The sequence below is a fragment of the Triturus cristatus genome, chromosome 6, assembly GCF_964204655.1.
Source record: "Triturus cristatus chromosome 6, aTriCri1.1, whole genome shotgun sequence".
In the NCBI taxonomy this organism is placed as follows: domain Eukaryota; kingdom Metazoa; phylum Chordata; class Amphibia; order Caudata; family Salamandridae; genus Triturus; species Triturus cristatus.
This window is the reverse complement of record NC_140589.1, coordinates 41,005,973-41,078,061: the sequence shown is the minus strand read 5'-3', so window position 1 is coordinate 41,078,061 and position 72,089 is coordinate 41,005,973. Positions and strand designations below refer to the sequence as shown.

The 72,089-nt window shown below is 45.5% G+C and overlaps 1 pseudogene across 1 annotated transcript; it reads right to left on the bottom strand.

Annotated features, from left to right (window-relative positions):
• Positions 1-15,757: 15,757 nt before the first annotated feature.
• Positions 15,758-69,479, bottom strand: LOC146813738 (uncharacterized; annotated as a pseudogene). Its single transcript, XR_014962893.1, has 2 exons — positions 69,299-69,479; positions 15,758-18,116 (listed from the first exon to the last, which is right to left on the bottom strand). The product of XR_014962893.1 is annotated as an uncharacterized LOC146813738 (transcript).
• Between the last annotated feature and the right edge of the window lie 2,610 nt (positions 69,480-72,089).

Below are 72,089 nucleotides of genomic sequence, written 5' to 3'. Positions count from 1 at the left end.
ACAAAATGACTATTGCAGTTGATGAAAGGCCTAATCTTGTGTTTGCCATTAGTCAAGGGAACAACCTTGACATTGGTGCTGTGGGTGCACTCTTTGCATCTACCACATTCGTGGAACCCAGGGAGTTTCCCTCAACCATGTACTGCTTTGCACCTGGCCTAGTTCAATCAAGGGAAGTACCAGCATGTCTCTCAGTGAGTTGCTTCTGCGATATGTAGGCTCCGGCTGACCAGTTTGACAATGGTGGGGTCCAATCCGACCAAATGCCAATGTTTCCTGACTATCGCTTGTACCTCACTGCAGTTAGAGTTATGGGTGGTGATGAGCCTGATCTCAGGTTTGGTGTCTGTATGGTATTTGGGTTTAAGTAAGGTTTATCTCTTCACTCTACTAACTTTACGTCTGGCATCTTCCAATACCTTGCGTGTGTAACCTCTCTGCAGGAATTTCCCTACCATCCTTCCTTCCTATAGTTTGTAAGCTTCCAATGAGCTACAGTTTCTCCTAGCTCTAAGGAGTTCCCCATAGGGGATGCTGCATTTAAGCTTGGGCGGGTGGTGGCTTCTAGCATGAAGGATACTGTTGCCGGCAGTCTTCTTTCTCTGTAAGCTCGTCTGTTTGGTGTCATTAAGCACTTCCACTACTACATCCAGGAAATCAATCGTGTTGGTTTTATCGTGAACTTAAGGTTCAGTTCATTGACGGATATAGCATCCAGGAACTCATCTAAGACTAGTTGAGGGCCATCCCAAATGAGAAAATATCATCAATGTATCTGGTCCAAAGGACCAGAGGTTTTGTGCATTTATCAAAACCCTCAGATCAGACACATTCAGAATCCCAACAACTCATGAACATACAGACGTAGCTCGGCGCGAAGCAACTGCCCAAAGCAGTCCTGGTGAGTTGCCTATACCACTGCATGTCAAACAGGAAATAGTTGTTTTCCAAACAGAACTGGAGCACCTTAAGTAAAATGTTAGTGTGGTCGTACGTAGCTATGAGTCTGTCCCTAAAGAAACGTTTGCAAGCCTTAATGCCCAGATCGTTCTGGATGCACGTGTACAGTGAGAAGACATCCACTGTGGAAAAGATATAGTTTGATTGCCATGGGATGCCCGAGACCTTGGATATAAAACCCATACTGTTGTGGCAGTAATAGAGTAAGCTGCAAACATAAAGGAATAGGAAGTAGTCTAGATAAATTGAGGCATTCTCCAAGAGACTGCCGTTAGCTGAGATGATTAGCCTGCCTGGTGGGTTGGTGCAGTGTTTATGGACTTTGGGCAACATATAAAAACAGGGAGTGACAGATTTCTTAACTGTTAAAACAGTTGTTCATCATGATTCAAAAGCCTAAGGGTGTGTCATTTGGAAAGCATATTGTGAAAACAATCAATAGTGGAAACAGATTGGCCGGCATTGGTCTTAGTGTAGCTGCCGGAAAAATCAAGCTGTCTCTTGGCTTCAGCCATATATTTCTTGCCATCCCACAGCACTACATTCCCCCCTTTGTCGGAAGGCTTAATCACAAAGGTCGCTTGTTTCAGGGATTCCAGTGCTGCTTGTTGGCTTTTAGGTAGATTCGCAGCAGCACGATTTGTATTTCTAGCTCCCAGTTCAAATGTCACGGACCGCCGCCTCATGGAAAGAGTCAATGTTGTCATGGGGGGTGTTGGGTGTAAATCTGGATTTCGGTTTAAAATCACTATGACTTCTCCTGTCAGTCTCTAGGTCCAGGATATTTAAGAGTTCCTGCTCAGAGGGCCAATCCCTATTGCCTAGTTCCAATTCCCTTAGGGGAGCCAAGCCCACAATATCTCCAATGGATAGGAGATTAGAGGGCGTGTCAGATTGGGTAGGGATATTCTCCATCTGAGTGCCCTCTTACATCCCCCTGGACCCTTCCAAAGTATGGATTTTTAGGAATTTGAGTTTCATAGCAAACAAAAACATGTCTATGCGGGTGCATGAGTAGGCAATATTGTTTGTAGGGCAGAAAGAGAGACCCAATTCCAGCAGTGATTGTTCATCAGGAGTAAGAGTATGGGAGGATAAATTCATAACTGTAAAAGTTGCCTCACCCATCACTTGTTTCTCTTTCTGTACTGAACTCCTTTCCCACTTGGCTTCTCGGTTTCCTTTTTCTCCTCTGCCCCTCCAGGTTTTCCTTTTGTGTTTTCCTTTTCTTTTGGGGGTTTTCGTCTTGGTCCCTGGTTCTGTCGTAAAAACAGATATTCCTCCAATGCTGTAAATGGAGCAAGGCCACTCCCAGATGCAATTTACTTTTCGTCCAAATCCGAGATATCGGAGCTAGACTCTGATGTTGCTGCCTCTTGTCTGAGGGCATATGTGCGCCTGAATTCTTTTCTGGCAATGTCATACTTTTTGCCAAAAGTCAGGATGCGACCTGAGGCATAATTTATCTTGTCTCGTGTAAACTTCCATTTCTTTTTAGTCTTTATTTCCTCCTCGTACTTGGCGAGTCTCCCCTCCATCTTTTTGTAGAAGTTCTGTATATCCTTCTGCTATGGATGTTTGTGCAGCATTTCCTTCATGTTCTTTAAATCCTCAGTCACCTGCTCCAAATCCATGGCCACATATTTTGAGATCAGGCCCAGCATCCGTTTGCATGTAGAGGCCATCAGAGCTGACCATTCTTCCAAAAGCCTTGGATGTGGGTCCTGATATGTTGGTGTGATCAGGATGCACAGCTCTCGAGACTTTTCCCACTTCTATGCAGTTGTCAAGCGAAATTACTTCCCAGCTGCGATAATTTTTTTTTTATGGCGAAGCTTCTCATAAGCCCCCAGTGTTTGTTTCAAAGTTTATTGCCATTGCGATTACCCGCGCTTCAGCTGATGATATTCGCCCCCTCACATCTTCCTTCTCATTAAATAGGTCTTTTGCGATGCCTTGTCGCTTGCGTATGGCCTCGCACATCGTGAAGTGCTCCACTTATGCCGGCACCCACTTTGGAAATGGATGCACTACGTTTCTCTCCGGGCACTTAACCCCTTCGATGCGCGTGACGAAGTGGTTCCGTCATGCACGTCGGTCGCGCTGTGCGGATGACGGAACCACTCCGTCACGGCCCCACCCGCGCATGAACCCTTCAGCACAGCGCGGTAATCCGTGCCACGCTGAAGGGGTTAAAAAACTAACAATGTTTCAATGTCCCAAACAAACGTGCTGGTTCATAGAAGCGAGGACAAATACCTGCCGCCTCAATCGCATAGTGGATTCCACACTGCGGATGGAACCTCTGCCGTGACAGGAAACAGCGAAAGATAGATAAAGCGTCGGATGCATTTCCCGGTGTGCTGCAAGCCGCCGCTTGTCTCCGAGATGAGACGCGGAACAGTATCAACTCTCCAGTTGATGCGTGCTTCTGAAGCTAGATCAGCGTCAGTTCTCCAAAGGCGGCGGGAATCAGAAATCGGATACCTCAGCGAAAGAAAATTCCTGCTTTGATCCGATAAACATCAACCTCTCGAGGTCGGTGCTGGGCAGATAGGCGCAGGACCCATCAAGCATACCGAAATCCCCTGCTAAAGCCACCGCGCTGCAAGGAGAGCCCGCACTCCAGGTTGGTCCAAAAGATTCTTTATTCACTGCAGACACATTTCAACCAAACGGTCTCTGTCAAAGCTAGGGAAACATTGTGACAGTGTGCTCCATATACTCCAGAGAGAAACTGTTGCATTAACTATAAACATAGGAAAAAGACTTTAGCACTTTACATAATGCATGCTCATCAGTAATAGGAAAACAGACATCATGGGTCCAACAATTTTTTTTTCATCCCTTAAAAATAAATTAACAAGGTGTCTCACCAAAATATAGAAAAATAAAATATAGAAACCAATTAAAAGAAAATGCAAGTGCATGTAGTCAAAGGTGCTACAATCTATCATTAGGTGCCCAGAACACAGTCATGTAAGTCTTTTCCCGACGGTCAAGTGATCAATGAGAGCATACATAGGGGAAAGGAACCTGAATACAACCAGTAATGTGACTTATGTAAGCACACAAATCGAGAAAAGGAACCTGAAAACAAATCTTATGTCCAGGAATCGGGAATGATCTTGAACTGGTTCTGCTCATTCTGGATGCACAGTCTCCGCAGGTCTTTCTGCGCCCTCATGTCCCCTCTTCCTGCTCCATGGCATGTGGAGTACCTCAGGGCTCGGTGTGGAGCCCCACCCTGTTTAATGTTTATCTTGCCCCTTTGGCAACTGTAGTGGAACACTGTGGAGTGAGAACGCAGCTCGTGTTCTCATTCAAAGACACTGCCAAGGCAGCGTTTGACAGCTTCAGGCATTGCCTCACCAAGATTGCCTTCTGGACGACAGACAATTGCCTGAAATTAAATGCTGACAAAACGGAGGTGATGTTCTTTAACCAACCTTCACCCCCACGGGCAGATCGCTGGCGGCCGACGCAGCTGAACCCCCCTCCCAGTCACCTCTGTCACAAACCTAGCCTTTAAATTCGATTCCAAATTAGCATGCAAGGCCCCGATTGGTAAAGTCTCCAGAGCTTGCTTTTGGAAACTTAAAACCTTGCGAAGATTCCTCCACCTGTTGCCGATGGACTGTCGGGATACAATAGTCCATGCCCTTATTACATCTCAGCTGGACTATGCTAACAGCTTGTACCTGGTTCTCCCTGCTTATCTTACCCAGAGATTGAAGACAGTACAGAACGCCACAGCGAGGTTCATCAGAAATGTGCCGCTCCGACACCACGTTTCTCCTAATTTGCGCAGCCTTCATTGGCTCCCAGTGAAAAGGAGAACAAAATTTAAGGCACTGTCCCTTGCCTATAGAGCCTCAAGAGATAAAGGTCCAGGATACCTGAAACAGAAGCTTCAGAAATATAACCAGACTAGGACCTAGCGATCCATCTCTCAGATGCTTCTCCACACTCCTCGCTTTGTCAAAGCCAGGATTGGTGGGCGAGCCTTCGTAGTAAGAACAGCCGTTCTTTGGAATTCCATGCCTGATCATCTGCTCAAAGCAGAATCGGAATCCACTTTCAGGAAGGCATTGAAAACATGGCCGTTTGATTTGCCCTAACTAGGCCCTTTCCTCGGTCCGATCACGCTGCTACTTCTAGGGCGGGGACTCCGCCGTTGGTGGTAGCCGAGCGCTTTATAAGTGTTTGATGGATGGAGGAATGCCGGGGGAGTGAAAGCCAGTGTTGTGGTGGTAACGGTCCTGTGTCCAATGGATGCATGGGTGCAACCAGCCATCAGGCATACGTGGAAAGGTGTGTTGCCGACTACCCCAGTAGTCAGTATTTAAACACAGGTTTAGAATTCGAGGGAGACCAGGCACGTGATCCGTGTATGCAAGTTGCTTTTAGATAGCTTAGTTGACTCAAGCCCGAAGAGTGGGTGTCAGTTGGCTGGGCTAGGCCCAGGAAGAAACTGCAATAATACATTCACACGTTTAAGTTGCCTTCTTTCTTGCACATTGACTTTTGACACATATTTGCTTGCGTGACTGTGCAGGATAGGGTTCTTAGAAACAACATTTTGTAGTAACGGGGTCCAAGCAGGTTGATGTAATTCAGGTTGATTTATTGAAGAAAGTTACAGGATAGGTAGATCAGTCCCACCAGGAGCAGCCAGCATGCTGCTCAGCCCACTCAACTGTGACTTCTCCTCACAGGCTCCCAACATTCCACTGGCTGAGTAGATAGTGAAAATGGTATAACATTACCATGAACAGGATACTAGGATACTACAAAAGCAATTAAGAAAGTAAACTGAAAAGGGAAGACCAAAAATGAAGAAAGAAGAGAAATACAGAAACAGCATAAACGATGCAAAGTAGTAAACAACAAAGAGGGAACAACAAAAAAAAGGTGGAAGTAGAAAAAGAGGAAGCAACAAACAGATAAATAAAACCCATCCTTCCTTCTATAAACAACAGAAAAGAGAAGGAAAACCCAGCAAAAGAAAACAACGAGGAAAAACAAAACATGAAAGCACCAATGACTACCCCTCAGAAACCTACTGGCGAGGCAGGCAGGCGAGAAAGCAAGGTATAGCACAACACAACAAAACACTGGACTACAACCAGACACACACACACACTTGAGAAGGAAGAGTAACCTCCAGCAGAAGGAAGAACCAATAAAAACACACTGCAATAAGAGAAAGGCAGAGGACAAAGAAAGTGACAAAGATAAAGTTCAGAATCCACAGATGACAAGAAAAGACCTCACGAGGAAAACGGAACACACAAAAGAAACAGGTAAGATGAGGAAAATACAATATGATGCCTCATCCAAACCCCATTACTATATTGACAAAGTAATTTAATATAAACACAACGTTGCAAAATTGACAATGCACTAATAAAAAAAATATATAACGTTGAGAAAATAACACAAATGGTTCTGAAACCCATGAAACACACCCTATGAAGGGGTAAAGATGAACCCAACATATGTGAGAATGGGAGGACTAAAACCAATGACCAACCCCTACTTCGAGGAAAAGGGGTCAGAAACTATTTAGAACAGGACTAAAACCCATGAAATGATAGCCCTTGTAAAGACAACACCATGTAGAGGTCACATACTGTGCAGTGAAGTAATGGGACTAGAACCCATACAACACAAGTAAGAGAACATGGGACTGAAACCCCTGACCTACCCTAAGACAAAAGGGAGGTTAGAAAATGTTAACTAATGTATATGGGTTTGAACCCAACACCTGTCCCTAAAAATAGGGATGGTTAACTAATGCAAAAAGGACCTGTGCATAGATACCCTGAAAGAGGGAAGGAACCGTAAGTAGACAATGAAGGCGAGTGTATTGTGAGCAAATGGGACTAGAACCCATTGCCATCCCTATGTAGAGAATAAAATGTAGACTGCATGCAAGTAAAATGAAAATAATGAACCCCTGAAGGGGTGTTCCCAGAGTCCATGTACATAAATTTTGGGCTCAACAAAACCCACCATACAATCCTGTGAAGGATAAAAGTGGAGAAAAACAGTAACTTTGGAACTTCGCCGGTGAGCGACCTAGTAGTACTTGAATAGAACATCCCTTAAGGGTAACTATGCTTACTTTAAAAAAAAAAAAAAAAAAAAGGGGGGGAACTAAACCCATGACACAATCCCATGTGTAAGGGATGTAACATAAAATGTAGAGGTGTAACCACAAATGTACGATGAATAGCAAGCATGACACCTTAGTGAAAACATGCAAACTTGGGCCAGAAACGACTCTTAATACAATTCCTGTAGTGAGGAACATGTAAACATCAACGTAAAAACAGAGTAAATACACCGTAAAGTGTCAAATTATACTCTGCCATGACATCCATGCAAAGAACAAGTTCATGAGAGTAATGACCCCACAGACTAGAACCTAGCAAAATCAAGCTTCTATAACATTGAGCTAGAAAGAAGAAGATTGAGGGGCTCACATGCACTACAGGCAGCAGAACTTGAAAAATTGCCTCACAAGAGTGTAACTGATTCAAAGAAACCCACAGTGAAGCATTAAGCAGGTACACAAGGAGTAGATCCAACGTGTACCAACACAGACGAACACCGTGGCTCCTTCAAGTTTAAATTAAGCGTTTATTAACAGAAAAGTGGTTGGCATAACGCGAGAAGAGACAGTGTGGGAATTTAAAATTCCCTGGCTTGCGAGGAGTCTCCAGCCGGAATATGGCAGAACGCTGACAACGCACATGCAGAGTGGCTTTTGGTGCGTCCTTGCACCAAAACGTCCTTGCAGGAATTTTTGCATTTTATGACATGACAGCAGCAGCTACAGCAAGCCCTTCACGTGACCACAAGAAACAGTAAGTGGCCAAGAGTAATTTAAACTTGTGTCACGCGGCCCTTTTAAATAAAGATGAGCTGTCTTAACTGTAAAATTGGCCAACTCCCATGATGTCGCCTCGCAGCTGGTTTAAAGAGTCAAACAAACGTTCGTCACACACTGTAAAAACAGGGCACCGCTTTAGGAAAAACCAAACACACTGTAGTGAATCCAAAATTGAAGCAACGTACTCAAAGTTAGCCGGGCCATAAGAGAGCTCCTTGTTTTGTAAGGGCAAAGTGACACAGGGGCTGGACCAAACCAAATAGCCTCTCAAAACGAACACACAGAACGAGGTCCAACAGCAGCTGGTTCTTGTGCTATACAACTTCTAAAACCTTAACCTCTTGACACGCAGGAGTAACTATACGGTGAAACAGGCAGTCCAAAATGGGTAATCTAGATGAAAACACCACATCTCCTCAGAGATTGAAGAACCGTAGAGGCCAGTCCAAGCATGAAAAAAGACAAATGCAGATAGTATTGGCTAGCCGTGTCGCTTGCCCTGTAGTGCCTGAAGAAGACATCAGGTGATTCAACTCCTCCTTTCAAATGCACCTCCGTCCATTTTGACAAGAACGTGTAGCAACGAGACAAGTTGAACAGAAAACCCAAGTAAAACTTACAAATGAGCACAGCACGCTTGGACTAGGGCTGTCAGATGACGAGGACACTGGTGGGGCTGCTGTGCATTGTGCTTCATTTTAACTTGTTTCTTGTTAACATATATGTTCTGACAGAAACGTCTTGCTATCTTCGTCATCTTTGTTATACTGAAGAACATCTTGGTTTCTCGCTTATGGTTTTCTATGGATACCTCATGCTTGTGACTGTCCCTTTTGGAGTTAGTTTCATCTTTTGGTCCTCTGTTGACTTACAGGTCCCAGAGATCCGCATGTACCACGTAGGTAGTCACCAACTCGTCGCCAAATACTTGTAGTAGCGAGGTCCAAGCAAGTTGATGTAATTCAGGATGATTTATTGTAGTAGATTACAAGATATGTAGATCAGCCCCACCAGGAGCAGCCAGCATGCTGCTCAGCCCTCTCTCAACTGTGACTTCTCCTCACAGGCTCCCAACATTCCTAAGCTCATCATCACTGCAACATTCCACTGGCTGAGTAGATGGTGAAAATGGAATAACATTACCTTGAACAGGATACTACACATTTGCTTATATTTCGACTTCGTAGGTATACTATCACAACACCCTGGCCCTTTAGTACAAGGGATAAAGCTCACTGCGCAAATGTTTTTGATTGTCCTTAAGGCGACATAGGGCCCGATAACGATGGTGGGCAGACCCTATTGGGGACTGAGACCGCACCACATGCAGTCGGCAGTCCCGCAGTAGGCATTTTGATGCGATCACTACAGCGGTTGCTATGCCTATACTTTAAATTGCGGCAGGTGCTGCTGGCAACAGCACTCGCCACAATGCAAAAAAGGGACACGGTACACATCCCTGCACTACGTGGCAGGCACCATGCAGTGCCTGCCACATGGTGCAGGGATATGTAGGGGGCACCATAGATTCCCCCCAGGTCATGAGTCTTGGGGCCAAGAGGGCCCCAAATGTCCCTTTCCACCAGACTTTTCATGGTGGGTTCACCGCCATGAAAGGGCTGGCAGAAAGGCACATCGTAATGCCTATTTGCATTGCCTGGCAGGCACTGCCTCCATTGTAGGGATTACTCTGCCTCCCCAGCACCGGTGGGCTCCAGCAGCCCGTCAGATAAGTGGCGGTCCGTCTTGCTAACCGCCACCAAACTGCCCGCCATCCTAATGAGGCGGGCAAAAAACATGCCTAAGAAGGCAGGGAGACTGAGACCGCCATCCTAATCAGCCCCATAGTTATCATAAGAGGAAAAATAACGACAGGCTGACTGGGGTCTCAGCAAGGTAGCATGGATGCGGTTATTATATATATATATATATATATATATATATATATATATATATATATATATATATATATATATACACACAAGCATTTCCGTGTTCAAATCAAAAGAGAATGCGGTCGCGGCAAGGTTGCTGCATGCTGGAATTCCAGCCCAGCTGATTACCGTTTTCCTTCTGTGACCAGCAATGTCCAACTTGTGACCAAGACGTGGACCTAAGCCCTCTTACCCACAGGTAATGGGGAGATAGATCATTTAGTAAGTGATTATAGCAGATCACACGCCCGAGGCAACAAGGTTAGGGAGCGCATAGGCGATCACTATACACTTTACTTATATGCCCACATATATACACTGCTCTTGCACTACAGTGGAATTTTTAATCTTTTTCACTATTCTTATAATGCTAATCACGCTATTTTGCTTCTTTCTGTTGATTACTGCAGTGCACATAATCTATATAAGAATCACAATGCTTCAATAAATATTGAAACACGTAGTGTATTTCTTGCATCTCTCTTTGGGTATGCCAGAGCGACTGAACGAAAAGGTCCCTAGATCGGTTACCACGATTACTTAGGGGAGTCAGGGTTGTCATGTTGAGTTTGCACAATCCATTTGTTACCTCGCTAGGTTTAGGGGTTTATATGGTGCACGGTGAGCTAGCATGCTCATAGGCCAACATATCCTGAGGGTGTACACAGAATCAGTCTGGTACAATACCAATATTTATGTTGTCCAACAATTGCACAGCTCCTACTGAGACAGTAGAAGCTTGAGACATAGCGCCACCGTTAGTAGCTTGGGTTCTTTATTAATGGATCGCCTGAGTAGTTCTCTTTTGTATACCCAAAGACCTCTACTCACACATTAACCAGAGACATCCATAGTGGTAGGGACTATCCTCCTCAGCAGAGTAGGAAACCATGTATAGGCTGTTCAAGCTTGAACCTTTCAAAGGAGTATCCTATTGTGATACCCTCTCTGAATTCCACTTATTCTTCTAGCTTAACTTATAGTGGAGAACTGCAAACATGCGGTTATAAAAAAACTGCTACAACATGGTCTCACACTTATGGGTGGGGATGTTACCTTCGTGGTTGAGGCTCACAAAGCTTTTAGGACAGAGATATTCTATTCAGGGGTTACATTCCAAGCAGCAGACAACACAAAGGTGTGTCACACTTACACTGCACCTAAAGTTCCAAATAACTAAACAGCTTACGAAGCATTAGAAATACCATTAACATACCAAGAACCTCAAAATTGGCTTGAAGGAGCCCTACCACACACAACAAATGAAGTTGCCTTAGCAATGAGGAAGAAACATGGCCAGTCTTAGCCGGTTACACACCACATCCTGATGTCGATAATATGACAGCACAAATATGTAGATTGTACAACAGTCCAGTAACAATACATAGATGTTTGACAGTTTGTTGAGCGAACATGAACAATAAATCCAGCGAGGACTGCTCAATCACAATTCGCTACAACAGGCATCAACCAACAAACGATAAATGCAGTCATGGGTAAGGTTCCCATCAGATAGGAGAAAATTCAGTTCTGGATTGCATAAAAACAAACCAGCTTGAAGAAGTGTTTCCCCATACGAGACCCCAGGAAATACAAAGTATTCCAACAATATGCTTGCTCTCTTTGGGTATGCACGAGTGACTGAGCAAAAAGGTTCTACCTATGTTACCACTAGTCCTTGGGGAGCCAGGTTTGTCATGTTCAGAGGCTGCACAATCCATTTGTTACCTCCTTCGGCTTAAGAGTAAGTTAGCAGTACTACAGGCAAGCATATCCTGAGTGCGTGCACAGAATCAGTCTGGTATAATACCAAGGTTTATGTTGTCCAACAAACGCACAGCTCCTACTGAGAAAGTAGAAACTATGATACGCCAACAAAGGATATCTGGTCGCCCCGGATTAAGACAATGTCACAAGTTCAGGCCTACTATGATGGAGAGTGGGCCAGCTACAGGAACCCACTTGGGCCTGCTGAACACAGTACCTGAAATCCTGGCTCGGTCTGCGTTGATTCGCAGGGTGTTCGCAGCAGTTCCGAGGAAGACCACAGAGGGCAGAGCACCTAAGGCACACTTTCCAAGGGTCCAGGACTGGGGTGGTACCACTTGGCAGGGCAGACTCAGATGGCAGAGGTCGGAAGGTTGGTCAAAAGTCTTGTTTCTTTAAGACTTCAGAAAACAAGAGCTCAGTTAGCAGGCCATTGGAGTCACTCAGGGTTCTGTGTTGAAGAGATGCATGTTCAGTTCTTCTCACTCCCAGGCAAGAGGGCAGCGGGCACAGGTCAGCAAAGCAGGAATCCGGCAGGGTGGCTGTCTAGCATAGTGGCAGTTCTTTCAGCCGCACAGCAGCCCTTCTTCCTAGTAGACTAACCATAGGTTCAGAAGTGCCCTGAAGTGGTGGTGTCTGAGGTACAGTATTTATACTTTGGTGCCCTGGTTCTAGAAGGTTGGAGAAGCTTCTAGACAGTGGCTTTGAATTGCAGGAAATCCCATTCCTCCCCTGGCTTCAATCAATACAGGGTCATTAGGGCTGTTGTATGGAGGCAGGGCACAGTCTAGTCAGGTGCAAGCAGGGCTATGCTTAGCTCCACCTCTCCCCATCAAGCCAGTTAATGGCCCAACAAGTCACACCTAAGCTTCCATTGTATGTGGCTGTCTAGATGGAATGCACAAGGCCCAGCTGTTACCCACCCGAGACATGTATTCAGAAACAGACAAAAGGCACAGAACGGTTAAGTAAAAAAATGCCAACTGTTTAAAGGGGCATTTTCAGACTTGCAATTTAAAATCCAACTTTACCTTAGGTTGTGATTTTAAAATTGCAAGTCCAGAGACGCCAACCTCGAAATATCTATTTTCCCAATTCAGAATTACACTTAAAACTTGCAATAAGGTAATACCAACTCTAATCTATGGGAGTAAGTGTCCTTGCAGTAGCGAAAAACTATTTTGATAGTTTTTTACTACCTGGTCATGTAAAACTTAAAAGTAGCACTGGTTAGCAGGGGTAAAGTGCCCAGAGCCCTAAAGCCAACAAAAACTAATTCAGCACAAAGGGAAGAAGGAAGGGAAGAAGGAAGGCCGAATGTTTGGAGGAGACCCTGCAGAAAGTTATTTAACTGAACTCAGTTGGATCCCTCTGTCTACACTCTACTGAGTCACTGAACCGACTCATGGGGAACCTTCTCTTCATCTACAGACCCAATCTGTGCAGAACCTAACCTTAATTTGCTCACAGATGCATCCCAGTAGGCACATATTACCACCATGGCCAACAACGTGGTGCTGCCCATTCCACCCCTTGGGGTCCAACTTCTGTCCCCATCCAAGGGAAAACTCTGCCCACAACAAACAAGAAAGTCCACTGACAGAGGTCAGTGTCAACACCCAGGCCATCCAGGGGGTCTTCAGACTGTGTGGGATCTCAGAGTGAAGGAGGGGGCTGTAGCCCCAGGTGACTTGCACCCTTCTTCCACCCTTCCTCTCACCAGTTCAGGGGTGGTAGCCTGACCCTGGTTATTCAAGTAGGGCAGGGTAAGCCTAAGGGTAGTCTGTACCCTTCAGCTGAACATGTGCCTGGCAAGTTGGGACTTCTAGGGGAGTACCCCTACCCCCAAGGGAAACACACTGTGTAGTGCAAGAAACTGCCTGGCCCAGGTTTCCAGCCCTCTGACAGTGCATTGAGTTCCCCCTAGCCAGAGGGGGCCTCACAGGATCAGTCTTAGGGGTCATCTGATCTCACAGCTGGCAACACCTGGACCTACCGGTCCACCCACTGTGGACTGCTTCCACCTCTTTCCCCTCCATCTGGGCCTCTGTACCATCCGCTATGAAACTGTACTCCCAGAAACCAGAAATGGGAGGGTGCCTGGGGCAACCACCACACTCCGCTCCCCTAACCCAGTGGAGAGCTCCCATCAGTGGATGTCTCACCATTCAGACCAGGTTCCACTGCTTGTGCTTTCTCTGGGAATAATCCAACGTATGGGGCTAGAAATAAGGCACCCTGTGCCTCCGCCAAACCACACCTCTACTCTCCTCTCACTCTTGGAAGGGACGACATGGGACACCCCTTTCATCCCCTATTACACCAAGACCTGTCTAGGTCACTGTGACCCTCCCCCTCACTCTGATGGGAAAACCTGAGACAATGTCCTTTAAATAACTCCCTAAAGCCATCCCAGACACTCTGGAACTCACCCAGGTCTGCCTCCTTTGCAAGCTCCCTGGGGTCAGTCAGAGAACTTACAATCCACCATGTGTTGCTTTAGCTCTGGAAAATAGTGAATGACAATCAACAGAAAATGGGGTGCCTGAAAATAACAGTGCACTACTGTGCCATGATTTGGTAGTGTATTCAAGAATATGTTCCTCACCCTGCCACTCTGACCTGCAACAGGTTGTGTGTTCATAGGAGCCAGTTAAGTAACCACATTTTCTTCACTGTAGTAACAAAGTGACAAGCATTATATTAAGTGGGATGCTAAAAGTTTTGCACTATGGCATTGAGAAAGGCAGAAATCACCGAAACGTGTTTACCAAAATAAATGGAAGTTTTTTTAACCGAAGAGTGCTCCGTGAAATCCCTGGTGAGGGAATCTGTTGGTGTATGTGTGTGTACACATATACACACACACACACACACACACACACCCACCCCAATTGCCCATACTCTGCCGCAGATTTTGTTTCCAAATTCGTTAAAATCACCAGTATCAACACCAAGGTTTTTCAGAAGCCTGATTATCATAGTAAACAGATGCCACAGGCCAGCACCCCACTCTGAAAATTATTCTTGCTGCAGTGCAGTTCATAAACTGCCACTTTTATGGACAGTTAAATATATTTATGGGACAGTGACCAAAATATATATCGAAGGGAGTGGTAAAGGTCATTACATTTACAATTGCTTTTAGAAAGGAATGCAGAAATAAAAAATGTAGAGTCTATTTTGGCAAGTCACAGCATGTCTAGCACGTCAAAAGGATCATCCCTGCCTCATGTCTGCAAAAGCTAGGTGGGTCGCGAAAGTTTATCATAAGAAATGTGTCTGGTTCTAAGACATTTGGGAAGCATTGATATACAGATACCATCCATTAAAAATGTTTAATTTCCTCTCCTGTGCCAGCATATGGTTTAATAGAATAAATGTGTTATTTTCAAAGAGTGTTAAGAGAATTCCACTTTATGAACACTGGCACTGGCATCTAGGAGAAGGAAGGTAGTTTTTGTTGGACAGTCAGTTGTATAGTTGGACTGTAACCTCCCTAACAACAATCCTTTAATGGATGCTCTATAAAATATTGAGCCGTGGTATTTCTTGCACTTTAAGCTAGTAGAGGTTTCAGCAATATTTAAGTAAATTGGCAAAATTTGACAGTCCAATTATACATCTTATTGTGCTATTATGGGAAACGGACTATTAGAATAGTCAAGATGTGAACTAGCCAGGAATTCCATCACAATGTGCCTCTTGAGTGGCCCAGTATTGTGATATTTATTCCAAATGCAGAGCTTAGCTAAGAAACAAGGTGGATTTTCCCACACTCTTATACTGATCAGTTTTTCTATCAATTAAGATCAACTCCATTTCTGCTCCATTTAACAAGAACAAACTTAGGATTCTTTTGAAACCCCATCAAGCTGTTCTGAGAAGTAAACGTTTGAACTTCCATCAACACATAATCGTCATCTACACAGAACTGAAATCACTGGTTCCACCACCTGATCTTACTGAGTAAAAGATCTCAGAGGTATGTTAAAAAGATAAGTGGAAAGCTAGATACGTAAGGAACCCTGCATTCTATATTTGAGGCATCAGAGTCACATGTTAATCATAACACGGAAAAAAGTTTTCTAGAAATTATGAAAACCATCAAAGTTCAAACATTCTTATCCCTGCAATGTTTAGAAGGAGAATACTTCTGGTGTGGTGGACCACAGAATCAAAAGTAGCAAAAAGATGTATTCAGTACATTTATTGGATTTTCAGAGTCTGTTCTCTGGCATTGTATGCCTTCACATATTCAATGGAGTACATACATGGTTTTTCCTCTGAGGGAATTTTCTGATCTAGCATTAGCTCTCCTTTTGCCTTTAAAGCCTTCTTACATTTATGTAATTTCCCAATGTGGCTTCTCCGATGTCGTATCAGCTCTCCTTTAGACATGAAAGCCTTGACGCAATTTTTACACATACGGTTTTCCACCATTGTGAATTCTCTGATGTCGTTTTAGATCTCCATTGCTTCTAAATCCCCTGTTGCATTCAGTACATTCATATGGTCTTTCACCAGTGTGTGATCTATTATGCACCACTAGATTTTCTTTTTTTATATAAGCTTTGTCGCATTCAGTACATTTAAATGGTCTTTCACCAGTATGGATTCTCCAATGTAGTATTAGCCCTGGTTTTGTCCTGAAAGCCTTGTCACATTCAGTACATTTATATGGCCTCTCATCAGTATGGGTTGTACGATGTAGTATCATTTGTCCTTTTGTTGCAAAAGCCTTGTGACATTCTATACACTTATGTGGTTTTTCACCAGTGTGAATTCTCTGATGTAGCATTAGCCCTGGTTTTAACTTGAAAGCCCGATCACATTCTGAACATTTGTAGGGTCTTTCCTCAGAGTGAATGCTCCGATGTAACATTAGAACTCCTTTTGTCCCGAATGCCTTGTCACATTCAGTACATGTATATGGTTTTTCACCTGAATGAGTTCTCCGATGTACACTTAGATCACTTTTTGTCCTAAAAGCCTTGACACATTCAGTACATGTATATGGTTTATCACAAGAATGAGTTCTCCGATGTACACTTGGTTCACTTTTTGTCCTAAAAGCCTTGACACATTCAGTACATTTATGTGGTTTTTCACCAGTGTGTGTTCTCTGATGCAGCAGTAGAGATCGCTTTCTTTTGAAATCCTTTGAGCATTCAGTACAATAATATGGGCTTTTTTCAAAGTGGACACTCTCATGTAGTGTTAGATCTTTATTGGTCTTAAAAGCCTTGTCACATTGGGTGCACTTAAATGGTTTTTCACCAGTGTGAGTCATATGATGGACTGTTAGTGATGCTTTTCGTCTGAAAGCCTTGTCACATTCAGTACATTTATACGGTTTTTCCCCAGAGTGGATTCTCCTATGGCGTGTTAGGTCTCCTTTCGCTTTGTAGCCCTTGGCACATTCAATGCATTTAAATGGTGGTTCACTACTGTGGATTCTCTGATGTACCGTTATCTGTTTCTCTGTTCTAAAAGCTTGGTCACATTCGGTACAGTTGTATGGCCCAGAATGAATGCTCCTATGTTTTACTAGTACTGCTTTTGATTTAAAAGCCTTTTTACAATCTATGCATTTATATGGTCTTTCAACAGTATGTGTGATCTGATGTTGTATTATCTGTAATTTAGTTCTGAAAGCCTTACCACATTCAGTACATTTATATGGTCGTTCATCCGTATGGGTTTTCAGATGTCGTCTTAACTGGCACTTTGTGATAAAAGCCTTGAAACATTCAGTACATGTATGAGGTTTTTCATCAGTGCGATATCGCTGAAGTACTGCTAGATGTTGTTTTGAAATCCTCATCACATTCAGCAGATAAATATGGCGCTTCCGAAGTATGTCTTACCTGATGTTGTATTAAAAGCATCTCTGTGATAAAAGCCTGATCGCAATCATTACACCTATAAAGTGTATCCATTATGTGCACTTTCCTGTGTTCAAACAGATCCAATTGAATTGTTTGCACAATGATAGCATTTGTAGGTTTCTGCTATGCACAATTCTTCTGATCACTCAGTGGGAAATCCGTATAAATAGGTACATGACAGCCTGCATGTTTAAGTAGTCTTTCTGAGGAGTGATATCACGTGGCTGAGTTTTCTGATATAGCGACAGTGAAGGCATTTTCATCAGGGTTGATTATGAAGTCACAAGACTTGATGCTCTCGGATGCAACTCTCCAGTTGATTCAGTTTACTGAAGACATGGTCATCTATTAGGTATATCCATATTGCCCTTCCATGTGAGCTTATGTTGTGCACATGACTCTTTGCGTTCTAAACAATTTCCACATCAGTAACACTGATGGACCTTACTCCACAGGTGAACATAAAGGTTTCCTTTTTCCTGGTACTAGTTTCATCAAGTAACGTTCTGATTGTCCAATACGCAAAAAAACTTTTTTTGTTTAGAGTTAAGTTAACTGGCATGCGAAGATGTTGCTCTGGACAGGTATTTCATAGCTGGTTTTTATGTCAAAACGATTTTCAAAAGACAATCATGTATTCCTTACTTCTTGTATGTCAAGCACCTGTTAGATGGAAAAAGTACCCAAAATTAGAATTCCATTCGCATAAACTTATATACCTTAAAGCTTAATTCCAATATACGTTAAACAAAAATAAAACAGACTGAGTGTGAAGTGGAGATAAACAAAACCTTGAAAACATTAATTGCCTAAGGAATACAAGTAATATGGCATTATCAATTTTGTGTTCGTACATCTTTCCCATGCAATGATTTGAAGAAAGAATGAATATGGATTCCACACTAGTAAGCAGAGAAACTATGCAAATCATGATTTTCTTTTATACATTTACTATACACTGTTCTCAGTGTGAAGAAAGGTCCAGGGATCCCGTTCCCTGATGGTGTTGCCCAATTTGATTGAATTGAATGGAGCAGATTAACTCTAGGCACTGGACCTTACCAGACACATATTTTGACAGTGCAGAAAGAAAGGAGCATGTACTCCTTTGTTGATATATAATTTTCATATGATCAAGAAATAGTCCCAGTTGGTTTTGTTTGGAAATCTATTTATTCTCATTTAGAAAAAGCTTTCTACTTACATATTCATTTATCCAGAGTGATATGGAATTACATTGTAGGTATTGCGACAATACCTACAAAGTGTACATGCGTATTTCTTTCATTTACTATACACTCCCTCAGTATGAGAAGAGAAGGGAAATCTGATACTGCAAAGCTTAAAAAAAGAAAATACAAAAAAGTAACCTTGAGCAGTTCTGCCTCGCACCTGGTACAGACAGACACGTGCTACCTGTAAACTTGTATGTATCAACAAAAAGAGGTGGTTAACTTAAATGTTGGGACAGGAATACCTTGTGAGGGAGAAGTTTTGGGTCAAAATAATATCCCCATCTATAGCACACATTCAGGGTGCAATGTAGGTAATCCATCCTCGATCACAACTATCATAGGTAACAAACTGTAAGGAATGCAAAAGACTTTGTTATGTGAACATCCTGGTGGTTTTATAGCTTCTTAATTGTTAACACTCCCTCTACAAATCCCCGAAAAGCGATTCCAAAATGGCAAGAAGTAAAATACCCTGGATTTAGTAGATTGTTCAATGCCACAGAGATCATTTTTACCAAGCAGCTGACACGTTTTATGCATTACGCCATTTAGAACTTGCCCCAACTAGTGCTTCCATTCAATGAAAATGGCCTTTGTGGGAAATAGGATTCATTTTCTTTTTCACAAGAGAACTTTCATCCCTGTGACGATTCCATGTCTACATGGTCACCTCTATACAACATTCAGCAAACTACTGGAAGTAAGGCATTTCTTCTTTTGGTATTTTGGCCACTTTGCCAGAATTCATGCAGGATTAAAACAAGTTTTTCTTCTTGTGGAGTTGTACTTCTGGTCAGGTTTCAAAGAGCTGTAAATTAGGTGCGAACGCACCACTTGCCTCTCTTGAAACCCCAAAATAAAATCAATTAGTGGCGCAAACGTAAATATGTTTTATATTTTGGTACTTAACTTTCTCTGCTAACACTTCAAAGGAATTATTCAATATCTATTGAGAGAGGACAACTGTTGCTGTGGCTATGGCATTTGGCTACTTAAACATTCTGCAACTCATTTCATTTTTTGTCAGATTATCGACCTAAGGAAAAACAAATCTGAGTGAATGTCAACTCACAATATTAGGATGCCCAATGTAAAATGTTTCATTCTTTTTCTTAAGTTTCCACTAGTGATCTGGTTGAAAGTTTCGAGGTTAAACCCTTTGACTTCCTATCAGAACATAATTCCAGGTAAACACAATAGCTGTCTTTTTTTGCAGAAGATATTGCAATTATAACAATTGAATCTCGTCAAACGGAGTTCTTCATAAATGAGGTAAACAACCTATTGTTACTCCTCTTATAAAAGAAAATGTAGATATTAGTAGCTACTTGAGGGGCAAGATGGTGGCCGCGACTCAGCGGTTGTAAGCACCTCATCAAAACTACCCTGCAGAGGATGCTAGACATCTTCAAGTTAACCCCCAATAGAGATAAACTGCCTGCCGGCCGTGTATTTTTACAGGAGATTTTAGCCCAGCGATGATCGGTATAGTCTGTCGTCAGCAAGGCTTCTGACCATGATACGCCGTGTGCAGCGGTTGCTGCTGGATCTCCGACGCCATCGTCTGTGTGTCCTGAGCTGACTAGAGACCATGCCACCTAAGCCCGCGAGGGGAGGGAAACCTTGCGGCAGTGCAGGTAGCACAGAAAGTACTGCAGGGGCAGAGACGGCAGTGAGGAAATCAGCCACTAAGGAAGCATGCAATCAGTCCACTGAGCCCCATGTTAATTGGGCAGAGGGTAAAAACACACAAAAATGCCTCAACGAAGATGCAGATTAAGGCAACTCCATGTGGCGATTTAGAGAGTCGAATACCCCCACTGGCTGAAGTACGGGCGGCAGATGGTAAGAGGAACATTGATGAGGCAATGGGGCATGATTTAATATGTATATGGGGGAAAAATAAGGAAGAAAAACCAATAATGGCAGATAAAAGAGGGCAAAATCAATTCGATAAGTTACGCATTTGCTCTATAAATATTTGTGGTTTAAAAAACAGGCACCAAAGAGCCAGAGCGGCCCTGGTTTTAAGGATATTGAAGGCCAATATAATCTGCATCCAAGAGACACATATGCCATTTGGAAAGAAAGAGCTGCTAAAAGAAATAGGACTAAATATTCTGGCCTGCACTAGACAGAGTGTGACCGCTGGGGAAGTGGGAGGGCAAGGGGGGAGAAGCTTGCAAAAAACTCTCTCAGTCACACCCCGCTAAATTGTAGATAATCAAAGACTTTGGGTAATCGTAGAATGAGAGTAGGTGGGATACGTTTTACATAGTCTCAATTTGATGGGGCTAACTTGGAGGAGGCAAACCTTTTAATGAGTTGAATATAGAGCTGGCCACATGACCTACTCCATTGATGGCTTGTGGGGATCTTAATATTCACTTAAGTGTGAACTATACGCATTTTAAAGAACAGGCATATCGGGGCGAAAACCGAAGGTGTATAGGGCTTTGGCACGATTGGCTGAAGATCATGATTTGGTAGATCTATGGGATAAGCATATGGCCCCGGACCAGAGCTTTACATTTTATTCCCATCCGCAAAAGAGGATATGGCTAGATTTTTTTTTTTATGACGGCTAGTGAAGCCAGCACAATGACCATTGAGATTTCTCCCAGTGTCATATCTGATCATAATCCATTAACCCTCACGAAACCCGTAGGGCACATAGGTAGACAAAGGGGGGTACATACATTCAATGGGAAGCTTCTGGCAAATTCATTATATGTAGAGCATATGAAAACTTGGATACACCAATTTTTAGAGATCAATACGGGTACGGCCCCCAGGAGTATAGTTTGGGAAATGTTAAAGGCAGGGATCAGGGAGAAAGTCTTAGTTTTAATTTACATCTACAGCGGGTGTAAAAAGGAGGAGATACAAGATTTGTGCAAGAAGCTGGCAGAAGAAGAACTAGCTAAAAAAAACAAAAAATAGGAAAAAAGCAAAATCTTTAGGAAATACAAAAGGAAATAGCTAAAACGAAAGCCAAAATTGTTTTTTAAACTTTTTATTAAAACAGTGCAATCCATCAGTACAGACAATAGATATTAAGCAAAACCATTTTGGGCAATTACAAGAATGGAATTTATATTCTTTCAATACATTGCTTCACTTCCCATGCATAGTATCCAGGACCCTCCCACCGTCCCTCCGCCCCAGCTCAGCCCACCCTCCCTTCATGACCGATAGGTTTCCCAAGGGCTCCAGGTTTTTTTCCATTTCTTGGGACAGCACCTACTTTCGTATATTACTTTCTCAGCAAGACAGCACCAGTCCAGGTCTTTTTCCCAGTCAGTCAACCCTGGCACATTTGTTGACCAACGAAAGCCAAAATTAAATCAGTATTTTGGCAGAGAAGTGCTGTTGAAATAACACACTTCTAAAACACAAGGTTATGAATATGGGAGAGCCACGGGTAGGCTATTGCCAAAGCAAATTAGTGCTAAGGGAGGAAGAGGATGCATAAAAGCCATAAAAAATATAGAAGATTAAATTGTAGAAACGCCAGCAAAGATTGTTTAAATCTTTGAGGGTTACTTTACAAAGCTATATGCAGAAGAAGTAGACACCTCTGCCAATCTATGTCCAGATTATGGGCAGGGGGAATGCAAGCGTTGTAAGGAAGATCAGACAGCTTTAGATCTTCCGATATATTTGCAAGAAATAGTAGATGCCATAAGATCTATGGCCTCTGGGGAAAAAAGCTGCAGGGCCCGATACCCTCCAGGTAGAAGTGTTTAAAGCTTTCTTTAAAGCTTTCTTCTCTGAACTGAGGAATGATACTCTATTGATTTTCAGGGAGGTACAAAGGGGCTTTATTCCACATTCTTGGAAAGAAGCAAGCATAGTAGTTTTTGTTAAGAAAGATAAGCATTCCTTGCTTCCCAGTTCATATAGGCCAATCTACTAAATTGTGATAGCAAAATATATGCTGAAGTCTTGGCAAATAGAATGAGCAGAGTCATAACCTCCCTGGTTTCCCCTAAACAAAATGGGTTTATTCCAGGAAGGGTAACGTTGGATCATATAAGGAGAACGGTCACACTTTTTGATTCAGCAGATGCTACTCGGACTTATACTGCTAGACGCATAAAAAAGCATTTGACAGAGAGCCGTGTATTTATCTGTAAGCAGTTTTAAAAGAACGGCTACGGGGATGAGTTTATTCAAGCACTCAAGGGCCTATAAAAAACTCTCTCTGCCAGGAGAAGAATAAATAATACGGATTCAATATGAAGGCTATCTCTAGGGGAACAAGACAAGGATGTCCTTGTTGCCCATTATTTCCACTTTATATGAATTTATTTTTGATTCAACTGGAGAAGATTGTGCATTTTAAACCAGTAACTCAAGATGGAATAGAGTACAAGGTGTTTGCTTATGTAGATGATGTGGCAGTGATAATTCAAGATCTAACGGCATCACTACCAGAAATAGAAAATCTAGCTTAACAGTTTGGAAAATATTCAGGATATGAACTGAATAGTGCCAAGACGCAGCTAATCTGCACAGAACAAACCCATACTGAAGATCAACGGGTGATTGCAGAGGCAACCTATCTCCGGATACAAGTTACTGCCGCTCTAGACCGCACTAAATCTCGGGATAAAAGTTACTGCCGCTCTAGACCACATAGTCAACATCAACTTAAGGCTGGTGATTGATAAAGTGCAGTCTCAACTATTCTATGGGAGATGCAATGTATTGAAGATAAATGTTCTCCCCAAAGTTTTGTATCTATTTGGCTCCATGCAACTGTGGATCGATAAAGAATGGTTGACAAAGTTAGAACCTACATGCTTTCGATTTTTGTGGGGATACAGAGGGCAGGTAAATATATGACTCTACCCATGTCCCAGGGAGGGATGGCCGCACCTAGTTTTACATTCTATTACTGATTCTGTGTTTTACAAAATATGCCAATTTTAATAACAGGCAGGCCACAGGATTTAGATATGGCGGAGACCTCAACAATGAGTGAAATGCTGCTGGGAAAAGAGGCTGAAAATAATACGGTAATGAACACTGAAACAAGTTATCAAACAAAAACAAAAAGCAAAATCTTGAAGGCCGCACTAAGGGTATGGACCAAGGTTAAAAGACTAATAGAGCTTAATAATCGCTGTTTTTATACCCCCACCTCAGCCTCTACTCTCCCTTTATTTTCAGAGGGACAGTGAAGGCAGAATGGAGACTAAAAGGAATTATGAAACTAGGGGATTTTTATGATCATGCACGCCTTCACTTCAGAGATTTTTTAATATACAAATTAAGTTTTATAAATATTTACAAATTTGAGATTTTTTATAACAAAATATAGGAGACTTGAATTATATGATGAAGATCCCACTAGTCGAGGCTATAAAGCATAAATATAGAATAGGACCTATATACGTGCTGCTAAACCAAACGCAAAATAATGGCTTGGAGATACTGAATGTGAAGGTGTCATCTCCAAGAGTCCTTAGCTCGAGCTGATAACATCATTTTCACGACAAAACTGAAAAAGTCATATTTTAACCTATATTATACCCCTGCAAGAATGTCCAAATGGAGAAATCACTGTGATGGGAAATGTAAAAGATGTGGTACAGAGCAGCTGGATATTATGCACGTTTTATGTCAAAAATTGACACGTTTAATACACGAGATAGGTGGATTCCTGAGGAACATTAAGGTGCCAGTCAGAATCACCCCATTGATGATGATGGTGGGGGTAGTAGAATATGAAAATTATATTAAAAATCAACAATATCTACATTTTATGGCAATGGCTGTAGCTAGACTATCATCATATTGGCTAAAAACAGATGGACCTAGCTTTGATATGTGGAGGTCTAGGCTTCTTGCAGTTTAGAACATGGAAATGTCTCTGTATAAACTCAAAGATGTAGAAGACGTCGACAGGGGGAAAATATTTGACAGGGGTGATCAGTAATGGGCTACAAGTACACCACTTCTTGCAGCATATAAGAAATGTATACAGCACTAGCACCTTTAACTTGTCTATGACCATCTAGTGAGTCTTTATTTTTTGAATCCATTATATGTAAAAACGATTAAAGTAATTTATGGATTATGTAATATTTACCTTAATGAATTTTCATAAACCTACCTCAACGAGTGCTACACTGAATGCTTCATAAAATAAAAATATCAAAATTAAAAAAAGATACAAGTAGCTACGACTCCTTGCCATTTCTAATGGAGTCATTTGTAAGATCCCAACTTCAGATCGACCTGAACCCTGAGACACTGCTGTTGGAGTACCAGTGAGGTTCAGGTCTTGTAGAAGTAAAGGTTCTCACATTATTCAAAAGGAGTTGTTAGAAACTTTGAGTAGAGGTTAAGCAGCTGCTTATATTATTTTGGCATTCTTACCAGTGCGTGACATTGTTGATCAAGAGCAACACTTTCCATGGCTGAGCATATGGTGTGGGTATGCGAGAGTGCCTTGAACTGGCTGTGCCCCAACTAATCAGAGGCAACAGATTATGAAGGGCATTTCTCCTCCAAAAATTATTTTGTGAGCAGGGTTGCTCCTTCTTACTGCTCCTACTTTGTAAATAATCCCCACTGCCCTTCCCTATGGTAGGAGGGGCTGACTTTAAGCTGATGACACTGATATTCTTGGGAATTCTCCTGCTAAACATAATTTCTGCCTGTTTTCTTTATTCCAGGATGTCATCCTATCACTGTTGATTCAAATATGGCCCAGATCAAGATCTTTCATTTCAGGCCTCTTTCCAGGTTTCCCTGGTGGCCGGAAGCTTTAAGAGCCCGCACACAACTGCATTTGTGGTGCGTAATTTTAGAGCCTTATAGACAGACAATCATCATTTTCATCTGAAAGCTCCCGTTACCAAAAGCAGCATATGTGCATCTACACCACCTTTCTAAGGTTAGTTCTTAATTAGACACCCTATATAGAATTCTATTAGTTAAGGCAATCGTTTTTAGGTCGAGCCTAGCGCAGCGCGCATGTGCTGCCCAAGGAAATCTACTTCTTGGAATCGCCCTGGGCTTTCCACACGCTTGTGCATGTGTTTTTGCATTGTTTTCACTGGTCTTTGCGTGTGTCTTTTTCAAAAAGACATCAAGCAATTGGGCAAAGGCGTCTGCATGTATCCGCCCACGGCCTACCGCTTGCGGCTACGAGCAGGGGCCATCTGTTCTACCATCTGTTTTAATTAGCACGCCACGCACCACTCGCGTGCTTGTTACATAGTGCTTCACTTTGGTCGGCGCGTGTTCATTTTTACATCGCAGACGGGGTATGTACACACTGGCAGGACCTGCTCTACCCTCGGGTCCTGCGTTTTGGAAGCAGTCGTGTGTTCTTCAGACTGGCCCCAGCAGGGCAATTTGTCACCTCCCCCGACGCCTCCATCTCTCCCCCTCCCCCCCGTCAACAGGGACCAGGCCGGAAACATTCTGTTCCTCACAGTCTGTGCGCAAGCCCTGTAATCACTGCAGGTGCAGATGTCACCCTGGAGATAGGATGATTAGCCGCCTGCAGCAGCAGGTGCTGCAATTACAAGCTTTGGGGGAAAGTCTGCATCTTAAGGAGACAGGCACACCACCCGCAGGGGGTTCGGAAGGTGCGTGGGACATTGGAAGTATATCTATCGAGTTATATACATAGCGCTTTAAGCGACGGGTTAGTGTTCTTCCACACAGCATAGACACCTTCCTTACAATAGAGACTTTATGTTGCAAGTAGCGCCGCTGCGAGGCACTTTGGATTAGGTTGATCATATCCGGTGACGCACTGAGGGTGCTGGGGGCTATATCGCTATGATAGCACCAGTTGCTCACATTCTTTTCCAGTCAGAGTGTCAAGAATTCCTGTCATACAAGGGAAACACGCCCTTATGTAAACAGGAGAGCTGTTACATAACTCAAGGGAAACACGCCCTTATGTAAACAGGAGAGCTGTTACATAACTCAAGGAAAACACGCCCTATAAAGGGAGGAACCGGGAGGTACAAGGCTGTCGGATATTGTGTTTACACCGACGTACCTGCTTCGTGAAGAGCAGTGTTCCGGAGTGGTGCTCCAGTAAGGCAAGAACGGAGGTAGGTCGAGTCGTTACTCCCTGGGCCGTGTCTTGCCCCATCGTCACCTGTGAAGGACCCGGAAGCTCTACCGGTCAACCATTGAGCTTCGCTTTTTGACTCGGCTGAGTCCAAGCGCAGTGGCGCTTTTGCTGGTTGGAGTCGTAACTCCCAGCCCGACCAGAGACACAGGGACTGCCAGCTGTAACGCACACCAGGAGGTGTTTGCCGCGTTACAGACTCGGAAGTCCACAGGATCGATCGAGCGGCTGCTCTCGGTTCAGTCTTCTTGCTTGTGATTGGGGTATCGGTGACGCATCACCAGGAGGTGACTCCGCGTCCCGGTGCAGTCTGAGGAAGAGGTTGAGCGGCTGCTCCCTTCAGGTAGAGACCCCGGCTGGGTGTTGCCCTGACTCCTCGATTCTCCCCAACACTCTTCGTGCCCCTCACAGCCTACCGATTGGCATTGTCGGCCATTTAATTTCTGCCCTCTGTTGGCATACGCCGGGATCGGCGTATATGCAGAGGACGGTTAGGACCATCCGTGCTGTGGGCTGGTAACGTACTTAGCCTGGAGGATTCCAGTGACTATAACTTTTGTTTGTTCTTTGTATTTTATTTGCCTTCATTAAAAGAACTAACCCTTCACAAGTGGTTGCGTCCTCATTGTCGTGTCTGTTAAACGATCCTGAGACGTTCAGGGCGTTACAAAATATCCGACCTTAATAACACTAACTGTCTCCCGGTCGATAACAGACATGGCAACACTTGATGATGTGCTGGCTGCTTTAGCGGCCATGCAAGTTGAAGTGGCTGCCTCTAGGCAAGAAACAGCCGATGTAAAAGCCAGACTGGATGCTATCCAATTGGACCCGCTCACGCCCAGCACCTCCCTCACGAACCAGACCCCTGCGGTAGTAGTGGAAATGCCGGTAGCCATCCCCTTGGCAACACCAGAGAGGTACAGTGGGGATCCTAACACAGTGCAGGTATTCCTCACACAAGTGGCGCTACATTTATCGTGCAAACCAAAGGCGTTCCCCACGAGTCAGGCTCGTGTGGCTTTCCTTATATCCTATTTGGCTGGAAACGCGGCACAATGGGCCGTACCTCTGGTGAGCAGGGACGACCCCCTCTTATGTGATTGGGGTGCTTTTCGCGAGGAATTCCTGAAGGTATTCGACAGAAGGGCTGACTCGTACACGGCGGACCGTGAAATGCTTGAGTTGAGACAGGGATCCAACGACCTGGTGCAGTATCTCAACGCGTTCCGAAGGCTGGTTGCGGAAACCAAGTGGCCTGTTGCTAAAAAGACGGCGCTCTTCCATCAAGGGCTGTGCGATGAGCTCAAGGACGCCGTGGCTCATATTGACCCTCAACCCAAGACATGCGAGGGCCTTATCAACCTGGTATTACGGCTGGAACATAGGCTAAGTGAAAGAAAGGGGGATCATGGGAGAAAAGGAAAATCCCTTCCATCCTATGTGACGGTGGGAAGTCCTGAAACTTCCACCGCATCCAAGGGAGAACCCATGGACATCAGCGCAATACGAGCGAGCCTCACAGCCACGGAGAAAGAGTCACGCCGTAAACAAGGATTGTGCCTATATTGTGGCAAAAAAGGTCACTACGTACGTGAATGCCCTGCCAAACCGAAGACGTCACGTTATCGGGCCAACCGGTCGGTAACAGCCGTGGTGGACATACCGGCGGAAAACTAGAGGACTCCAAGACCAGAGAAGGGGCATCTCGGAGTCACTCATCCATCCCTTCACTTTCCAACTCGGTCACTAAGGGACAACGACACCTGTTTATCACGGTGCACGTGGGAGTGCATGACCAGTGGATACCCGTTGTGGCCATGGTGGATTCAGGGGCCACTGGCATGTTTATGGACCACAACGAGGCATGCAGGCTAGGGCTAGTGCTTCTTCCCAAAGCAGTACCCGAAGACGTCTATGCGGTAGACGGAAGGCGATTGGTGACGGGGCCCATCGGACAGCACACGGGGGTCCTTCCGATGAGATATGGGAGGAACCATTTGGAACAAATCGATTTTAACATCATCCGAGCGCCCCAATATGGCGTCATATTGGGATTGCCGTGGCTACAGAAACACAACCCCTTTGTGGATTGGCCAACACATCGCATCGAAATGACGTCACCGTATTGCATCCTGCATTGTGGAATAAGAACGGAATCCCTTGACGCAGATGAGAGCGGGAGTCAGACGGTGGCTACAGCGGCAGAAAAAGATGTGGCTCTCCCCCAGGCTTATCACAGTTTTGAGGATGTATTTGATGAGGTGAAGGCGGAAGTGCTACCACCACATAGACAGTTTGACTGCCAGATCGACCTGGTGCCAGGGGCCAGCGTTCCCAGCGGCAGGCTGTATGCCCTGACGGAGCCTGAAAACGTGCATCTCCGGGGGTACCTGGATAAACTCCTCAAGCTAGGATTCATCCGCCCGTCCAAGTCTCCGGCCGCCTCGCCACTCTTCTTCATCCCGAAGGCTAATGGGGAGCTGAGAGCCTGTGTGGACTTTAGGGCATTGAATGCGATAACCATAAAAAAATCGGTACCCCTTGCCTCTCATCAGTGTACTTCTGGAACAGGTCAAGAAAGCTCGTATCTACACCAAGTTGGATTTGAAAGGGGCATACCATCTGGTGCGCATGAGGGACGGAGACGAGTGGAAGACGGCCTTTAAGACCAGGTTCGGCCTTTTTGAGTACCTCGTCATGCCGTTCGGTCTGTGCAACGCCCCGGCAGCCTTTCAGTACTTTTTGAATGAGGTATTCAGAGAGGAGTTGGATATCTACGTGGTCGTATATATCGACGACATCCTCATCTATTCGTCCAGTGTGGAGGAGCACGTACACCACGTCAAAGCTGTGCTCCAAAAGCTGAGGGAAAACATGCTGTTTTGTAAACTCAGCAAGTGTGACTTCCACGTCACATCCGTGGAATTCCTCGGAGTGATGCTGAGTCCAGAGGGACAGGAGATGGCAGAACGAAAGATCAAGGCGGTGAAAGAATGGCCGGTGCCCCAAAGCGTGAAGGACGTCCAAAGTTTCATTGGCTTTGCCAACTTTTACAGGCGGTTTATAGATGGATTTTCAGGAGTGGTGGCCCCAATCACACAGCTACTGAGGAAGTCCAAGGAGTTTGTCTGGTCCCCTGAAGCGAACAAAGCCTTTGAGGCCCTGAAAAGCGCCTTTGGTAAGGCGCCGGTGTTGGCTCACCCCGATCCGGATCTCCCCTACGTGGTGGAAGCGGACGCGTCGGATGTGGCGCTGGGGGCTATCTTGTCCCAACGCAACCACGACACAGGGGTGCTTCATCCCGTTGCGTACATGTCCCGCAAACTCAACGACGCCGAACGCAACTACCATATTGCGGAGAAGGAGCTTCTCGCAATCAAGGACGCCTTCACCGAATGGAGGCATTGGTTGATGGGGGCAAGACATGTGGTATCGGTGTACACGGACCATCGGAACCTACAGTTCATGACTGCCACTAGACTCCTTTCTCCCAGGCAGCTGCGGTGGATGATCTTCTTTGCGGGGTTCAACTTCCGCATCACATATCGGCCGGGGACGGAAAACCGGAAGGCGGACGCCCTGTCCCGTCAATCTGCAGTTAAGGAACCATTGCCTGCAACCGAGCGTTCCATCATTTCCCCGAGGATGGTATTGGGGGTTATCCAACCGGATACTTTCCTGAGGGGAATAAAGAGAGGGATCAGGTCATTCGCATGGCGGAGGTGGCTCCTCAGTCACAGAGAATGGCAGCTGAAGGACGGGATACCCCTGAAGGGCAGGTGCCTATTGATACCCACGCCTAGGCTAAGGAAACAAGCATTCATCTGGTGCCATGACTCTCCATGCGCAGGTCATTTGGGCTTTGAAAAACGGTGGCTAGCATGGGACGGCATTTCTGGTGGCCAACCATGAGAGTGGATGTCAGGAGGTGGGGACAGGAGTGTCCTACGTGTGCTACCATGAAGGCCGACCATGGCCGAACCCAAGGGCTCTTACATCCACTTCCGACACCGGATAGACCACGGGATAGCATATCACTGGACTTCGTGGTGGGCCTACCGGTAGACCAGGGGATGACGGCAATACTGGTGGTGGTGGATTACTTGACGAAAATGGGGCACTTCATCCCCTGCAAGAGAGTCCCTACGGCCGGGGAATTGGTGTCACTACTCCTAAAGAATGTGGTACGACTGCATGGATTACCTGGGGTGATCGTGTCGGACCGGGGATCGCAGTTTACTGCGCAATTCTGGAAGACTTGGTGCACTGCGCTGCATGTTAAGACCGCCCTGTCCACCAGCTACCACCCTCAAACGGACGGCCAAACCGAGCGCCTGAACCAAACGCTCAAACAGTATCTGCGATGTTTTGTGGACCAGGGCAGGGAAGAATGGGTCGACTTGCTATGGGTTGCAGAGATAGCCTATAACAACGCCACTCACAGCTCCACACAGTCATCTCCGTTCTATAGCAACTATGGCCAACATCCCAGGTTCTTGCCATTTCTACATCCGTTCAGAGAGGACAGGATTCCCGCCACAGCGGACAGGGTGGCACACATAAAAGACACGTTGATGCGCTCAAGGGCTGTCCTAATAGAGGCCAAGAGAAGATACAAGGCTGCGGCAGATAGGAAGAGAAGGCCCGGGCCACTGTACCGCACTGGAGACTACGTCTGGATATCCACAAGAAACATGAGGTTTCGAAAGAACAGTGTGTTCCATCCCAAGTACATGGGCCCCTATCGAATTACCAAGTGTATGGGTCCCGTGAACGTGAAGGTGTGCTTGCCCCAGTCATTGCGGATACACCCTGTCTTTCATGTATCATTGCTCAAACCAGCACCCTCCAAGCCGTCTGGGACACCTAGGCCGGTATGCGTGGAGTCGGAGGTGGAGTATGAAGTGTCGGGCATACGGGCGTCCAAATGGCGCAGGGGGAAGCTGTGGTACCTGGTTGCGTGGAAAGGTTATGGCCCGGAGGAGCATTCATGGGAACCGGCTGAAGGGGTTCATGCTCCGCGCTTGGTCTCCTTGTTCCATCGGCGTTTTCCTGCCAGCGCTGGACCCGTGGGGAGCCGCTGAGAGGGAGGATGTACTGTCAAGAATTCCTGTCATACAAGGGAAACACGCCCTTATGTAAACAGGAGAGCTGTTACATAACTCAAGGAAAACACGCCCTATAAAGGGAGGAACCAGGAGGTACAACGCTGTCGGATATTGTGTTTACACCGACGTACCTGCTTCGTGAAGAGCAGTGTTCCGGAGTGGTGCTCCAGTAAGGCAAGAACGGAGGTAGGTCGAGTCGTTACTCCCTGGGCCGTGTCTTGCCCCATCGTCACCTGTGAAGGACCCGGAAGCTCTACCGGTCAACCATTGAGCTTCGCTTTTTGACTCGGCTGAGTCCAAGCGCAGTGGCGCTTTTGCTGGTTGGAGTCGTAACTCCCAGCCCGACCAGAGACACAGGGACTGCCAGCTGTAACGCACACCAGGAGGTGTTTGCCGCGTTACAGACTCGGAAGTCCACAGGATCGATCGAGCGGCTGCTCTCGGTTCAGTCTTCTTGCTTGTGATTGGGGTATCGGTGACGCATCACTAGGAGGTGACTCCGCGTCCCGGTGCAGTCTGAGGAAGAGGTTGAGCGGCTGCTCCCTTCAGGTAGAGACCCCGGCTGGGTGTTTCCCTGACTCCTCGATTCTCCCCAACACTCTTCGTGCCCCTCACAGCCTACCGATTGGCATTGTCGGCCATTTCATTTCTGCCCTCTGTTGGCATACGCCGGGATCGGCGTATATGCAGAGGACGGTTAGGACCATCCGTGCTGTGGGCTGGTAACGTACTTCGCCTGGAGGATTCCAGTGACTATAACTTTTGTTTGTTCTTTGTATTTTATTTGCCTTCATTAAAAGAACTAACCCTTCACAAGTGGTTGCGTCCTCATTGTCGTGTCTGTTAAACGATCCTGAGACGTTCAGGGCGTTACACAGAGTCTCACACTTGTGCCCTCTCCAAGCTTTTCACACGTCCCACGTGCCACAAGCGCCTCACCCTAGCCACGTGACCCCAAGCTCGCCGAGCTGTACCCAAGTTGCACTGCAACCTGACACAGGCACCTCTTCGGTCTCCAAGATGCCCCACATTATATTGGCCCCGCTTACTGACGTGTAGTATGCCCCAGACTCCCCAGACTATCCATGTGGCATCAGGGCTTCTTCTGTCCATACTCCACAAACCCCCCCCCCCCCCCCCCTCGCTGGTTTAGTGTCCCAAGCCCCTCTCTAACTGGCTATATACCCAAAGGTTCTCACGCCCCCAATGTGCCCAAAGCTCTTCACCTGTCCACGTGCCCAAAGTTTGTCACTATGCAAAAACGTGTCCTATATTCTTCGCAGTTTGTGTGCCCAAAGCAAGGCTTAAGTGAGGTGTGGGAGAATGCGGGTTCCTCTGCAGGGTTGGATTGGGATAAAAAAATCGGCCCAGGCACAACAAAAAAAAGCATTGGCATAGCCAATAGGTCTCGCCTTTGGGACCTTGTAAGTGTTTAGCCATGCAACAGTTGATGATGTTGCACCAAGGATATTGTGCTGGATAACTAAACACTTATAAGGTCACAAAGCCGAGACCTATTGGCTATGCCAATGCTGGTTTCTAAGCCATTAAAATATTTACCTGCCTATCCTAACCCCTCACCATCCAGGATCAGAATACAGGCAGCCCGAAAAATAGCATTCAAGTCATTTACGGTCTTTCCAAATTTGACCATATTTCAAACTATTAATATTTTAGAGGGCCCTACATTACTAAAATGCCAGTCTAGGTATTTTCAATTTGCAATATCACAATGATTCTTATGGTCTTCAATGGATCTTAAAATTTAAATTCCAAAATGCTGATCAATCAGCTTTGGAGGACACCAATTTGCAGTGGTAGGTTCTTCACAGTGAGATTATTACCAGACTGCTGTGAGGGACAAATGTTTTCCATGTTTAAATGTAGATTTAAAGCCCGATCTGAATTTGGGACTTGAAACAGTTTTCTACCTTTGTGATAGATAGTATTAATTATTTTTAAGGGGACATGGTTAACATATTTTACTGATTGACTTAAATTTGCTTGCTTGTTGGGTGTGCATGGGTATGCGTGAGCTTTCTTTATTGTTCAGTATTTATTTGGTGCACGTTCAGCGCCCTAATGCAAAGTTTGCTGTATTGTTTTATGAAACACTGAAAAAAAAAGATTTTAGAAAGTATGCTTGTTTGTTAAACAGGAGTAGATTAGTACCTAGAAGCTGGGTTTTCACAGTCTGTTTGCACAACGAGAAATACACACATAATAAACAACTATTATCCCCATTTATCAACATTTTCTCCGTTCTGAACTGGAGCATGTTGTCGCAAATTAATGTCCAATGAATAAAAACACTACATGAAAGATTTTCATTGCAGATGATCATAAAAAAGCAGAAGTAATTCCATTCGGTAGAGGAGGGAGGAGGTGAGAAAGAGAAACTGTACTCAAAAATAAGAGCGAGGATGAGCGGGAGGACTTTATCTAGACCCAAGATTGGCAAATATCTCCAAGGTTCTAGGTAACCGTTGCACACCACCGGCCTGCCATTACTGAGCCACCAAACTTTGCAATCTCGGGAATCACATTAGCTAAGAGGGACAAAACATTATTTTAGAAAGGAAACACAAAAAAGAAAAATGGAATCACAAATAGCACTCTGAATCAAAAATCAAGTCTAACAAAAATGAATATGTGTCCTCATGTAATGTAACTGGTGCTATGTAAAGCGCTCGGATACCCGATACCGGGTCAAGTTCGCGCTATATAAAACTCTGCAAAAAAAAAAGTCACTAAATCTGTGCAGAGGTATCCTCGTCTTTGGGTGCCAGGGGTTACTTTATTGAATGCCAAGATGCCACTCATTACAGCGATGTTTAAGACGGTGAAGGCCTACCGGGTCCCTGGATCACAAGAACATTAATGTAGTCTGCAAGGGGAACTGGCTACCTACAAAGCAAATCAACGTGCTAGAACGGAACGGTACTGATGGTCTTAAATTCTGTTGAACCAGTCAAACAGGACGACATAATGAGATTCATAAGAAAGTGGTGACACGAAATTGACACGTTTAATACAGGGGATAGGTGGATTCTTGAGTAACATCATTAAGGTGCCAGTCAGAATCACCCCATTGATGAGGACGATGATGCTGCTGGGGGTACTAGAACATGAAAATGGTCTTAAAAACAAGTTACCACTTTCAGTAATGGGAAGGGTATCAGTGTTGAAAATGGTACTGTTGCCTCACTGCCTCTATGTGCTCCAGAACTCCTTTTGCAAAATCCCGAAGTCGACATTCAATATGCTGAACAGTCTCCTGACCTCCCTGGTCTGGGCTGGAAAGCGGAGCAAAGCCAAACTGGATATATTAAAACTAGATATGGATAGCTGAGGAATGCCGCCTCAGAGCAGTACAGACGGATGATATGCAGAGAGCAATCTCCTAGAATGGGGGCAAATGTTGTCCGAAGTGTCCACAGCTAGGAATGAGGGTGAGAATGAGAGTGCAGATAGCTCGCAGAGTGACGGGTCCACTAACACTTCCGAGGCAATGCTGTCACCCGCACCATGAATACATGACCTACACACAAGTTATGAGTACACCGCTAGTTTCCCACCTAAGTCAGAGGTACTAGGCCAATGTCTGTCACTGCCATGTGGGCGGAGAGAGGGGGGTAGGGGTTGGGTTTTAGGGGGGTAATCTAGATTCCCTGTTGTGTTTATTATTGTTCATATATCTTTTAGTATGCTGGTCCTATCGTTAATAAAACTGTACTGCTGCTACGAATGGGAGAAACTCGGCTCACGAGCAGTGAGTCTGGGCACAAACAAGGGATGCCATGTTAATAGCGCTGGATGTATGTTACGCTATAATCTCTGAAAATGTGCATGTATATCCTTGTTTTGGATACATTAGAAGCAGTGACTAAATAAAAAAACAAGTTAAAAAAAAAATCAACTATCTAAATGTTATGGCGATGGCTGTAGCTAGACTATGCGTTGCATCAGATTGGCTAAAATCAGATTAACCCAACTTTGATATGTGGAGGTCTAGGCTTCTCGCAGTTTAGAACATGGAAATGTCTCTGTATAAACTCGAAGCTATAGAAGACGTTGACAGGGGGAAAATATTTGAGAGGGGTGATCAGTAATGGACTACAAGTCCACTACTTCTTGCAGCATATAAGAAACGTATACTGCACTAGTACCTTTAACTTGTCTATGAGCATCTATTGAGTCTTTATTTTATGAATCCTTGATATGTAAAAACAAAAAAGTAATTCATGGATTATGTAATATATACCTTAATGAAATTGTATAAACCAATCTCTTCCAAGGCCTACTACTGGATACCCTGGAAAGGAACAGGACTTTCTTGGCGCATACCACTTACCAGAATGTCGGAGATATGAAGACCTTGTTTGGATATTCAGTGAAACTAAATTGGCCCTTGAAGGGTAGAAATATGCTGTTGTATAAGCGGAGGGGACTGCAGCATTTTTGAATCAGCTAGTGAGGCTAGTGAAGGAGTGAAAGAAACCGGGATTAACTTTACTGGTGATGGTAGAGGTGGGATCCGCTTTATTGTTTGAAGATTTTCTGATGCAATACCTCACCACTATCCTTATTGTGCCTCCTTTGAGCTCATCCTAAGCCAATGCATTTTGTTTAGTAAAGTTTACTGCTGTAATGTTTTGTGTCAAACCCATTTTAAAAATAGTTTACAAATTATCATGGGCTACTTGAGTTATACGACTTTCTAAACTTCACACTGCCCCTCCCAGGCCTGTGGTCAATAAAAAAGATTTAAACCTAAAACCGAACACCGGATGATCTGTTTTAATGGAATTGAACTTCAGCCAATTAAGGGTATTCCACTACTAAGCAGTTCTTGGCACTTTCTGGCCCTCTATAGGAGAACTATTATAGGTTTGTCATCTTATATGAAGAAAGTAGACAAGGGCAGCAAAAGGTTGCATTTATACATTAATCAAAAAAGGACAATAAAGGTAAAGCCCCTGCGACAGTCCAACAGTGATTTCATTTTGGCAAGATGAGAACAAGGATTTAGACAAGGGTGAGATAAGACATGGTGGGGGAGGGGGGACACTTACAGCTTTTTGGGAGTGGAGGGTCCATCCACGACACCTCTTACTAATGCCCCCTCATGTGTTAGAGGAGTATGTTTCTTATGTTATTTGTAGAATTTCTATTCAATTCTGACATTTTACTATTTCTGGTCCAGAGTCGAAGGCGAGTCAGCAGCAATTTAGGGCCATCTCTGCAATACTAGTCTTGCATGTGCCAGGACCCCAATAGGAGTGGTTCCCGAAGATGCACTGGGCAGGGGCTCTGCTATTAAAAACAAATCACAGCCCGCTAAACTGGGCAACAGTACAATTAAGTGGACATACAGAATGCTATTTTTTGCCAGATGACCCTTTAGAACATACAAGTAAATAAGGTGGATATGAAGAGGAGTAATTTCAGATGCTGGTGGAAAAAGCAGACAATGGGTAGAGTAAGACGAGGGCTATGAATTATAATATGTACATCATCAAGGACTGATAGAAGGAGATTTCACTCTTTATGCGTTTTAAATCAGCCTGGCAGTAGTCAAGACTATCCAAGGATACCAAATAATTCTGGATTTGAAGTGTAATACTTCTTTCCAGCATTTTGGGAAGAAGTAGAAAGAAAGATTGAGTGGCAACAAGAAGGGATAGGCAAATCCAGTTGATGTTTTACCAGGACTGTGGCAAATTTATTTAGAACAGGACTACACCGAATGGCAGAAATATTTTAAACAGTTTCTGAAACCAAGGGCAAATGAAAGAAGAAATAATCCTGTATCATGCCAGTCGGGGCATGGATCAGTGGGTGAACCTGGCTTTACTTCAATGTTAAGGCAATCTACAAAAATTGGTTAAAGTGGATATAAGGAGTAGGCAAACATGGCCACCTGTCTTTTGACCTTTTTAGGAGCACAGACGTGAACCCTCCCCCACCTCCTCTGCAATACATCCGGAGGTTTATGCCCTCTTATGCACGGCCAAGAACACTATGATGTTTGCACTAAATATTCCTGTGTGCCCTACATGGCTGTACAGGAAAAGCTTCCATCACAACCATACTTTTTCCATTTTCAGGGAGCTCCAAATTGCAGACATCATTGCAAATGGCACCGGAACCAGCTGGAGCCTTGTGAGAAAATGGGCCATATTATATGGTGTGGTTGGATGACCCCATAGTGTAATATACTTACCAGCCCCTTTATGACCCTTAGGTTTCATCTGCCTAACTGCAAACGTAACTCTGGGTAGCTGTGTAAAGCATTTAAACAGCACCAAAACAATATATATATATATATATATATATATATATATATATATATATATATATATATATACATACACACACACACACACACACACATATGTACATATATACATACACACACACACACTTTTTATATTGGAAATAAACCAAAGAAATCTGACACCAATTTATAAAAATAGACTATTTTTCTAAACCATTATGAAAAAGATCCACCAGTGGGTTCCGGGGACATAGAATTTACACGATATAGTAAATCAGGTATTTTCACTTAACTGCGAACACGCATTGGCAAATTGAATGAATTTGACACTTAGAAACCGTTTCACTAAAAAGTTTGGGTTAGTTGTAATGCAGTCACTTTAGGTGACCAACTCCAGTTGGGAGCCAGTCAGCGGAACCAGCCAGGTCTTCAGAAGCAGTTACCTCAGCAGGTGAAGCAGTCCTCAGTTGGTTCCAGACACATCATTTGCAGGGATTTCCTATGAAAGCAGTCCGGATGCAAAGGATGAAGGATGCTAAAGATGCTCAAAGGATGCTGTGGGTGTTATTGAGTCGACAGGTGTCTTGATGCAACTAATCCTTGGTCCAAGAAGGGGGTGAGGCCATCCTGGTCAAAGTATATCAAAATACTCAAAGTGCTGGCAGTAGTCCAGTTGCCACCGGACTACCAGTATCGCGATTACAGGCTAATACTTCCGGAGGAAACCACTCATCCTCTGGAGATCCCAGCTACACTCTGACAACACTCCCAGGTCAGCAAATACTGGTGCAAGTTTGTGCATCGGGTCATGGTCCCTGGTGCTGCACGACGGCGGGTTGAAGATTCAGAGTTACTAGCTTACCCAAGCAGGCTTCCCAGCTGCTGTGTCTGTGCTGTGAACAGGAGACCAGCACAAAGACTCTTGGAGTCTCTTGGCTTTGACCAGGCACTGGAGACTACTTCTTCCCAAGCAGGACATAGGAGGCAGAGTCCCTCTTCTTTGATAGCCACCAAGTTCAACAGGTGCAGTGCACGCTGGGGCAATCTCTATGCCGGTTCCATGGTGCAGCGGGAAGTCCATCTTCCAGTCCTGTTGATATCAGACTGGTTTTACCTTTCCTGTCCCCTGCGCCTGTGTCTACCTCAACAATAGAGCAGCCCCTTTTCCACGTTTCCCCCATTTGCCCTACAAAGGCAGCTTCAGCTTTGAAGCTCACCTTTTGAGCTAACACCGGGTGGCTTCCGGCAGCTGAAAAGCAACTACTCTTGCATGTGCAGGTCAATATGGTCTCATGTCTTGAGAAAATGTAGGGTTTTCACTGATGGCGCATGTAAAAGTACATGCTAGTATTTGTAACATACAGCACCCTGCCTTAGGGCTTGTTAGGCCTACCTTGGGGGTGGTTTACATATATTAACAACCATTTGCAATGCAATCGGTGTCGCATTTACGAATGTTAGAGGTATTGGCGTTGTAAATGACAATGTATTTTACCCATGTGTTTTGTTTTGGAGTGGACGTATTTGGCTTGAATTGGAATTGTTAGTTGTGGAACTGTGTGGGGTAGAATTGTGTGGTGAAGAGTGTATTTGTGTACTGGAATTATACTGAATGGTGAATAGATAGAGGTGAGACCAGCACAGCAGAAAAAAAAAAGATAGAGGAATAGCTAGTTTGTGCAGACAGAGGAGCAGAGCGAGTGTGTGAGAAAAATAAAGAGGGAGCACCTGTGTACACAGAAGACACCCCAATATGAGGAGAGTGAGGTTAATGGACAGACATCTTGAAAAGGCACAGGAACGAAACTGTGCTTGATTACCTGAACTGAACCAATATGAGAGAGGTGGGAAGAGTCCTTGTAAGAGCAAGAGAGAAGTGTGAGAGAGCGAGGGACAAGTGGAAAGGGCACCGCAGGGGGAGGGCATGCAGGGGGATGAGGCAAGAGGTGGACCAGTGCACAATGCAAGGAAGTACAGGAAGGTAGCATGTGTGAGCAAGCAGTTTAGAGAAGAGATAGGGAGTGATGAGAGGGAGCAGTGGAATTGTGAGATGAGAAAGGGGTAGTGTGAGGGAGAGGACGGGCAGTGGGTGTGTGGGGGGAGTGATGACAGTTTGTGGAAGTGTGATGTAGAGATGGGTTGTATTGGAATTGTTTGTAGTGGAATTGTGTGGGGTGGAGTTTGGTAATGGAAATGTGTCATGGTGTGCAGTGGAATTAGGTGGATAGTAATTAAATGGTATTAACTGTTGTGGAATTATGTTCTGACAATTTGTACAGCGCACAGCTACTCAAGAGTGCTCAAGGCTTAAGGGCACCAAAGTAAAAACCTTGTCTTAATAAGTGAAAAGCCAGGTTTTCAGTTTCTTTTTGAAAGCAGGGAGATCACTGGTTAGGTTAAGGTTTCTCTGAAGTTTATTCCAATTGAGGGACCCTAGATATGAAAAGAATCTGCCGTCCATTCTAAGTTGATGGATCTGAGGAACTCTTGCCAGGTACACAGAGGAAGAATGCAAGGTGCGATCTGGAATGTACTCATGAATTCTCTCTTTGAGATGCCCTGCTCCTGAATCATGCAAGGCCTTCTGCACTAGTACCATGGCCTTTAATTGCACCCTGTTTTTTTACAGGAAGCCAGTGAAGGGCCTTCAGAGGGGCGGACATCTGGTACCTAGGGGGGAGATTGAGTAAAAGTATGGCTGCAGAGTTCTGTACCACCAGAAGTCTACTAAGGAGGTACTCGGGGAGTCTGAGGTAAAGGCCGTTCCCATAATCCAGTCTCATGGTGATCAGAGCCTGGATGACCTTTTTCCTGGTTGACTCAGGACAGGAGAGGTAGGAATCTTTTCAGCATGCGGAGTTCGGAAACAGGAAAAAAAAAAAAAATCAACACTTGTATCTGTGGTTGCAAGGAGAGGATACAGTCAAATTTTATACCTAGAGTCCTTACAGAACTTTGAGGAGCGCCTGGCTGCGGCACATCCTTGTGTAGCGCAAGATTGTGTTTTACGGAGGTAATTATGTGTAATCGTATTGTGGAGTGGCATGTTGTGGAGTTAAATTCTGTGATGTGCTGTTAGATTTTGTACTACTTAGCTGCGTATCCTATGATAGGATGCGTCCCCCTAGGGCACTAATGAAGCCCGCAGTGGGTTACCCAGTTATTGATGCTTCAATATCCAACGTAGTAAGAACCAGTATTATTCCAAATGGTTTGTAATCATTCTGATTTTTAATCCACTGTGTATGTATTATTTATTCATACGTGGTCTTGATATATACATTTTGTTTGTGGCTATTCCATCGACGTTCCAATGCATTTCGGGTGCAATACCCTTCAACAGGGAACAGAAGCTGTAATCATAAGAAAATACTAGGAGGAGACTGCCTTAAGTCAATGTCCAAAACTAACAAGATTGCTTTCCATCCAGTTAATCATAATGCTAATTAGTCTTGCAGTTGATGTGCACGTGATCATGCTGAGGAAATTCAAATACGGCCCCATCTTTTCTTGTAACACCATTACGTTGTTGCCCTCACTCAGGCCCCTTCAACCTCCATAGCGTTTCTTTCACGTTCTGTACTGTTGCACATATTACACGACCTTTCCTGTTTCCCTGAACTAAGTCCATTCTGAGACCCGGCTCGAAGCAACTAATTCCCCAGATAACCATCTATTGACCTTTGGGGACTGCTCTCGGCCTCTCCAGTTGTTTTACGAATCACCATCTTCAACACGCAAACACGTCCTGTCGTAAATTGATTTAACTCAGGAATGGCAATGCCACCTGACCTATAGGGTCGGGTAGAGAACACTACCTTAGGGAAGGAATTTCTATTGCCCATTATCCTGTATCTTGTACAAAGAATGTTTTCTTGTGGATGATTTGTATTTTTATTGCACATGGAGGGGGTTGTTGCTTTAGGGGATTTAAGCGCTGCAAAAGACTGTGAGCCACGGATTGAAGTGGCAGTCTCCTGAGAACCTACCACTGATGTACTTCTAGGACAACTGTACCTAGCTGCAGCTAATAAATTGAAGTTCCTATGCCAGACAGAGTGTTCCGTGTCTCTGTAATTTGGAAGGCGAATTCAGAAGATTTCAGGCGTACCCTGCGCCGCCAGGCTTAAATAGCCAGGTTCTTCAATTTGGTGCCCTCTGTGAGGCCGCTTCAGAGGTCGTGGGTCCAGCCCGAGGATCGTGAGGAGCCCCGCAAGGAAATTCCGGAGGACGCGCACCACGTGATCTACCCCTGCATGTCGTAAGTGGACCGGAGGTTTTTTACCGTGTGGCTTCTCCCTTCCAACGGCTGCGAAGACCTGCTGCCCTGACTGCGGCCACGCTTTGGCTCCCTTTGGTAATTTGTATCGCGAGACAGACTGACCTCTGTTGGCGGACGGAACCATCTGGTTAAGTTAAGTATAGTGGCCACTCCTTTGTCTTTGTTCGACTTTTGCAAAAGCCGAAACCGAGGGGTGAGTGTAGTTTTTTTGTACTATAAAGTGACTAATTAACCCCTTGAAGTTTGTAAAGAAACTATTGTGGTAGCGATGCCTAGTTTCAGTAAGTTTGGAAAATGGTTTTGTTGTAATCGCGATAGGGCTTCCCGACTGGAGGACTCTTGTCCAATTCCTCCGGCCGGAACTCCCACTTATGAAGTATATTCTAAACATGGTATTGGTCCCATAGCTTTTAATGAGGCATGGGTTCGCTATACTAGGAAGGATGGTGTTTTACGATGGCCACAGAACGGCAGTTTTGAGCTCAATATTTTAGATAATTTGGAGAACACCTTGTTTAAGCGAAAAGCCCGGCCGGCTAGGTTTGACTCTTTTCGCCTATGGCGTAAGGAGGCCAAACAGAAAGAAATAAAACAAGCTAAAAGAGATAGGAGGGATATGTCTATTTTGCAAGCTGTGCAACAGTTTAAAAATAATGAAACCGATCATGCGATTGAGGTCTCAGATAGGCAACATCGTATGGCGGTAGATAAATGTTATCCAGTGTTGCCAACTTCCCCTACGGAGAAAGATGTAGACCCTGAGAAGGATCCTTTAATGTCCCATCTGTTGAGATTACCCCCGCCCTATGCGCAGGGAGCCAATGTACCTTTTGGATTACCGCCTGCCCCCGGCGCGAATGCACCTTTATTGTTAGCACCTGCCCCGCCTGTTCCGCCTGTTGTCCCACCTGTCGCTCCCCAACCGGTTCCTGCACCCCCACCACAGCTTTCTCCGACATTGGCGAGCTCTCCCTTACCTTCGGCTCCCTCCGTAAATGTTACTTCCTCTTCTGCCCCGCCTAATATTCTGTCTCCTGTCCCAATGACAAATTCTCCCTCCGCTCGGAGGTGAATGATAGATACCGTTTCTGGCCTTTTGTCCCCTCTCTTTGGGACATTTAAAATTACCCCTGTTCCTCCTCGTAGACAAACTCGTAGTCAGCTACCAGGTCCGGAGGAACGGGAAGTGCTAGATTTTCAAGCCCGAAGGTGGGTCACGAATGGCCCCCAGTATAGGGTGCAAGATATTATGGTCACCTTTCAGCAATGGGAGGTACCAACGCAGAGATATGTTTTTGATACTATGTGTAATATTTTAAGTCAAGAATGGGAGGATATGGGATTGGGACCAGCCCCTCAGGGCCTGCTCGATGTACAAGCAGAGTTTTATAAAGGGCTGATTGTGGGCGCAGAGGTTGAGGACACGGTAGGAACGCTTGTCACTTTTAGAATGATGCTTGACTGCTGGTCCTTGCCAAAACGCGATTCCTCCGTCAGGCGAAAATTAAAACACTATCCCATGCGAGAGGTTCCCCCAGTGTGGAGAGAGGAGGTTGCAGCTCAGGGCGCTAATCCTATTATACCTGCTCACTTTCAACGCGTGTGGGTACACGTTCCGTGGAAACGATCTGAGGTATTGGCTCTTAAACAGTCGTTACCGGACCCCGTAAAAATCCTGCTGGGTATTACAAAGAGTTGTCCCAAACTGTCGATGCATGTATTATGAATTTGGCCGATATAGACATGCTAATGGGTAATGTGGTCCCACAACCGTTATGGGCTAGGATTTGGCAGGAGGACCATGTGGGGGAACTGGGGGGTGATTGGGCTGCCATACTCCCCGCGGACAGACTCCAAGTGGGTGGTGCCAAACCTGAGCCTCTAATTACAGAACTCCCAGCTAGAATCATTACCTTACTGAAAACTAGGATGCCCCCTCTGCGAGTTAATTGGGATAAGTTACCAGCTTGTAAGCAGAAAGCGGATGAAAACGTCTCGGATTTCTTCACTCGTTTCGAGGAGACGTTCATCAATCATAGTGGTCAGGATATGATCACGGAGGGTGGCCAACGATTGATTGTAGACAAATTTGTGTCAAATTTGGTTCCGGAAAGATCTAATAAGTTGAAGAATTCCGAAAGCGCGTGGGCGGTCTCCTCTTCGGCCCAGATATTGGCTACTGCCCAGTATTATGAAAATAGGGACAAAGAGGAAAGAGAGAAACTTGATAAAAAGACCAAAGAGTTGAAAACAAAAGTTCTTTTACAACAAGCTTATCCTTCTCGCCCTGCCCAACGTGAATATCAACCGTCTCCACAATTCCAGAGACAGTTGCAGAGGCCTGGGCCTTTCGTTCCCCAACCCCCACGGGGCCAAAATCAATGCGCCTACTGTAAAGAAGAAGGCCATTTAAAGTATAATTGCCCGGTTTTGTTACAGCGCACGAGCGGTATTCCCGCGTCACGAGGCCAGGGTGGTTATCAGTCAGCACCAAGAGGTAGAGGACGAGGTACGCAGCCTAATACCAACGTTCCATGCCCCCTGGAAACACCACAAATTATTTCGATGAGCAAAATGTTCAGTCTACCAACTATTACAACAGTGATTACTATACTGAGGATGAGAGTCAGAATTCCCAACCTAGCTAGGACAGCCATGGACAAAGTAAGGGAGTAGTATCAGTTCCAGTGGACCAGAGCGGGCCTTATGTTGACGTGGAAGCACTAGGTGTTACAGAGCCATTCCTATTAGACACTGGTGCAACAAAGAGCTCTACGATTCACTATAAACTCCCTGGGGGTCCTTTGCCTGGCTGTACAAATGTTTCTGTAGCAAATCCAATTGGCCGCACTCTGCTCGTCTACCAGCAAGTTGCCCCAAGGAACTATGGTCCATGTAGTGGCGACGGCGAGTACGCCTGTGCCGCAGTGTTAGAAAAAAGTAAGTGTCGCATTAGCCATCCCTGGACACGTGTTTCAAGGTAGTTGCCTCTCGTCAGCAGGGAGTAGGTGAGTGTAAGGGGGTGCCGCGTAGACTGCCAAAAACGTATTAACCGGTGACGTACCACTCATGGCGCGCAGGTGCTGGTCCAAGGCCCGTCGGCCCAATGGCTCAAGGGAGCCTTAAATACAACAAATCCAATTGGCCGCACTCTGCTCGTCTACCAACAAGTTGCCCCAAGGAACTATGGTCCTGAGAATATTTTTTGGCAGCCTACGCAGCAACCCTTCACACACACCTACTCCCTGCTGACGAGAGGCAACTACCTCGAAACATGTGTCCAGGGATGGCTAACGCGACACTCCTTTTCATTTTAAACTTTTGGCATAGGCGTACCCGCCGACGCTACTTCATGGCCCACAATTCTTTGGGGTAACACGCTGGTAGGACTAGCAGAGTGCGGCCAATCGGATTTTTGTTTATATTCAGGCTCCCTTGAGCCGGTGGGGCTGACGAGCCCATGGCTACGCACCTGCGCGCCTTGAGTGGTACTTTACCTGAGAATATTTTTTGGCAGCCTACGCAGCAACCCTTCACACACACCTACTCCCTGCTGACGAGAGGCAACTACCTCGAAACACGTGTCCAGGGATGGCTAACGCGACACTCTTTTTCATTTTAAACTTTTGGTATAGGCGTACCCTCCGACGCTACTTCATGGACCACAATTCTTTGGGGTAACACGCTGGTAGGACTAGCAGAGTGCGGCCAATCGGATAAATGTTTCTGTAGGTTTTTCTGGCGCCCCAGTTCAAAACCCAATTTCATGCCCTTTGCCCATTTCAATTGGTCCTTACAAATTGGAGGCACCGCTCCTTTTAACAACTGGTTGTGGTGGAAATTTGTTGGGCTTGGATTTATTGAAGAGATTGTATGCAACATTACATTGTTCCCCTTCTGGTGTACGTCTTACCTTAGGTAAGAAATTGACCTCACTGATGTACTTGTCTAAAGATCAGCTTCCCCCTGAATTACAATCTCTTCCAGCCATCCTCTGGGCCACCGGCCCCAATGATGTGGGCCTCTTGCGGATTCCTCCCTACATTGTAACACTCAAGCCCAATGCTAAAATTCCTCGCATTCCACAGTATAACATTTCCTGTGACGGCGAAAAAGCTCTTTTGACTATAGTTCATGATTGGGTACAAAACGATGTAGTCGAAGAGACTAGGGGAAATGTATGCAATAGCCCTGTTCTGCCTGTTTTTAAACGAAACAACCCTTCCCAGCCACCTGTCTATCGTTTTGTGATTGATCTCAGATGTCAACAAGATTGTGATACCTCAATTCCCTGTTGTCCCGGATATTAATGCCCTGCTGACAATGATACCAGACTCAGCTTCCTGGTTTTCTGTCATTGACCTCAAGAATGCTTTCTTCAGCATTCCCATTGCGGAGGAAAGTAGGGATATTTTTGGCTTCTCCTTAGCAGGACGAAGCTTCCGGTTCAAGCGAGCTCCTCAAGGCTATTGCGAGAGCCCCTCCATTTATAGTCAAGCATTAAAATCACAGCTTGATACTTTGTGTTTACCACCTGGGGCCACACTCATTCAATAAGTGGATGACCTGTTGGTTGCAGCAGATTCTGAAGACACTTGCAAAAAGGCTACCATTTCACTGTTACGCCACTTATCTGACCATAACCACAAGGTTTCACCATCAAAATTGCAATATTGCTGCCAAGAGGTTACCTACCTAGGTCATCTCTTGTCAAAGGAGGGACGGCGATTGACCCCAGAACGTATCCCAGCATTTGCCCAAATGCCTATTCCATGTACGCAAAAAGAGGTGCGTGCCTTTTTAGGTATTACCTCTTATTGTAGACAATGGATCCCCAATTTTTCCCTTCTGGCGAAACCCTTGTTGGCACTTACTCTTAAAGATACACCCCACCCGCTTCCATGGACTGCGGAATGTCAGAAAAGTTTCACTGATTTACGCACTGCCTTGTGCTCTGCCCCTGTGTTAGGTACTCCCGATTACAGTAAGCCTTTCACACTCTATGTTCATGAGAAAGAAGGTTGCGCGTTAGCAGTTTTAACGCAACAATTTGGGGACAAGCAACGCCCCTGTGCCTATTTTTCGGCCACGTTAGATCCAGTGGCCAAGGTATTACCTAGTTGTTTGAGGGCTACAGCAGCAGCAGCAGCAGTTTCCATTCGCCAGTCTGCTGGATTGGCATTAGATAATACCCTTATGGTCATGGTACCGCATGCTGTAGACACCCTCCTAAATAGAACCAAGACCCAACATCTCACGAGTGAACGCCTTTCGGGGTACGAATTGACGCTCTTGGCTAGCCACGTACACATTAAGCGATGTAATACCTTGAACCCGGCAACATTGCTGCCAATTCCAGTAGAAAATGACACTCAGGAGCAACACGACTGCTTCCTCCGCACGGAGGAAGAGACAAAAGGCAGAGTTGATTTAAAGGATACTCCACTCCCGGACCCGGATGGGACCTTATGGGTGGACGGTTCTTGTTTTAAGCTTCCCAATGATGAAACGACCTCAGCCTATGCAGTCACTACCTTATACACTGTTGTAGAAACAGCGCGTATTATACATAACTCAGCCCAGGCAGCTGAATTGATAGCACTGACTAGAGCTTGTGTGTTGACTGAAGGAAAAAGGGTGAATGTGTATACTGATAGTCAGTATGCGTTTGGAGTGGCCCATAGTTTTGGATGCCTATGGAAGGAAAGAGGGTTTCTCACATCCCATGGCACTAAGATACAGCATGGCCAATTGGTAAATGATCTCCTTGAATCACTCACCTTGCCCACTCAGATAGCGATTGTGAAGTGTAGTGCACATAAGAAGATCACTGACGATGTAGGTCAAGGAAATGCTTTCGCAGACCACATAGCGAAAGAGAGACAGCTAGAGACACTACAAGCCGCATGTATGTTGTGGGCTCTGCTAGATGGGTTGCACAAAGAGGGATGTGTGAGAATACTGTGGACAGTGTGAAAACGATCCAGGCAGAGGCCACAGAGAAAGAATTGAGTATGTGGAAAGAAAGTATAGGAAGATTGGATGTGGCAGGGTGCTGGACAGACTTGTCAGAACATCAACGCTGGTTGTTACCAGATGCTTATGTACTCCCAGTAGTTACCATGGCACATGGTCCAGCCCATATTAGCGCTAAAGGTATATGTAAGCTTCTGGCTCCGGTATGGAAGAATGTGGGGATCCCTAAATGTGCAGACAATCTAGTTAAGCATTGTATTGTATGCTTGATGCATAACCCTGGGAAGGGAACACCAACAACAGCAGGACACTTTGCTCCCCCAACTTACCCTTTTGAGGTTTTACAAATAGATTACATTCACATGGAACGAACGATGTAACAATCTGAAGTACGTTCATGTTGTGGTATGTGCCTTCTCCCGAAGGGTAGAGGCCTATCCACTGAAAGATAATACTGCTCTATCCACGGCAAAAGTCCTTTTAAAGGAGTTTCTGCCAAGATTTGGGTTACCCAGAATTATTTGGAGTGACAACTGGAGTGAATTTGTGGGTCAGATCATGCAGAAAGTATGTACAGACCTTGGCATTCAGCAAAAATTCCACGCAGCAAACCATCCTCAATCAGCAGGTTTGGTGGAATGCTATAATGGCACCCTTAAGCTTAAACTGGCGAAAATACAAGCCAGCACGGATCTTGCCTGGCCTGATGCCTTGCCCTTGGCTCTCTTATCCACCAGAACAACCACCCATTCCTGTATGGGGCTTAGTCCTTATGAGGTTGTCTTTGGACACCCTGCAAATGTTTGGGGAGTTCCAAGGCCAAAGAAATACTCAGAGATAGAACATCCATTGTTAATTGACTATTTACATGATCTAACCACGAAGTTACGTGTCCTTCACCAACAGGTACTAGATACTTTGCCCCAGGCTTCAACGGATCCTGGTCACACCATACGGCCGGGAGACTGGTCTGCGTCAAAAACTTCCAGAGGTCAAAGAACTTGGAACCTCGCTGGCGAGAACTTCGTCAGGTGCTACTGACGACGTGTACTGCAGTAAAGGTGGTCGGCAAAAAGAACTGGGTACATGGGGTACATTGCAAGAAAGTGCCCCTACCATTGCCTTATGATCAATGGGTTCATAAAAGAATTAGTGACTCTGAAACCGGAAGAGTACCAAGATTTGGACTATTCAGCGATGCGCGCCTAGACTTTGCCGGAGCAGGACAAGACGACGACGAGGTCCTCAAGACAGCTATACCACCGGCAGTGAAATTGGACACTACTAAACCACAACTCCTTTTCCAAGAGCAAACTGTACCTGGTTCCCGGAGGTACGATTTGAGGCCCAGACTGAACAAAATGCCTCAATAGTGCTTCACTGACTTTGTCTTTATCCCGATTTCCACATGATTGCAGGGCCGTGATCGTAAGTCTCAGACTTGTGACCCAAGATGTGGCTCTAGGCCTGTGGGACTTGTAGGAAAGTATAAAGAACTACAGACAATCACAGCTGAGTGAAGCAACCTCCCGTCACGGGCAATATTTAGAGCTGGAAATGACTTACAAGGGAATGGACAAAACACAAACTAGGAGCACAAAGCATTGTAAATTATTGCATAACGTTTTATAGTGGTTTTAAGGATATTGATTTTGATATGTATTATATTGTCTTGTATAGGATGGGGACTACACGTAGTTTTTTCACAACCTACTCCCAAAGTTACGGTTGAAATGTATACACATGGCACTCTACCACCTCATGTTGAGTCAAGGAGGAGTGAATTCCACAACAACACATTTGTTTCCATGCTACACCAACATCAATTGGCCAAGAATGCGACGAACTGTTGGGTTTGTGGTCTTCTGCCAAGTTCGGTGAATACTGGAATGCCATACATTACCCTTCCTTTTCCATTTAATGGCTCTTGTAGTGCATGGTGGGAGTTGAGCGCCAGTTGGGTATTTTCTGGAGAAGGGGATACTCGAGAAGTAAGGAGCTTGGGAGTACATCTATACCATTTATGTTGGCGAGACAGAAAAAGGATATATGGGACGGATAGTGAGAAGTCAGAATATGCTGATCGCCAAACCAAATCTACGGATTTGTATTTTCTGCCCTCTAATAGAACCTCTCGAAAAGGAATAACCTTTCTAGTGGTACCTGGTCAAGCACCATTCTGTATTAGGAAAGGAGGGTTAGAATATAAAGGTACAAGCGATTGCCAACATATTGTGACATTGAATGGGACAGATTGGCCTCGTATGGTTCCCTCACGTAATACATACTTCGTGTATGGAAATAAGGCTTACACTTCTCTACCTGGTAATTGGAGAGGCACTGGTTATATCGCTTGGTTGTTGCCCCCTACATATAGCAGATGCCAAGCATCATTTACAGAAAAGAGGGGTGGCGTCTGGCCAGGATATGTCAGGACAAGAAGTCGGGGGATGTCTTGAAAGGACTCTTTCCATTCTGGGGCTCAATAGCCAACAGTAGAGACATAAGACAACTAATTTGAGCCATAGAAGCCACTGTCAATGACACAGCTGGAGCTTTGAGTAACATCACTGCAGAACTCGCTGCTGACCGCCTTGTCACGCTTCAGAACAGGATGGTATTAGATATCATCCTTGCTGACCGTGGGGGCGTATGCAGATTGATCGGATCTAGCTGCTGCGTTTTTATTCCAGACAACGCCCCTACAGTATACCAAGCCATCTCTAAGCTACATAAGATCGCTGAGTCCGTTCACCAGGATGAAGGGAATTGGTCTCTGATGGGATGGTCTGGGGGACTACTGTCTACATGGGGATGGAAGATTCTTACCTTTGTCGGAGCGACTTTGGCTATTCTCTGCTCATGTTGCCTTTGCCTACAATGTGGTCCAGCTATATGCGGGCTCTGCGCCACCCTGTGTGTTCCAAATCCGGTGGCACAGAAAGCAGCGGGCACAAAAGTAATGTTGCAACAACAGCTTGTAGATTTCATGGCTACTGAAGTCGATTCAGATTAACAAAAGCCTCTGGATTCTTTGCCTGAGTACTGGCAAAAGGAGGGTCTGAGGAAATTCAAATATGGCCCCATCTTTTCTTGTAACACCATTACGTTGTTGCCCTCACTCAGGCCCCTTCAACCTCCATAGCGTTTCTTTCACGTTCTATACTGTTGCACATATTACACGACCTTTCCTGTTTCCCTGAACTAAGTCCATTCTGAGACCCGGCTCGAAGCAAGTAATTCCCCAGATAACCATCTATTGACCTTTGGTGACTGCTCTCGGCCTCTCCAGTTGTTTTACGAATCACCATCTTCAACACGCAAACACGTCCTGTCGTAAATTGATTTAACCCAGGAATGGCAATGCCCCCTGACCTATAGGGTCGGGTAGAGAACACGACCTTAGGGAAGGAATTTCTATTGCCCATTATCCTGTACAAAGAATGTTTCCTTGTGGATGATTTGTATTTTTATTGCACATGGAGGGGGTTGTTGCTTTAGGGGATTCAAGCGCTACAAAAGACTGTGAGCCACGGATTGAAGTGGCAGTCTCCTGAGAACCTACCACTGATGTACTTCTAAGACAACTGTACCTAGCTGCAGCTAATAAATTGAAGTTCCTATGCCAGACAGAGTGTTCCGTGTCTCTGTAATTTGGAAAGCGAACTCAGAAGATTTCAGGCGTACCCTGCGCCGCCAGGTTTAAATAGCCAGGTTCTTCAATGCTTGATGAAAGTAAATTATTCTCAGGTCCCAGCTGTGAATTCGGTTCTGTGGTGATGCATGCATAATCTGAATAACGTGATATAAAAGAACGTGTACGCATGCAAGTGCCCAATTTATCATTATCACTATGAAGTCTGAGTAGGGCGTTCTCGTGCAGGTAGTTGCCGAAAAAAATAAACAGGGTGCGTGAACAATGTACTGCGTCCGTTGACTAAATGCGTGAACAAATATTGAGTGTCTAAACTGTAGCGTAAATACTTAGACTAAAAAACCTTGGACATGAGCAAGGTGTTCATTAACCGAATGAGTGAGCGAGCTTCGATGCCCTAACGTACAAAAATTATGAAGCGCTAAGCGCGAACCAAGTAAGTGCATGCTTAAGTTTCAAAAGGATGTATGATGATACAACGCGTACCATCACAACGCGGTATGTTACATCGCGGTTTTGACAACGCAAGTCGTTACATCGACTTGCGTTGGAGGGCGCTGGATTTAGGAATAGTGTGAATTACTATTCCAACTCCAGTCTACGTACAGTAGGGAAGGTGTTGGAATAGTAATTCACACTATTCCTTAGTCTAGAGCGCCCTCCAGTGCAAGTCGGTGTAACGACTTTCGTTGTTAAAACCACGATGTAATCATACCGCGTTGTAATGGGTTCGTGGTAAAGGATGTTTCCCGTTTCAAAAGGTTGAAACCCACCACCGGTCTTCGTTAGTGCCCTAGGGGGACGCATCCTATCACAGGATTCGCAGCTAAGTAGTAGGACATAATGTGTAGGACCGGAGCACGTTACCCCAGGTGCACATCAGGAACTTTCAACAGTATTACAACAATAGTATCATTGGTTGTGCGCGTACAACAATTCATTTATTTATCCTGTTAGATTTTGTGGCATGATGTTCAAATCTGTGGTGTGTATTGGAGGTGTGGTGTGTATTGAAGGTATGCTGTGTTGTGGAACTGTTGTGCAGTTGAAATATGCAGTTTGGTGTGGAATTATGTGGTGTGCTTTGGAAATGTGTAGATTGAATTGTGTGGCGTGGAACTGCGGAATACAAAAAAACACCAGAACTTGTTTTAATTCACCTGTGTGTGATGTGAAAAAAAAAGAAAAATGCAACTTTTGATGTGTTGAAAAACGGTCTATTGGCTGAATGCGTTTTAATAAGCAAGCAACAGTGAAGCGGGAGGTGTTGATGTTAACCGTGCCGCAAGTTTGGAGCGTTTAAGACCTGGGGATTGGAAAGAGAAAATTAAAAAAACAGAGCAAAAAAAAAAAAAAAAAAAAATAGTGTGCCGAAACAAAAAGACAGCAGGGAAAAGGCACATATAGGGCCAGTCTCCATTGGAGGGAGCCAAACACGAGAAGGAGGGACAAATTACACCAGTGCCCCACTATAAAGAAAGGGTTTCCAAGAAGCAGAAAAAAGAACCAATGAAAAATGGTGGGCATGTTTGAAACCCATAGATGAGATACAACATGTCTGAAAGACAGTGCATGCGCTGGCTAGGAAGATCTAAAAAGTAGGAGTGAATCACACAATCTAAGTAGTATTTGTAAATCTAAATCTGTGGGGCAAAAATCTTAATGCGATTAAACCTCAAAGGATAAAGAAAATAGCACTCACATCGAGTTGCAAACATGTAATTAGCCTTATTGGCATTTAACTGAATAGAGGAGATCGGAATACAAATGTATTATGGTAAAGTTAATTACAGGACTGGCTGGTTATTTAATGGTAAACTATAATCAGGACTTAAGGGATTCATTCACCTATTTATCAACTCAATCAGGGGTTTATTATCATGACTTCAGTGATGTACAATTGAACGTGTCGCGTTAGATTATCTATATCTAACCTGGAAAAGGGTGGCGAGTGCATGGCAACAACTAGATCAATGCTCTTATCGACCATGTTGGAAGATGAAAGTATTCTTAAGGACCTCTTTTTTATTTTTTTAAACAATGAATTAGTTCAGAGCTTTAAAAAATAAACCAGACAGGATGCAGGCTCGGGCAAAAAGCGAATTCCGCTTGCAAATTAGCTTGGGAAAAACACTGAATTTTTGGTCGCTGATCAGAGTGTGAACCCTGCACTGATGAGCACCATCACCATCAGGGGCTCAGCCAAGTACTCCATCAAACGATGGGAACAGCAGCCTGTTGCAGCCCGGGAAGGAGGGATTGATCAAACTGCATAATGAGGCAACTGCTTCGAAGTGAAGAACTTCAATGACGGGCATGTGAGGCAGCAACACAAAGGTAAGCTGATATTAAGAATGAAATCATTAAAAAAAAAAAAAAAAAAACAGCGGTACGTTAATGTATATGAGGCTCGGGGAAAGAAGTGAATTCTACCCGCAAACTAACTTGGGCAGAGCACTGAATTATTTGTGGCAGATCAGCGCATTAACCCTGAAGAAAGGAGACTGAACAAGTCGTGCAAACGCACATCAAAAATTAACACGGGGGGGAATAAAGGAGTTAAAAATGCACAAATGTAAACATCCCAGTAGTTAGTCCCTGCACAATTGGGCACATCCAAGCGGCTACTAAAAGGAGGAACAAAGAAATAACCCACTAGCAAGCAAGCGATTTTCAATGACAGTAAAACAAACCAATAAAGCCATGGGGCCGGCTGCAAGACCACAAAATGATTACAACAGGTCTTGAAGAGACAGAGCATATCTGCCTAAGCTAAAGGCTCAAAAAATCATAAAAATGTCACTAGACCTGTAGGTCTAGTAACATGAAACATCTACTTGACCTAACTAAAATGCACTTGACCTCTGTGTCTGAAAGCTGAGCAAATGTGACACGTTAACAAGATTTAAAGCATTTTTATTGCTCATTCACTTTGTGAGCAATAAAGATGCCTTTAAATCTTGCTATCTTGTCACATTTGCTCTGCTTTCAGAGGCAGAGGTCAAGTGTCAGTTTGTCTTCCTACTCGCCAGAAAGGGCGAGTAGGACCTAAAGATAGCTCGTCCTTACTGAATCGGACTTGCAAGCGCGAGGAGGCGAGTGCATTTTTCGAGTCCTGAAGCTAGACATAAAAAGGGAAGACTGGGCTTACCTTAAACGGCAATCTAGTTAGGAGTTTAAAACTGCAGTGGCAGACTGGGAGCAGGTTTAACCTTGTCCCACTAAGGGTGGAACAACAAGTGCTGCAGTCCCTGGGGGAAAACCAACGTGCAGGTCCTGGGGGCCCCTTGTACCATATACTAGGGACTTACAAGTAAGTTAGGCTATGCCAATTGGGGACTAGCCAGTTCAATAGGCATCATTAAAAAGGCAGGTGCACATGCACAGTGTCCTGTTAAGCAGTGATCAGGGCATTTCAGAGTCATTAAACCAGCACCTAGTACTCAAATGGTGGCATAAAGTGGGGGTAAAACTGAATAAAAGACTATTTCCTCACAAAACTTAACTGGAACAACCAGATACTTGGTGTACTTTGACACCAGGGATCATTTCTGTTCAAGAGAAAAAAAAAGTATTGATTGGAAAGCTGAGATTCCTAGTCTAAGCAGTGCCTCTCTCAGTCCAATGCCCACCACTTGCACTCAGGTCTGCCTGCTGAGCACATGGGGTGTGCTAACACCGATCTACATCCAAGATAGGTGATATCCACTAAGTACAAGAAATATTTTTTTCTAGTTGAGAATTTACAGTTCATGTGCACTGTGGTCAAGTGTCTAACCCCTTTGTGCCCCACCCCTGCTACCCAACAAATCACCTTCAAAATAAGACTACACGGGTGGGTGACTCTTGGAAATTATGGTGGCAGGGGTATGTATGCCCAGACTCGGGCCCTGTTCTCCCTGTGCTGCTGGAACCAAGCTACACCCAACTGACTAGCCTCAATCAAGGGGGAATCAGTATCGAATTGCTTTTGTTCCAGTCTGGGGTGGACCTGACCTGGGTGTTAGGATGGGACAATTCCCATTGGAGCACAATCAAGACTAATTTGCATATGACTGGGTCTAAATCAAGGTGGCATTTCGGACACAAAAAAAACACAATGGGTTGGAACACTAAGCAGAGCGATTCCAGTGGTTTGACTTTCCTCCCATATCTTTTCATGTGCTTGACTGTTGGAATTGACCAGCTTTTGTGTGATATCCTCCCACATTTATGCCATGGTCGTTTTTGCTGGTGGAAGAAGTCTCCCTGCTAACTAATGGAAAGATGCCTGTGCTCCCTCTTTCAAACGTGATGAAACGGACATACTCGTAATTGGCATATTCAGCTTACCTGCAACTACTTTACATTTAACCAGTGGGCTGCAACATATATTGTGCCACTCTATGAAGTGACAAATGCAAAAAGAACAAAACGATGGACAGAATACAAACGATGGACAGATTGCAGAACAATGTCATACATTCACCCCAGTACAGAGAGCTGGGCCTAAATCCATTGTTTATTTGCTCACCATGCCATTCCAGTTTGGACCCAGCCATATGCAAGTCAGTCTTGTCCCTGTGCCCAATGGGAACATTCCAGCCCGAAATGCCAGGCCCTTCCTGGACTGGAAACAAGCATCCTAGGAAAGGTTTCGGGCTTTCAGCCCTCATCAGACAGGATAGCTGGACTCCAGTGGCATGGAGAGCATGGGACCCACGTCTGGGCATACCCGTCCCACTCAGGGTGACAAATGCAAAAAGAACAAATGATGGACAGAATGTAGAACAATGTCATACATTCACCCCAGTACAGAAATCTGGGCCTAAATCCATCGTTTTTTGCTCACTATGCCATTCCAGTTTGGACCCAGGCTGGCTGAAGGGTGATGCCCTGAAACCGGTTCTAGGATGCTTGTTTCCGGTCCAGGGAGGACCTGGTTTGGCAGTTCGGGCTGGACTGTTCCCACAAGGAACAAGGTTAAGACTGATTTGCATATGGCTGGGTCCAAACTGGGGTGAAATGGAATGGTGAGCAAAAGAATGATGGATTAAACCCAGATCCTTGTGACTGGGAGTGAATGTTTGCATTGTCCAGCATTCCGTCCATCAATTGTTTCTTTTGCATATGTCGCCCTAAGTGGGAAGGCTATGCCCAGATGTGGGTCCCGTGCTCATCACACCACTGGATTCAAGCTAGCCTGGCTGAAGAAGGGTGATGCCCTGAAAGCGGTCCTAAGATGCTTGTTTCCAGTCCAGGGAGGACCTGGCTTGGCAGTTCGGCTGGACTGTTCCCACAAGGAACAGGGTTAAGACTGATCTGCATATGGCTAGGTCCAAACTGGGGTGGTGTGGTGAGCAAAAGAATGATGGATTAAACCCAGATCCTTGTGACTGGGGGGTGAATGTTACATTGTCCAGCATTCCGTCCATCAATTGTTTCTTTTGCACTCTATGAAGTGACAGCAGCCCAGCGATGTGTAGCACAGAGGCACATGTTTTAACTGTAAAATGCGACATGTCATGCATTGTGTTTAGGAATAGGACATGTAACAAGCATTTGCAATGCAATAGGTCTCGCATTTATAAGAGTTTGAGCTATTGGCATTGTAAAATTACAATGCCTTTTATTTATGTTTTGGTTTTAAAACAAATAAAAGGCATTGTCATTTACAATGTCCGTAGCATAAACTCGCATAAAAGCAGTGTATGGAGTGCAGCAGTGTGCGGTGTGCAACATTGTGCGGCGTGCAGCAGTGTGCGGCGTGCAGCAGTGTGCGGCGTGCAGCAGTGTGCGGCGTGCAGCAGTGAGTAATGCAGCAGTGTGCAGCACTGTGTGACGTGCAGCAGTGTGCGGTGTGCAGCAGTGTTTCGTGTAGCATTGTGCGGCGTGCAGCAGTGTGCGGCGTGCAGCGGCGGGCAGCAGTGTGGGGCGGGCAGCAGTGTGGGGCGGGCAGCAGTGTGGGGCGGGCAGCAGTGTGTGCAGCAGTGTGTGGCGTGCGGTAGTGTGTGGCGTGCAGGAGTGTGCGGCATGCAGCTTTGTGCGACATGCAGCAGTGAGCGACGTGCAGCAGTGTGCGACGTGCAGCAGTGTGCGACGTGCAGCAGTGTGCGACGTGCAGCAGTGTGCGGCATGCAGCAGTGTCGTGCAGCAGTGAGTAATGCATCAGTGTGCAGCAGTGTGCGGCATGCAGCAGTGTGTGGCGTGCAGCAGTGTTTCGTGTAGCATTGTGCAGCGTGCAGCAGTGTTTTGTGTAGCAGTGTGCGGCGTGCAGCAGTGTGCGGCGTGCAGCAGTGTGCGGCGTGCAGCAGTGTGCGGCGTGCAGCAGTGTGCGGCGTGCAGCAGTGTGCGGCGTGCAGCAGTGTGCGGCGTGCAGCAGTGTGCGGCGTGCAGCAGTGTCTAATGCAGCAGTGTCTAATGCAGCAGTGTCTAATGCAGCAGTGTCTAATGCAGCAGTGTCTAATGCAGCAGTGTGCGGCGTGCAGCGGTGTGCGGCGTGCAACGGTGTGCGGCGTGCAGCGGCGTGTAATGCAGCAGTGTGCGCAGCAGTGTGCGGTGTGCAGCAGTGTGCGGCGTGCAGCAGTGTGCGGCGTGCAGCAGTGTGCGGCGTGCAGCAGTGTGCGGCGTGCAGCAGTGTGCGGCGTGCAGCAGTGTGCGGCGTGCAGCAGTGTGTGGCGTGCAGCAGTGTGTGGCGTGCAGCAGTGCGAGGCGTGCAGCAGTGCGAGGCGTGCAGCAGTGCGAGGCGTGCAGCAGTGCGAGGCGTGCAGCAGTGCGAGGCGTGCAGCAGTGCGTAATGCAGCAGTGTGAGGCGTGCAGCAGTGTGTGGCGTGCAGCAGTGTGTGGCGTGCAGCAGTGTGTGGCGTGCAGCAGTGTGTGGCGTGCAGCAGTGTGTCTATTAGCCGCGCGTCCTGGACACGAATTGTGGGCGGAGGGGTCGATAAACCGCACACAAAGGCTTAGAAGTTAGCTATCTAAATAACCCACCGAGGACTCCTGCCTTGAGATGTGTTAAGACGCCTGTAAAACCTTGAACCCGGCGATCGTTCGCCATAAATATTTAATGCCAGAAAGAACACAAATTGAAAACCATTAACACTGCTTCTGTTCCTATTACCGATAGATAGTGCGATAGGAGTGAAGTGCTTGAGGGGCGGGGGCGAGGGGCACAAGAGCGCGGGATCCTTCCTGCCACGAACGGGATCCACTCGATTACAAGCGTGGGCGGCCCTCAGGTTGCCTTTATAGAACACAGGACCCGCGCGTGTCTGTAAGGTCATGCCCCTTGCGCCACGTCTGCTGCACGGTGACAATGCCGTTTCTTTACATGTATTAAAAACAAAAAACATAAGCAAAAATAATGTCATGAGCAATGCCAACGCAGGAAGTCAATTAACGTGGCGCAAAGAGTCAGCTAAGCAGAGGCATGGCGATGGTGTGAAGATAGGCAGGTGCTACAAACAGCATGTGGGCATTGTAAATGTGGAGAACGAGTTCTTACACGGTGTAACATCAAAAGCGCATATTTCAGCTAAATGCATCTAGTAGTAAAGAAAATATATAAGGTATGCAAGAACGATAAAAACACGACGAATGTGAACACCAGCTAAACTATAAGTTTGTTTGCAGTACCACTAATATGAACGTATTCTTTTCCATTAAAACTTAGTTCTATTTTATAAAAAAGGACAATATCAAACGCTGCCAAATCCCAATATGCAGTAAAGGATTATAGTAGTATTTCTTCTTTGATGCCACAAAGGATTAGATGACAATATGAGATACGACTGCGAACATGAGGTGGACTATATGTTTGTGTGCAGTACCACTAATATGGGCGGACTGCTTTTAACAAAAACGCTGGTGCATTTTATAAATGAGGCCAATACTCTGTGCACAGTGTGTAAAGGCCGTCATGCCCCAAAAACAGCAAAAGCGTATAGTAGTGTCCCCCCTTTCGTAGCACGAAGGACCAGGCAACAATATTAGATGTTAAGCAAAATACTATAGAGTATATATTAAGCAGAATACTATTGAGCATATTTACAAGGTATGCTAAAAATTATTATAGTTTGATCAGTAGACAACTGCTCTTACAGCGGTGATAATGGCATTGAATATAGCGCACAGAATCGCTAAAGAAGTTCATGTTTTCGTAGGAACATGAGCTTGTATGCTGGTTGTCTACGATAACATAATGAATAAAATTAGATGGCCAATGAATGTTTAATACAACAAAGCACATCGGACATCCAACGCATATCACAAAAGCAGTTCCTATAAGGCTGAAAGGGGAAAAAAAAAGCCAAACTTAGCAATGAGATAAAAACAAATAATTTGTCATTTAGTCCCCTTCCGTTCCTTAAGAAAACTATGGCGCCAGTTAGACGGCTGCCAAAGGTTTTGCTACGAGTTGGAGCTATGCTAATCGTGTAGCAACGCAGGAAGCCAATTAACGTGGCGCGAAGAGTCAGCTAAGCAGACGCTGATGTGAATCACTGGATGCTGGGGCGTATGTATGAGCGTTCACAGAGACTGGTGAGGACGAAAGTGAAACTGCATACTGGCTTGCTGAGGGAAGAGAGACAGGAGATGTGCACGCCGCGTGGCTGTAGGCGCGTAAACCAACTCAAATCCGCCGAGACCATGCGCGTGCCCATCTCCTGTCCCACTTCCGAGGCAAGTCAGCAACAATAGATCTCGCTGGCGACAGCGCTTCGCGCTGCGTTCGCCAGGCGAGACCTAAAAATGCAGTGTTGAACATGTCCTGGAGGTGTGAGCTGCTCCCATTAGCCAACAACAGGCTTTCGTCAGGACCACTTAAATACCCCTGAAGTGATGAAAGACTGCACATGACACAGATCACACAATACCCTGGTGTGGTAAGTAATTACTTATGGGTGTTGATATTACACAACTCGGAAACGACCTTGGTGCGATAATCAGTGACAGATCTTCCATGTGTGCAGAATAAACAGGGGCCTAGCTGTATATTACATCCATCAAACAGTACTATGTACTGGTGAACAGGAGAATGGCTCCATATGTAGGCATATCAGACAGATGATCACGAATGTGTGCAGTGATGAACAGGAGCCTATTTGAGTAAAACACAGGAAGCATCCGTGGCTTTTCGGGTTTCTGGATGATTCTGTTCTACCGGGGCATTGCTTTTCGAGTCCTGCACCTGCCTTGTGCAAATCATGGCGTTGGCTGTATTAATCAACTGTTTAATTGGACTGAAACAAAACAACAGCCCCCATAATGCACCGATCTGCTAAATTGATGGCCCGAAGAAGAAACAAGGTGTCCCCGACATGTAATTCTCTAGTAACATCAGTGATACACAGAAGCACCATATATTTCCCTACCCCAGTAGGTTAATGAGCAGCGTCACCCTCCTCAATTGCCTCCTTCCTCCTAGCCGTAGGACCTCACCAGCTTGTTTGGGCTTCGGGTCAAACCGCCATAAAAATGCATGTAACATTAACTTTATGCAAGGAAAAAAATATACTGACTGTACTCACCTCCTACAGCCGGGCTGCCAAAAACTCCTTGACAAGCGGTCTGCTCTGACTGCCTCCTTAGAGGGGTTGGGAGGGTTGCTTTTCAGAGCTGTGCCCCTCCCACCCGGTGTACTTTCAACTAATGGGACACAGAAGGCATCACGGAGGGCAGGATCCTTCCTCGCGCTTTGTCTGATATGTGACCTGTGTATACACGCGCACGAGGCAGGCCAGCAGTGACCAGTGGAGGTGGGATAAATACGGAACACCATTATTAAACACGCGATGTGCGCGCCTTTCATTGTCGCATTTGCCATCACTTATCCGAGGCGTTTACTAAAAGGAATTCATCCACCCATTCATAACCCAATTAAAGATATATGTAACGTGCGTCAACATTTATTTATTGTCATTTTTATATAGCTATAGATTGCTAGTGTGTGTATGTGAGAGAAAGGTCCTGAGGCGGAAGCCAGGACTTGAAGTTCCATGAGACTGCTGTTTGGTATGTGGTTTTAATTGCCTACAGAACCTGCCGCTTGATTTTAAAACACCCATTTTTATTCTTTTACCTGTATTTCTTAAATTTGCACTTCTTGCACATTCGGGGCTCGAACCCGTGATTAGTCGCCCGTTGTCCTGCCCTCTTCAGTGAGGAGCGGGACGAGCAGACTAGTGCTCCGCCCCTCACGACCAGATCTGCATAAATGGCCTCCTCCTTTAGGAGGCGCAGCGGACGAGCGCAGCGGGCGCGCCCGTCTGCGCCCGTCCGCGCCGGTTCCGCGCCTAGAGCCAGGATCCCTGGTCCGGGGTTAGGGAGAAACTCGAGTCGTCACTCCTACAGCCGTAACACTCTTCTGGCCCTTTGTTACAAATGCAAGAGCCCGGACTGCGTTATCATGGAAATGCAGGAGGATTTGCTGCCCCCCCCCAGCTCTGCACAAATTGTATGCAGGCTCTTCCCACGCTATGTTGGCAAACCAGTAATCTTCTCACGGCTTTATTTAAGCCTAGGGAGAGGAAAGAACTTACGGTAGTCAAATGCCTGCTACTTAACGCCAGATCTCTGGTGAGACACAGTATAGAGCTAGCGGACCTTATACTGGAAACCAAAGCTTTGATAGCATTTGTAACGGAATCCTGGACAGATGCAGCCTCAGGTCCAGATATTGTCAAAGCCACCCCCCCTGAGTACGAGTGTTTTGTCCAGAACAGAGTAAATAAGAGGGGAGGAGGTCTTGCCATAATCTACCATAACTCGGTCAGAGGATCCTTCCAGTCGGGTACCACCGACCTTTTTAAAGCACTTATTTATAACTTCACCCTATCCAACCATCATACCCTTAAGGGTGGCCTTATTTACAGGCCCCCCGGGCCTAAAGCCCCGTTTCTCCCAGCACTCAGTTGCCTACTAGAAGAAGCGCTCTGCGCCAAGACGTTCACAGTGCTGGGAGATTTTAACTTTCATCTGGAGTGTGACTCGGAGCCGGATACGCGGGATCTCATAGAACTGTTGCACGGGGTTGAGCTAAACCAAAAGGTCAATGGCCCGACCCACAGAGCAGGACACACTCTAGATGGGATTTTTTCCAATCTTCCCAATCTAGAAGTCACCGCAGTTCAACCGGTCTCCTGGACTGACCACGCGGCAGTTCAATTTGAAATTAGCCTGGCCCCGCCTCCCAGACTAAGCAAGGTCAAGAACCCGCCCAGAACAATCAGGAAGTGGAAAAATATAGAAGGAGAGGCTCTAGAGAGCTTGCTTAGAACCTCTATGGGGCCCCTCCCAGTCAATGTGGAAGATGCAGCCACCTCATATACGAACTGGCTGGAGGCAGCCTGCCTCAACCTAGCCCCTCCTAAAACGTATCATTCCACACGATCCAGCCCCTCTGCCCCCTGGTTCTCAGAACAAATCAGGGACCATAAAATGCTCTGCAAAAAGCTGGAAAGAATCTGGCGAAAAAATTACAAAGAGGAGGACAGAAAGATTCTCAACGCAGAGTTGAAAAGGTATAAACACGCGATCCAAGAGGCCAAACATGAGTTTTATACGAAACGCATCAAGGATGCTAGTAATTCCTCCAAGGAACTATTTCGCACAGTATCGTCCCTGGCTGCCCCTAAACCAGCAGAGATACCACCAAGTCGCAAATTATGCGAAGATCTGGCGAAATTCTTCCAGGAAAAGGTAGAAAACATCTTCCTCTCGTTAGACACTCAAGTCAAGTTCGCTGCTCCAGAAACTAACCTAGAGGCTGACAGTAACCAACCGAGGCTACTCAATTTCTCCCCCATTAGGGAGGAGGAGGTGGAGAACCGATTACAACGGATAAAATCTGTCTCCCCTAATGACCCCTGTCCGGCCAGCGTGGCCATACTAGCCTCTTCGGCCATGGCCGCAGGACTCACCCCACTGTTCAATGCTATGTTGGACAGTGGGGAGTTTCCCTCGCGCTGGAAACAAACTTCCATTCTACCCTTGCTGAAGAAACCGAATCTAGATGTGACGGACCTGAACAATTTTCGGCCAATTGCCAGGCTCCCCCTTCCGGCGAAAATCTTGGAGGGCATCTTAAACACTCAGCTGGGCGCCTTCCTGGAGGCAGCCCAGAGTCTGGACCTATCTCAACATGGATTCCGGGCAGGGCACAGTACCGAATCGGCACTGATTAAATCAGCAGAAGATTTGAGAACAGTGATGGATGCAGGGGGCAGAGCCGCCCTGATTCTGCTGGATTTGTCCGCGGCCTTTGATACGGTCCACTACAAGATACTAGTGGACCGGCTAAGGGCTAGCGGGATTCAAGGAATGGCACTTAAAATCCTGCATGCCTTCCTTTCCAGCAGGACTCAGAAGGTGGCACTAGGGGACTTTGAATCAGACCCTTTTATGCTCCCCTGCGGAGTCCCTCAGGGGTCCTCCTTGAGTCCTACTCTTTTTAATGTGTATGTCTCCACCCTGGCACCAATTATTAGATCCTTTGGTTTCAACTTAACATCGTACGCAGATGACACTCAGATAGTGGTGTCACTGCTACCGGGGGAAACAGACAGCACTGCAGAAAGGTTCAGAGGCTGCACGCGGGAGGTCAGTAACTGGATGGCAGCAAACTGTCTCAAGCTAAATTCAGCTAAAACTGAGGTGTTGCTGTTCGGGTCCAGAGACAACTTCTGGTCCCCACGCTGGTGGCCAGAGGAAATGGGCACACCCCCATCTCCGGTCTCGAAGGTCAAAAACTTGGGTGTACTGATGGACGACTCGCTGTCCTTCAGGCCTCAAATTAATGCACTTACCTCAGCAACCCACTTCATCCTAAAAACCATTCGGAAAGTTCTGCCGTTTCTTGCCGACGAGCACAAGAAGACAGTGGTAACAGGATTGGTGATGTCCCGACTGGACTATTGTAACAGTCTACTGCTGAATGCCCAACAGGGGCTCCTCAATAAACTTCAAACTCTGCAGAATGCAGCAGCCCGCCTGATCACAGGCACACCTAAATTTGCCTCGGTGTCACGGGATCTGGCAAAGCTACATTGGCTACCAGTTCGTAAAAGAATCATTTTCAAATCACTATGCGTAACTTTTAAGGCTCTGTATGGCCTAGGGCCCCACTGCATGAACCGACTTTTCCAATGGTACAGACCGACAAGATAGCTAAGATCAGCTGAGCAGGGCTTGGTTGTTGTCCCCAGAGTTAGGAAAGCTCGCTGGGGAGGTAGGAGCTTTTCCCTGGGTGCAGCAAAGGCATGGAACGCACTGCCGCTGAACCTCAGACAATTGCCGGACCTCCTGTCCTTTAGGAGAGCACTGAAGACGTGGCTCTTCACACATTAATCCCTCTGCACACACACTCTTTGACAATCAGCGCCAGGACACCTCCGGGTAACAGTGCGCTTTATAAATGTGAAAAATAAATAGCGTGGATATTACTCAAAGTGGTTAGAGTGCTTTAAAATAAATGTATTAAATTGGGTGATAGTAACGCTGGATATTTACAGCACTGAAAAAGAGCCTTAGTGCGGCATGAAGCGCAAAAGAGGTGGTGGCCTTAGGGCCAGAACTACCGACTTTGGAGCTGGGGGAGATAAGTTCGAGTCTGTGTCCCGGATGCTTGAAAAGTGAAAGCACATATGGGGCGCTGAATGTAAACAACGCACGTCTTGCTGGCAGTTAGAGAAACTCTATAAAGAAAAGAGTGCTGACAGACTTAAAGAACAGTACCGTGTAACAACTGGAATAAAAGGGCGTCGCCATGGGAGGTTACAAATTAAGAATGCGGTATTACGGAGGGGCTAACAAGCCTAATAACGAATCAGAAGCCAGCATTTACGAAGGACAACAACACAAGCCAACGACAAATATGGGTGGAGAGTGGGCGGGGCTTCCACTGCATACCCGAGTACAGCATGCCTCGCAGAGCGAGCAGCGAATGCACGCTGCTGCTAGGCTCGACCTAAAAATTTATCAGCATGGAGGTACAATTTCTCCCCATCTAGTAGCATCAAGCATCTGGACCGGCCATTCTCCTCACACATACACACTCCAAGACTATCCACATGGCAGCAAACACTGCAGCCAGAAAAATCTTACAACTCGATTCACTTAATTATCACCTAAGGTCCACTCGACATTCTTGATGCATCTATTGTCCAGGACCATGACCTCCAGGCTAAACAGAGCTCAGACATTTGTTCAAGAACACCACAGGAACTGCAAACAAAACAGGAGATCCCAGTTGAATGGCTTCCCAAACAACAAATAGCTGCCCCGCAGGAGTCAAAGGTTAGATAACTACCCTAGCTGAAATACTTCACAAGGCTCACCAAAGTCAGCAGCCCAAAAGGTGACTTGGAGCTCTTTCTAGTCTATTCCCTTGTAGGGAAGGTAAATGTTCATTTAGAACCAGTTTGTAAAACTATTCTGCAGTTGCAAACAATGTAATTTGCAAAATCACAGCAACTGGGACAGCAAAATGTTTCTTAGCGACATACTGAAACCAATTTGTGATCCTGAAAACTTTCTGAATCGCAAAAGGGGAAGTGCGACCAATTCTGAATCATAATTAAGGAGGGGGTGTAAAAGGAGTGTGGCGTCCTATCTGCAATTAGTATCAAGATGCATCTATGTTTTGCCATCGCAATAATGGGAATGCACAAAGTAAGCACCAGCACAATGGCAAAGGAGTAACTGGAAGTTACAGATCCACCCATTCCATGAACAAGCTGCTAGGGGGTCAGCTTTGGTTATGAAAGAGATAGAACAGCGTGCTGGCCTGGGTAATGACTAGATGCAAAGTGACACAGACTCTCAGTATGATGTAGACGAGAAAAAGGTGACAGCTCAAACTGGAACTCTGTCAGGGGCCTGATGTCACTCCAATGACGGTGGGCAGGGTACACTGACGCTCTATGCTCATATCCTTTTCATTGCTTGGCTGTTGAGCTATGGAAGACATGTGGCATATGTGCATGGTGCCCGCTGTTCTACAGTCATGGGTGTAGGGCTTGCAATTGAATGAGCTTGCCTCCATGCTTCCCCTCACCATGACCAAGCAGAGGAGGGAACCCCCCCCTCCTTTTGGCGAGTTCACATAGATCTCTATTTTTACTAAACCTGGATTATAAAATCCTGGGAAAGGTGCCATCCAGTTGTTTGATTCTGATGGCACTTAAGTTCGCTCTAAGTGTGTTCTAATCTTTATGTAATTTGGAACATGCTCTGTTATTTTACATGCCAACTGTAATTTGAAGGGCTTCAGGGAGGTGGGAGCAGCAAAAAATTATTTGGGGATATACTGATCGTTTTTTGGCCATTTTTTCTGCTTTGGGACACGAAGAGGCACCATACTGAGTAGTGTGCGCTCTAGTCCCTGGCCACATGCATTTAAGTAGAGGTAGTGCGCAGACGCATGCAGTGGGTGTGCCAAAGGCATTAAGCTTGTCTGCACGCGCCAGCACCAGTCACTCTGCCAGTTTTGATACACAATATAGGTCTCTGGTTTACAATAACAGTCCTGCCCTACGCAGCTTAGCCCCAAGTCACCCTGTGCACCTCACTGTCAACCTAACATTCTGAATCCTGACTTTTTGCACGCACACTGCTAATGGATCCCAAATGTCTCAGCCAGGAGTGAATCAACCACTTATGCCCTAGAAATTAGCTCAGTCTTAGAAGAATTAACGACTGCGCTTTAAAACGTCCGCTCCTTGCAGAAGCCTGAAATGCATATTTCGGAGCTACTAGATGAAGAAAAGCCAGACTGTTTAACTGAAGCATGGCTCACTAAATTCTCTAATCCAATCTTATCTACAGCCATTCCTCTTGGACATAAATCCTCAGGAAGGACCGCCTTAAAGATAGAGGCAGAGGGGTGGCCATAATACATAAAACGCAAGCATGAATGTTTGTATCCCTCTGGAGGAACTAGATGGAGCTGAAAGGATAGGCTTTTGTTGCTCTCTATCTTCCCATCAGTCTATTGCAGGGGTTTTGATTTACAGACCTCAGGATCATGATGGCCCCTTTCTGAGATAACTGAGCGATATTCTGGCTACTTAGTCGCTTAAATATGCACATTTTTTTTAGAGTTAGGTGATTTTAACCTTCATATGGACGAGCCTCTAGACCCGGAGGTAGCCTCTTTTACATACGCTTTGTCCTCTCATGGCCTTGTCCAACAGATGTATAGGCCCACTCACCAGGCTGGACATATTTTAGATCAAATCGTTTCTAATGTAAAGATTGTACCGTCCGAGCCCTTACTATTGGTATGGTCTGACCACATCTAATCAGGTTTAGGAGAGCTCTTGTCAGGTCACTAAGTCGAACGGGCCGTGACAGCAGTTACGGATGGGAAGGCGAGGAAGCTCCCCATTTACAGCCGATCCAAAATAAACAACCTTTGGTGAACCGACGACTTTGTGATTTACTTCAGTAACCCTATACCCTAACTATACCCCAGAACCTCACTTCAGTAACCCTATACCCTAACTCTACACCAGACCCTAAATATGACATCTCTTACCCTAACACCAAGAATATTTCTTAATCCAACCGTTAGCCTTGTCCCTACTCATAGAGTTTAGCAGTATTCTAGTAATATTCTCACTAGCGGTTATTTCGATGTAGAAACATCCATGTAACGCTTCATCAATACAGTGGAGTCACTTTAAAAGATGAGACAGTCCAAAGTAAAAGTCCTGAAACGTTGCATCTGGCCACATGCAGCCAAACACTCACTACCCACTCTTCTAGTCACAACCGGACCTGACTAACTTGATCATCAAATACAGTGTTTTTAGAAAACGCTCGTTAAAATCAGTATTCTCTACTTACACTGTTCAATTAAAAAAGTAGCTCACCTCTACTCCGACGTGTTTTGTTCCATACTGAGATTTGCATTCTTGTTTAACTCATATAGAACTGGCCTGCAATTCCTAAAATTGAATAAAACCCTTTCACCGGCTGAGCTGTCCACTCCCTGGAAAACCTGAGAGCTCTGCTAGTGCATGCTGCTGCAAGGGGTGCTCGTCTCTTGAAATAACGAAGGGGGACGGGACCGGGTTAGAAAGAAATGTCCTGAGCTCAGAAGGACCCCATACCCCCCGTCGCACCAGCCTCATGATGGGTTTCACGGGTGCCACTGAAAATGGGAAAGCATTGCGGTGTCAATAAATAATAAATGTACTCACAGATCTAGCTACAGCTCACCTGTGTGTGCAGGGTCAGAAGGCAGTAATATCGGTGGAGGGTGCGGCGCGAGGGGGTCCTTACCCGCCTGAAGAAACTTCCATCAGAACACGTGCTGATGACACAACGATCAGCTCTTCCGGGGCGGTTAACTTTCAGTACCGGTGTCTAATCAGCTCTTCCGGGGCGGTTTACTTTCAGTACCGGTGTCTAAGGGCACAGGGAGATTACGCTTTTCCGGTTGGAAGGTGTCAAACCTCTGCGCATGCGCACCTGTTCCAGCTTTCTGCCTTCAAGCAGCGCCATCGGGTCAGAGCAGCCTCTGATTGGCCCATCGCGTTCTTGCACCTATTGCTTGAGCTGCAGGAGCTTGTAGCTTCTGAAGGAGGTGTAGGTGCAAAATGTTTTATTTATATTTATTTATTTATTTTATTTGATGCGTTTTTATATAGCGCGGACTTTTCCCGAAGGTGTCAGATCGCTTCACAATAGGAACAGTAATGATACATAAGGAGAAAACTTACAAGTGAGTATGTTACAGAATCAAACGGTACGTTACATGAGACAATAGTGACAATTGTGCAAGTATCAAGAGCAAACAAAATACAAGAGGTAGCAAACGATACGTTACAAAAGGAAAAAGTGACGTGTGCAGGTTACAAGAGCATACAAAGTACACTTAGAGGTAAATGGCAGACACTCAAAACACTAAAACAGAAGTTACGTTACATGAGGCAGTGGTGGCCGTTGTGCATGTATCAAAAGCAAACAAAATGCAAGAGGTAGCAAACGATATGTTACAAAAGGAGAGGTGACGTGTGCATGTTACAAAAGAGTACAAAGTACAAGTAGAGGTATAATACTGCACTAAATGGCAGACACTGAAAACACAAAAACACACTGGGAAGGCACTTCTATAGGCATGGAGTACATAATTTCCTATAATGGAAGGACTTCCTTCAGAAAATAGAGGGTGTGAATTAAATTTGGAAGTGTCTTTGAAGGAGGAGAGCTTTGAGGTCAGTTTTGAAGGCCTGGGAAGTGAGGAAATATGAATTTTGTGATCAGTTATGTCCCCTATCGTAGACCCCAACGGCTCCATGTGCATGCTATAAGTACATGTATGTTCCCTCCAGTTCCAGTTATGAAGACGCAAATACATGTGCGTCCACCGTCAACATGTCCTCTTTCAGATCCGCCATGAATGGGTCAGATATTCCATTCCTAAGTATGAAAGGCCACCGACTTTATGTGGTTCACTTTCCACCTTTTACAGATTCAGGCGAGTAGGCCCTGAATTCTGCCATCAAGCCTTTTCCTGCCTTCTGCCTCTGAAAGCTCCAGTCCGAGCCTGCATCTGTATCCATGAACTTTGTCCCACTCCCTGCGCGGCTAACGATGTCTGATCCAGCCTGTTGCCTGCCAAAAACTGTATTTCACCTTCAAGATTATCTGCTCCGCTCCTCATCCGATGCATTCCTGTCTAGTAGTTTAGGTAAACATTACTCTAGCTACCGTGCAAAGGGCCAGGCCTCACTGTCCTCATGCAAGTAATTCATAGCCCCTGTTACCATGGAAAATTCCTGCCCCCTCGCATTTCATGTAGACACTTAGACGCTTGTACACGCACTAACAGTCAGTATAGAATAGATTCCATCATAGAGACCTTTCCTTTTGGATAATACAGTTCTTCAAACATAAGATATTAGATATGATTTGGGATTAGGTTGACATGACCCCCCCAGACTTCTGTCTCCACATGTAGAGCTAAATGTCAAGTCCCCTTCACCCTCTAGTTGCACGTCAATCACACGTCATGCGGCTGCGCGCGCATCTCTGCCAAATATTTCTGCTGACATTGCAGGATTCTCTTATGGATCCACCCACTTGTGACATCATGTTTAATGACGTATTTAGTTACGCCTATGTTCACGCCTTTTTTCATTACGTATGTGTATCATATCTGTATTATCAGCTGTTACGCCTCTTGCATCTGTCTTAATGTAATACTTTTCATATAAATATCATTACTTGTCAATAATGTATTGCCTTCCCTTCCTGAACTTTCGTGGTGATGGAATTTGAAGCCTGCAGTTCGAACTGTAATTTCCTTTGTAGAGGAATAAAGCCTTTTAGAACCTCTAATACCACGGATTCTGCCTCTTATATTTACTGAGTTATTCTTACTAGACTTTACCGCATAAAAAATAGTACCGGTAATGAAATATTTACCACATAAATTGGCGCCCGAATAGGGACACTTTCTCATCTCACGCGCCGGAGGTGCGTTGCAGGCCCGGTCTCCTGCCACAGCTGAACGGACAAAAACGCGTACCTGCAGGATTTCCTGTATCTCCCTCCGGCCAAGCGGGGGTTACTGAGGCTGCGATCGACACCCAGACGAGGCGGTGAGAAGTGCGAAGTATCCCGACCAGAGCCTAGCTGAGAGAGCAAGATCCGAGGTATACAGAGGCCCACCAGGTTCCGAAGTTCCGAATCCAGTCGAGTCGAGTCCGGTCCAGTTTCAGTTCAGTTCCGAGGCCTTCCGTTCCGAGCTACCCGGTGAGTACCATTGCCGGGGAGGCATTTAAACGTGCACATAGTCTGTGCCGGTCAAGACGGGTTTGGGTACACAAATCCGGTCTGCACTGTTTCAGCAGTGTATCTGTACTGTTTAGCAGTATATCTAGTATGTCTTGCATATAATTAAGTATTATCTAGTGTCAGTATTATGTCAGTAACTAGTTTTCTATTAGTTATCATCGTTCGTTAAACTGTTAAGTGTTAAATGTTTTAATACGTTCTATACATT